The 71,926-nt window shown below is 45.7% G+C and overlaps 1 protein-coding gene across 3 annotated transcripts; it reads left to right on the top strand.

Moving 5' to 3' along the window:
- The first annotated feature begins 24,096 nt into the window (after positions 1–24,096).
- Positions 24,097–71,178, top strand: Sirt2 (NAD-dependent protein deacylase sirtuin-2). Of its 3 annotated transcripts, XR_014701031.1 has the most exons (18): positions 24,097–24,263; positions 26,242–26,268; positions 27,885–28,018; positions 34,869–34,899; positions 35,704–35,823; positions 36,198–36,239; positions 36,473–36,579; positions 37,088–37,144; positions 38,621–38,689; positions 41,333–41,456; positions 43,633–43,692; positions 47,055–47,110; positions 48,669–48,745; positions 50,497–50,616; positions 55,082–55,148; positions 57,590–57,776; positions 60,228–60,303; positions 68,442–71,178. XR_014701031.1 is itself a non-coding variant. In XM_084580447.1 (17 exons), exons 1-17 carry the CDS (start codon positions 24,254–24,256, stop codon positions 68,456–68,458), a joined length of 1,305 nt encoding a protein of 434 aa, XP_084436573.1. In that variant the 5' UTR covers positions 24,099–24,253; the 3' UTR covers positions 68,459–71,178. The 3 variants fall into 3 exon arrangements, 2 of the variants coding, with proteins under 2 accessions (XP_084436573.1, XP_084436574.1); XM_084580447.1 differs by lacking the exon at positions 60,228–60,303 and having other exon boundaries at positions 24,099–24,263; XM_084580448.1 differs by lacking the exons at positions 26,242–26,268; positions 60,228–60,303 and having other exon boundaries at positions 24,099–24,263.
- The last annotated feature ends 748 nt before the right edge of the window (positions 71,179–71,926 follow it).

Below are 71,926 nucleotides of genomic sequence, written 5' to 3'. Positions count from 1 at the left end.
GGGAAACGTCTTGTTAAGAAAAAAAGATGGAAAAAAAGAAGTGAGAGGGCAGCTGTTGAAGGTAGCGCGGTGTTGTCGACATGTATAGGCTTTAGGCGGTTGAGGGAGACAATGGTGTTGTGACTGTTGACGTGCAGCGCATAACTTTTGTCACCCCACGCAACGACGAGATAAGGGTCAGTATCAGTTCAGTTCAGTCGTTCAGTCGTGTCCGAATCTTCGTGACCCTATGGACCATGTCACGCCACGCTTTCCGGTCTCTCACTATCTTCCTAACATCACATAACTTCATCTGCAGTGCCTCGAGGATGCCATCTAACCACCGCGTTCGCTGCCTGCCCCTTCTCCGGCGACCCTCAACCTTTCCCAACATCAAATCTTTCTCCAGCGACTCCTCTCTTCTCATCAGATGACCAAAGTAGCTGAGCTTTAACTCTAGAATTTGACCCTCCAATGAGCAGTCAGGGTTTACGGTCGGCAATATCGACTGATTTGACCTTCTGGCAGTCCAAGGAACTCTCAAGAGTCTTCACCAGCACCACAATTCAAACGCGTCAATTCTTCGGCCCGAAGTGGATGGCGTGCACAGTCTACGCGTACGAAAATGGGTACGGTCTTTCAGACTGCGGTGGTCAAAGGTCGACTTGCACTGGCAAGCACGTGTCAGAGGGACGTTGACATAGGACAGGAGACTTCAGCGTAAGGTATGCCATGAGGACAGATATGATGCTCTTGGCGGGGGAGGGTACACGAAGTCAGCCAGTAGACACAACAATGTGCTGCCATAGACAAGATGAGGAGAGGCACATCTGAGGTCTTCCTTGATGGCCGTACAAATTCCTAAAAGGATGACTGGCAAGGAAATGGCGAGTGCTCCGGGAGGTTGTATGCCATGAGAAAACCTTCAAGTGACAGTGTAGCCTCTTGGCCAAACTGTTGATTTGCATATGGTAAGCTGTAGTTTTGAGATGGGTGATGCCGAGAAGCTGAGTCGAACTGGCAAAAAGTGTGGACTCAAACTGGCAGCCTCTCTTGTCGGTGATGACCTCTGCTGGCACGCCGAAACTGGCGATCCACGCGAAAATGAGTGCAGAGGCAACCATTTCCGTGGTGGTGTCTGGTATAGGGTGGGCTTCTGGTCGCCACATAAAGTGATCAGTTATGGTTGGTATACAATGGTAACCGTGCGATAATTGCATTGGTCTGACGAGGTCGATGTGAATAACAAAAATGGGAACCCGGCAGCTGGAAATTTTCAAAAGCGGGTGGTAGCGTGACGATCAATCTTGCACTGTTGACAAGCAAGGCACAGCCGAGCCCAGTTGCAAACATCAGCATTGAGGCAAGGCCAGGCAAAATTCTGCGCAACGAGATGCTGAGAGGCACGGACACTAGGATGAGTAAGATGGTGAAAATTGTTGAAAACTATTGCGGCATAAAGGCACAGGAATACAAGGGCGTATGCGTCCAATGACAGGGTTCACGTTGCAAATAATGTTCACGCCAGAATGAACGCTAGGAAAATCTACACGGCCTTGATGCTAGGATGATGAACAGAGTGCATTAATAATTATTAATATAACCAGCGCGAACACGAAAACAAGGGACAAGAAACACGAAAGCCACAGTACATGCGCTGACTCACAACTAAGCCTAAGCCGTTTACTCCAAGGCTCAGAAAAACAAACATGACGAAAACGAAACAGTCACGTGAAAAAACCCTGGGTTCACCTGCTGCATAAAAATTACTTTAAAAAATCACTTAAAAAAGACAGCTCTTTGCTTGAAAGAGCAAGTGACGTCTTGCTGACACACTTATTGTCCGTTGAAATAAAATACGCTTCCACTATCTCTCTCGTTATCTTCTCTTTGTGGCGATATAAAATTTTAACACTGTCAAACTTAGGAGTGCACTTCTTCTTCTCCTTCTTCATTATCTCACATGACTGGCAATGGGATACCAGAAACGTTTTTTCCTTTCCAATTTCCAAGTTGTTACAGTGTTCTTGTAGTCTCTTATTTATACACCGTCCGGTTTGTCCTATATAACTGGCTCCACAAGAGAGTGGAAGCCTATACACCACACCTGTCTTGCATCCAACATAGGGGTTTCTATGTTTCACCCCACATTCTTGCTTCTTCTCTTCTCTTTCCCTTTGAACAGCCGGGCAAATCCTCTTCATCTTGAGCGGGGCGGTCAGTGCGACGTCCACATTATACCTCTTGCCTACATTTTTGAGGCCATGCGAAATCCTGTGCACATACGGTACCACGGCAACCTTCCTCTTCCTCTCACCCATGCTGGGCAGGGATTTCTGTTTGTGCGTTCTTTTAAGGTTCTTCAGTACCCGGCAACTGGCCTCAATAATAATTGACTCCCGATAACCGGCCTTTGCAATTCTCTTCACTTGTCTGTCAAAACTCTTGCCCATGCCGTGGTAACAAGATTTCGTCAACGCATTTAATAAGCAAGTGTTTATCATCCCATTCTTCACTAATTTGGAATGTCCTGAATTGGAGCCTAGCAACGGCTTCATCGATCTAGGGTTGTATTCCCAACAAACATGATCATCACCGAATTGAATCAAAATATCTAAATACTGTAACTGATCATCCACTGGTTTCTCAACAGTAAATTCCAGGCCGGATCCACACTCAGTAAAAACATCCATTATGTCCTTCATTCGTTGATTGAATCCCTCACGATCTGTTAATACTAAAAAGTCGTCCACATACCTGAAGGTGGAATAATGCAAGCCCTCCAAGTTATCCTTCAGGTGTCTGTCCACGTACATTAAGAAGATGTCACTCAAGACCGGTGCAACACTTGATCCAATGCAGACTCCAGCCTTCTGGGTATACAACTTGTTCTTCCATCCTATGAAGGTGGATTTCAGGTAAAACCTCAAAAGTTCTAGGAAACTTTCAACACTAACACCTGAGGCGTCAATGAAGTCACATTCATTATTGTCTTCTGAAATGCACATTTGTACTCGCTTAAGGAGGCAGTCATGGGGAAGGCTATAATATAAATCCTTGACATCCATGCTGAACCCGACACAATTTCTTGGGTTGTTTTCTTTGAGGAATACGACAAGGGCTTCAGAGTTAGGTAGCCTTAGAGGGTCTGATAAAGTCAACGAGGAAAGGTGCTTCTGCAAATACTTGGAAACCAGGTGCTGCCACGTGCTCTTCTCAGAAACGATGGCTCTGAACGGAACATCCGGTTTATGGGTTTTTGCCGAAAAGAATACTTCCAAATGTAGTTGCTTGCATTTCTTCACCTGTCCACGTAACCGTTCAAGCCCCAGATCATCTAGAAGACCCATAGCCCTCTCTTTTATCTTGGTCGCTTCCATAGGAAACCTTTTGAAATTCTTCTCAACAGCAGCCTCGGCTTTTTCTTTAAACTGATTCTCAGAAAAAATAGTAAAATACCCTTCTTTATCTGATAATATAACTCTGAGGTCTCTTGAGGCCATCCATTTAGCAATATAGTTAATAGGGCACCGTTTCCCCTTCAATCCTTCTTTTGTGTGCTCTAGCACTTCCATGCACTCATGGATGCACCGCGACCTTTCAGAATCTTCAACTCTATTTGCAATACAGCGTGACATGGTCACCTGTTCAGCCTCATCAACTCTAGGCTCAAAAGCATGTTTAGGACCCAGCCTCAGCATCTTATCGATACCAAGAGGTATATCTTCATCAGCGAAATTCAATACCTTGCCTTGCTGATCTTTGTTCATCTTCTTCTTCCGTGGAAGCAGAGGTAGAACCACCTTCCAAAGGAATTCTGTCAATCTTTCACTCAGGGCACTCCACTCTGTGTACTTGCGAAACGCACGCTGCTTGCTATACATGCACTCACACACGAGTCGTAGACAATCCTTGAAATGGCGGGCTTGCCTCCACATCTCAGACACCATTATACGGCAGAGTCTCCTGCAATGACCAGTAGACGGCGTCAGGAACCCAAAGGTCTTCAGGAATTCCGGAGGCACTGTGCCGAGCTTGAGGTACCAAGAGGCCTTTCTTGCTTGGCAGACACAAACTGCGATGGCAGGCGCTAACACCTCAGGGTCATTAAACGAAAGGTTCTGTAAGACACACGAAGAGCCCGTTGCACAAGAAATATGGCTTACCAAGATACTTTGTTGGGCGAGTTGGTACTTATTCATAATTATTAATATAACCAGCGCGAACACGAAAACAAGGGACAAGAAACACGAAAGCCACAGTACATGCGCTGACTCACAACTAAGCCTAAGCCGTTTACTCCAAGGCTCAGAAAAACAAACATGACGAAAACGAAACAGTCACGTGAAAAAACCCTGGGTTCACCTGCTGCATAAAAATTACTTTAAAAAATCACTTAAAAAAGACAGCTCTTTGCTTGAAAGAGCAAGTGACGTCTTGCTCTTGTGCAACGGGCTCTTCGTGTGTCTTACAGAACCTTTCGTTTAATGACCCTGAGGTGTTAGCGCCTGCCATCGCAGTTTGTGTCTGCCAAGCAAGAAAGGCCTCTTGGTACCTCAAGCTCGGCACAGTGCCTCCGGAATTCCTGAAGACCTTTGGGTTCCTGACGCCGTCTACTGGTCATTGCAGGAGACTCTGCCGTATAATGGTGTCTGAGATGTGGAGGCAAGCCCGCCATTTCAAGGATTGTCTACGACTCGTGTGTGAGTGCATGTATAGCAAGCAGCGTGCGTTTCGCAAGTACACAGAGTGGAGTGCCCTGAGTGAAAGATTGACAGAATTCCTTTGGAAGGTGGTTCTACCTCTGCTTCCACGGAAGAAGAAGATGAACAAAGATCAGCAAGGCAAGGTATTGAATTTCGCTGATGAAGATATACCTCTTGGTATCGATAAGATGCTGAGGCTGGGTCCTAAACATGCTTTTGAGCCTAGAGTTGATGAGGCTGAACAGGTGACCATGTCACGCTGTATTGCAAATAGAGTTGAAGATTCTGAAAGGTCGCGGTGCATCCATGAGTGCATGGAAGTGCTAGAGCACACAAAAGAAGGATTGAAGGGGAAACGGTGCCCTATTAACTATATTGCTAAATGGATGGCCTCAAGAGACCTCAGAGTTATATTATCAGATAAAGAAGGGTATTTTACTATTTTTTCTGAGAATCAGTTTAAAGAAAAAGCCGAGGCTGCTGTTGAGAAGAATTTCAAAAGGTTTCCTATGGAAGCGACCAAGATAAAAGAGAGGGCTATGGGTCTTCTAGATGATCTGGGGCTTGAACGGTTACGTGGACAGGTGAAGAAATGCAAGCAACTACATTTGGAAGTATTCTTTTCGGCAAAAACCCATAAACCGGATGTTCCGTTCAGAGCCATCGTTTCTGAGAAGAGCACGTGGCAGCACCTGGTTTCCAAGTATTTGCAGAAGCACCTTTCCTCGTTGACTTTATCAGACCCTCTAAGGCTACCTAACTCTGAAGCCCTTGTCGTATTCCTCAAAGAAAACAACCCAAGAAATTGTGTCGGGTTCAGCATGGATGTCAAGGATTTATATTATAGCCTTCCCCATGACTGCCTCCTTAAGCGAGTACAAATGTGCATTTCAGAAGACAATAATGAATGTGACTTCATTGACGCCTCAGGTGTTAGTGTTGAAAGTTTCCTAGAACTTTTGAGGTTTTACCTGAAATCCACCTTCATAGGATGGAAGAACAAGTTGTATACCCAGAAGGCTGGAGTCTGCATTGGATCAAGTGTTGCACCGGTCTTGAGTGACATCTTCTTAATGTACGTGGACAGACACCTGAAGGATAACTTGGAGGGCTTGCATTATTCCACCTTCAGGTATGTGGACGACTTTTTAGTATTAACAGATCGTGAGGGATTCAATCAACGAATGAAGGACATAATGGATGTTTTTACTGAGTGTGGATCCGGCCTGGAATTTACTGTTGAGAAACCAGTGGATGATCAGTTACAGTATTTAGATATTTTGATTCAATTCGGTGATGATCATGTTTGTTGGGAATACAACCCTAGATCGATGAAGCCGTTGCTAGGCTCCAATTCAGGACATTCCAAATTAGTGAAGAATGGGATGATAAACACTTGCTTATTAAATGCGTTGACGAAATCTTGTTACCACGGCATGGGCAAGAGTTTTGACAGACAAGTGAAGAGAATTGCAAAGGCCGGTTATCGGGAGTCAATTTTTTTTTTTTTTTTTTTTTTTTTTTTCGAAGAGTTTGCCACAAGGCATAAGTTGAGAAAGGGGGAATGGGATGCAGGAGATAGAAAGTTAAAAGAAGGAGTGCAGTCCAGATGTGCTTATGAATTCGAGAAGGTTAGCAGTATATCGATTGTCCATTGTCCATTTCTCATAATCACTATCGCGATTCCACCGCAGGCCCACCTTCATGATTATCCGTCGCCTGATGTGCGTTGTTGATGGACATGTCCACAACAAGTGGCGCACATCGCAGACGTCAGGTGGAGTGTCACAGTGAGGGCACTTGTCAGTCACTGGTAGGTCTTTTTCCCGCCATCGATGTCGAACAGATGGGGTCAGAGCCGCCCCTGCCCGGATCCGGCGCACTGTCACCTCCTCCTGCCGAGTAAGACTACGGGGGAGAGGGTGCGAACACGGAGGAATGAGAGCGCGTGTTCGGTGGCGCAGAACTTGCGAATCGGAAACGTGGGACAGGAACGGATCTGGGGGAAGAGGGGAAGGTGGTGGATCGTCTGATGTGTTTATATGCGTCATAGCATCTGCTTGTATGTTATGTGGGTCGCGAGCATGGCCGCGAATCCAGTGTATGCGTATAGGACATGGGTACTTTGAACATAGCAAATGTATGGACTGTGTTATTTGGAATGTGCGTCGAACGGCCTTAAGCTGTTTAAGGGCAGTGAGAGAGTCTGTGTAAAGATGAACTGAATTGAATGTAGGAACTGGTGGGAGGGAATGTATAGCATTGTAAATTGCTTGGAGTTCCAGTGCCAGAGGGGTGCACGTATCCGCGGTATATGTCACGTGAGTGTTGAGATGCGGATGAGAGGGACTATACACGGCAGTAACTCCTCGCTCTGCAGTATGTGATGCATCGGTATATAATATGCACCCTTCAGGCAGATGTGCGGATGATACCGACGGGGAAGCAGTGGGACGATTGTCCGTGAGCTGGCAGTACGACCATGGAGGTAGTGTCTTTAAATGATGTAGTTGTAAAGACTGTTTGCGAGCTCTGTTTGCCATCCGCTGATCAACGAGTTCAGTGAGCGTATTTAGCTGGGCATACTCCTGAAGTACTGGTATGGGTGTTAGGCGGGGGAGGTACGTTATTGCACGCATAGCCTCACGATTGATGGCCTCAAGGGAGTCCCACTGTCTGCGGGTGAGACGTTGAAACTGTGCCTGGTATATTATACGTGGCTGGAGGACAGAGCGAACAAGTTGGCGGGCCGTGTGAGCACGCGCGCCGCCAGAGCGCATAGCTATGCGACGAATGAGACCTAAAGTAGCGTGAGCGGTCTTACGGATGGCTGTCAGCCACGGTGTGCCAGTCCCAGAGGAATGTAGAAGAAGGCCAAGAATGCGAACAGTTTGTACCTGAGGAATTGGGGTATTATCTATCATAAAATTTATATTGGGAGCTTTCCGTAAGCCAGCTTTATTTCCAATTCGAATGAAACAGGATTTTGTATGCGAAAGAGTTAGGCCCAAAGGAGGGAGGCGAAATGTCAATACATCCAGCGCATGCTGGAGGGCCGCCTGATGGACAGACGTATCTGGGTGACAGCACCATAAGGTTATATCATCGGCATACGCAAGCACCCGTATAGAAGGGATGGCCTCTAGGGCTCGAATAAGTGGAATGAAGGCCACATTAAATAAAGTAGGGGCGAGAACGGAGCCCTGGGGCACTCCTCTGTTTGAGGGGAAGTGACCAAAGGGCTTTCCATGGACACGCACACTGAATGTTCTATTTGTTAGAAAGGCGTGAATGGCGAGGAGAAACCTGTGAGGAAGACCAAGAGTTTGCAGGGAGGCAAGAATGGCTGAGTGAAGGATGTTATCATATGCCTTTGTTATATCTGTAGCGATCACAGTTCTAACAAGATGACTGTGCGGAGAGTGGTGAAGCACGTCAGCAGCCAAAGTAGCAAGACCGTCCTCCGTTCCTATTTGTGGGCGGAAGCCAATTTGGGATTCTGGATAACAATCATGGGATTCCAACCACCACGATAAGCGAGTGGCGAGAATGTTTTCGTAAAGCTTGCAGATTGTTGGCGTCAGGGAAATTGGACGAAGGGCCGAGAGAGATACTGGAGGATGACCTGACTTCGGTATTGGAACAACAATAGAATGCTTCCACTCGTCCGGCATGACACCAGAATGCCACACGTCATTGAATGCATCAAGCAGGGCCTGCAAAGCAGTCCCTTCCAAGTTGCGGAATAAGGAGTTAGGGATGCCGTCGTGGCCGGGAGCAGAGTTAGATTTGAGGCGTTCAATGGAGGCCAGCAGCTCTGCCATGGTTAGGTCAGAAGTAATCGCATCGGGGGGTTCGGTAACCGGTAAGCAAGGTGGAGAAGTTGAGGCGGAATCATAATGGGGAAAAAACTGTCTGGCCGCCTGTTTTGCAAATGTGTCCTCATCTACATTCATAGCAAGGCGAATGCTCTCTGTGTAATCAGAAACTTGAGAAGAGCGCTCCATGGCGTGAAACACTCTCCAAAGTTGTCGATTACTCTGCTTGGAGGACAGGCGTTCACACCATGAAGCCCAACGTTGCCTTCCTAGACGCTTTTCATACCGCCTCGCACGCGCGGTAGCCCGGTGAAGAGCGGGGATAGCCGATGGGTCATCGGGGTTACGAGCAGCATAATGATCTGCCTGGCGACGCAGAGCCCAAAGATTCAGGAGGTGGATGTCCGGGTTTGGCTCGTCTTCATTTACAGTGGTGGTAATCGTGTGGGACGCAAGAACAGCAGAGAGAGTAGACAATGCTGTTGATGGGGTGAAATCAGATAAGCGATTGTCTGCGCGTACAGAGTCCCAAGATGTTATTCGTACGCTACGACGTATTTTACGTATCCGCGAAGGAGTGAGAGAGATAAAGATAGGACTGTGATCACTACCCCAGGTATCTGGTTCAACAGCCCAACGAGGGCTACCAGGGCCTAACCACCAAGTCAAATCAGGTGAATAAGGCCCACCTCGTGGACGGGTAGATGTATGCGGGTGGTTTAAAAGGTGAAAAGAATTATCTGAAAAGCTTCCCTGGATGTGTGCACCCCTGGGAGAATCCGATGGGTAACCCCACGAGGTGTGTGCGCCATTGAAGTCTCCACCGACTAGAATAGAGATACCCGAGTAGGTAGAACGCAGAAAACGAACCCATCCAAGATTAGGAGATGCGGAACCAGGACGGCCATAAAAGGAAACTAGTATAAGTGGCGTGCGTACAGGCTTAACTAGGAGTGCTACCACCTCTTGGCGTGTGTTACACCAGCGTGAAAGGTCGATCGGTGTGTGGGGAACTGAAGTGTGAATATAAATTGCAGATTTACCTGGGCTGTGGGAAGAGGTGGTGCAACGGCGATCAGGAATGGAAGGTGAATGGTAAGCGCAGAATCCTGAAAGGCGAGGAAGTGAGTTATGCTCTTGAAGTAAGAAGGCCCACGCCTTAAGCTTTTTGTCGCGAAGACGGATGTTCACTTCAGAGGCCTTATTCGCAAAGCCTCGACAATTCCACTGCACCACCAGAGACAGTGCATTATCCATTGCGAGGCCGAAGAGCTTCTACGATGAGGGAGGTCACCTGCTCCATAAGGGCTAATATTTTATCCACTGTCGGGGTATTCGGGGTTAACGTGTTGTCTGCACGTGATTGTGGTTTGTTGCTTACTGGAGGTGATTCATTTGAAATCTTATCACGAGGTATTATAGTTCTTCGAGAGGGGTGAGAGCGACGCTGTTCTCGGAGCTGGGTGAGTTCGTCTAGACGTTGGCGAGCCTCTGCAATGGCATTGTCTAAAACAGCGTCTTCATCTGCGGCATCCACATGTGATTGGTGCACTGGCCGTTTTGGTGTACCATTTGATCCACGAGGGTGGATCGCTTGTGCGTATGAACCATGCTGAGAAGACGTATGATGAGCAGGTGGGTCAAGTAAAGGAAGTGCAGGGAAGTCGGTTTCTTCACATGTAAGAGCAGCGAAGCGATTACTTGTAGGAATATCTTCTTTTCCGGGCGGCTTGCGCGACGGCCTCGTTCTCTTCTTCTTTGGACAAGCGGGGGAGCGCATGTCATGGTCCGCCGATTTGCATAGGGCACAAAGCGCTATTGGTTCATTCATGTCGGCCACAGCTGCCGGATTAGGGCAGGTATTTTGCATGTGCCCTTCTTTATGGCAGTGATAACAAAATATACGACGAGGTCGGAAGGGCTGTGGTTTGATAATAGCACCATAATAGGTGAGGTACTCAGGCAAAGTCAGCGGGCCTTGTAGAGTGAGTAGGTATGAACCCCTGCGCCCCAGAGGCCGTGCTTGCAACACTGAGTGAGTTGAACAGCGAATGTTTGCTCGCACCTCCTCAGAAGGACTTCTGCTGTCAACATGGTAAACGACGCAGCGGAGGGTGTCAGGGCCAGAGGCAAAATATATTTGCACTGGGACATGCTCATTCGCATCCAGGGGAATTTGAGTAACTGCACACATTTTCTGGGCGTCCACCAAGGATGGCAAGTTCACCGTAATGGTGTTCGATGGGCGATGGACGACAAATCCACAGTAGTTAGTAGAACCTAGAACTTGGTCAATTGTGGCTTGGACACACCGGGGAGGGATAGTCGTTATATCAAAGCGCAATGTAGGCTTGATGGTTACGCGGAACGAGTTAGCAGCAAGTGGAAGCGAGGCTCGACTCACTGGCGACATCTGTGGTGGTGTCAGGGGCTGACACGCTGTAGTTGGCCTTGGATGGGAAGACTGAATCGGTGCGACGGGCACAGTTCCTTGAGGGAGGGTTACAGGCACAGAGGCGGCGGAGCAATCCATGGGACAAGCCGAAGTCGTTCCATCCGAAGACGAAGCAGACTGGGGGCATGTAGGCGTTGATGATTGCGTGGACGTGGATGTTGCGCCAGGTTGTAACACAGCGGAAATCCGCACACCTGTCGTCGGCGGAGCAGAATCCATGCAGGCGCGTAGCCCAGCCTCGCTCGGCAACGCCGAGCTAAGCCTAGCCTGCGCCTGAGGGATCCGGTTGGACTTTCTTACTTGAGAAAGGGCCCACCGAGTCGGAAATCGCTCCACAGGGGCGTCTTCGTCATTCGTTCTTACGGAGGGCACTGTCCTACCCACACAAAACGACAGTTAATAGGCGAAACAAGATAAAACACAGAGCTCTAAGCGGACACGTATCAGCTCAGGCGCTTCTTCTTCTTCGTTTTCACGCACAAACAGAAATCCCTGCCCAGCATGGGTGAGAGGAAGAGGAAGGTTGCCGTGGTACCGTATGTGCACAGGATTTCGCATTTCGCAGACTCTCTTGTGGAGCCAGTTATATAGGACAAACCGGACGGTGTATAAATAAGAGACTACAAGAACACTGTAACAACTTGGAAATTGGAAAGGAAAAAACGTTTCTGGTATCCCATTGCCAGTCATGTGAGATAATGAAGAAGGAGAAGAAGAAGTGCACTCCTAAGTTTGACAGTGTTAAAATTTTATATCGCCACAAAGAGAAGATAACGAGAGAGATAGTGGAAGCGTATTTTATTTCAACGGACAATAAGTGTGTCAGCAAGACGTCACTTGCTCTTTCAAGCAAAGAGCTGTCTTTTTTAAGTGATTTTTTAAAGTAATTTTTATGCAGCAGGTGAACCCAGGGTTTTTTCACGTGACTGTTTCGTTTTCGTCATGTTTGTTTTTCTGAGCCTTGGAGTAAACGGCTTAGGCTTAGTTGTGAGTCAGCGCATGTACTGTGGCTTTCGTGTTTCTTGTCCCTTGTTTTCGTGTTCGCGCTGGTTATATTAATAATTATGAATAAGTACCAACTCGCCCAACAAAGTATCTTGGTAAGAGTGCATTAAGTTCTTCATCCTGCTGTTGATAACAAGCCAGGTCTTTCAAGGTAAAAGAAGGGGTTTGTAAGGCAGATACGTGGCTGAGGGCGTCTACGGGAATTTTATGGGCGACCATGATGTGCCGTATATATCATTAGAAAATTTGGCTAGGAAAGCCAAATGCCGAATTTCCCTTGGTAAGTAAGTGGTCTTGGACGACGAGAAAGCGCTTGTGAGTTGTTTGTGGTCTGTGAAGATCACAAAATTTCGGCCTTCAAATAAAAAACGGAAGTGTTTCACGCTGAAATACACCACGAGTCAATTATTATTGAGGCCAGTTGCCGGGTACTGAAGAACCTTAAAAGAACGCACAAACAGAAATCCCTGCCCAGCATGGGTGAGAGGAAGAGGAAGGTTGCCGTGGTACCGTATGTGCACAGGATTTCGCATGGCCTCAAAAATGTAGGCAAGAGGTATAATGTGGACGTCGCACTGACCGCCCCGCTCAAGATGAAGAGGATTTGCCCGGCTGTTCAAAGGGAAAGAGAAGAGAAGAAGCAAGAATGTGGGGTGAAACATAGAAACCCCTATGTTGGATGCAAGACAGGTGTGGTGTATAGGCTTCCACTCTCTTGTGGAGCCAGTTATATAGGACAAACCGGACGGTGTATAAATAAGAGACTACAAGAACACTGTAACAACTTGGAAATTGGAAAGGAAAAAACGTTTCTGGTATCCCATTGCCAGTCATGTGAGATAATGAAGAAGGAGAAGAAGAAGTGCACTCCTAAGTTTGACAGTGTTAAAATTTTATATCGCCACAAAGAGAAGATAACGAGAGAGATAGTGGAAGCGTATTTTATTTCAACGGACAATAAGTGTGTCAGCAAGACGTCACTTGCTCTTTCAAGCAAAGAGCTGTCTTTTTTAAGTGATTTTTTAAAGTAATTTTTATGCAGCAGGTGAACCCAGGGTTTTTTCACGTGACTGTTTCGTTTTCGTCATGTTTGTTTTTCTGAGCCTTGGAGTAAACGGCTTAGGCTTAGTTGTGAGTCAGCGCATGTACTGTGGCTTTCGTGTTTCTTGTCCCTTGTTTTCGTGTTCGCGCTGGTTATATTAATAATTATGAATAAGTACCAACTCGCCCAACAAAGTATCTTGGTAAGAGTGCATTAAGTTCTTCATCCTGCTGTTGATAACAAGCCAGGTCTTTCAAGGTAAAAGAAGGGGTTTGTAAGGCAGATACGTGGCTGAGGGCGTCTACGGGAATTTTATGGGCGACCATGATGTGCCGTATATATCATTAGAAAATTTGGCTAGGAAAGCCAAATGCCGAATTTCCCTTGGTAAGTAAGTGGTCTTGGACGACGAGAAAGCGCTTGTGAGTTGTTTGTGGTCTGTGAAGATCACAAAATTTCGGCCTTCAAATAAAAAACGGAAGTGTTTCACGCTGAAATACACCACGAGCAGCTCATGTGTTGGAGATGACAGCAGTGGAACGTTGCCAGGTACGCTGACCTTGAGACGGGTGCCAACCAGAAACCGGAGTCCGCTGAAATAAAGTCGGTAATGTAGGAGAGGCGACCTTGATTGTCCAGGGAACCACTCATTGGCAAGTTTCCCTGCTATCCACAAGGGCGTGTGCAACCTCCGCAGCGCCAAAGCGCTGGTGGTGCCGGCAGTGTGGCACATCACGGCGCTCTTAGCGTGACGAAAAATGGGTGGCGAGGAGGAATGGGGGCAGCTGTTACGGGTATGACTCAAATAATGCTGCTGAGAACAGATTCGGATAGGAACACCTTGCCTGGAGGAGCGCGCAGGACACCAGGCAACGAGGTCTTGTAGGTGTCGCTGTGCAGTTTAGGTTCTTGAGGAAACGCTGCTGACGGTGGTGTACTAGGTGGCAGCAGATTTCCAGAGCTAAGACCGAGCACGTGGCGACGTCCATGATCTTATCCGCGGCGTCAGCTAAAGTGAGTGGCATTTCGGTTGCCATCGCCAGTGAAATCTGCAGCGTAGGCGGAAGGTGTTGCAGGAAAGGCTGCCGAAGACGCTGGGCGTCAATAGTGGTTGTATGGTCACCAAGCAGGTCTCGTATGTGCCGACGAAGTTGCAAGGACCGCCAGTTGCTGAGCTCTGCCACGGAAAAGAACTACTGCAACTGCTTGTGGTTGGATGGCAAAGTGTGTTCCAGAATGGCTGCTTTCAATTTGCTGTACAGATCTCTGCTGGGGGACTTTCCAGAAGGTCGTGGACGTCGAGCGCGACCTCTGCAAGCAGCAAGGCCTGATGGTTGCTGAACCAACATTGAAGACATAAAAGTTGTTGTAAGTAAGATGGCAGTAAACAAAGCAACCGATCTTGACGGCATTCAATCAAGGGTAGTAAAAGGTAACATAGATATCCTCTGCCCTTACCTTTGCCACTTGTTCAATCGTTCCCTAGAAAATAATCGCTATCCTGATACACTAAAAGTTGCTAAAATAGTTCCAATATCATTTTCCAATAGCAGGAGATCGTAACCAGCCAGGTAGTTACAGGCCAATATCTGTACTAAGTGTGATTAATACACTTTTCGAAAAACTAATAGCAAAACAAGTAAAAACATTTCTTGACAACAATAATATCATTACACCTCAGCAACATGGATTTGTCGAAAATAGGTCAACTTCCACAGCAGTGTTAACTTTATCACAAGCTATTAATTCTGCCCTGCATCCGAACAAAATAGCTGTTGTTGTTTTTTTAGATATTCAAAAGGCATTCGATACGGTATGTCATCCTATATTGTTGCAGAAATTGGAAAGTTACGGTTTTGTCGATAACTCGTCCAAATTTTTTCACAGCTATCTATCTAACCGTAAGCAAAGAGTACTTATTAATGATTTTACATCAGATGTCAACGATGTAACCTGTGGTGTGCCACAGGGTTCTGTTTTGGGTCCCGTGTTGTTCTCACTTTATCTAAACGATCTCCCGCAAGTGCTACGCTTTTCTCAAGTACTACTGTACGCAGACGACACCGCTCTTGTGGTTACTGGGGAATCTCTTCAGGCAATTCAGACGATCATAATGAATGAGCTGACAATGCTGTCTTCCTGGTTCCTCAACAATCGCTTAACGCTGAACATTGCCAAAACTAAGTATATAATCTTTCACTCTAGACACAAGACTATTAACAATACATTTACACTTACTCTAGGTAACTCGTTAATAGAACCAATTTCTTCTTTTAAATATTTAGGGGTTATATTTGATTGCCATTTACACTGGAAAGAACAAATTAACAAGGTATGCAAAAAATTAGCCTTTGGGTGCCACACGCTCATTAAGGCGAGATACTATTTTCCTTACGATATACCTACTACGTTCCCTCTACTTCTCGTTTTTCCATTCACATATCAGTTACTGCTGTGAATCTTGGGGTCAAACATATAAAACATATTTGTCGCCTTTACATCGTCTTCAAAAGCGGGCATTGAATGCAATAACAACTAGTAATTTTGATCAATCCAGCAGCAACATTTTTGATGCCAACAATATACTATCGTACCTAACCTTGCGTAACTACAAAGTTGCGCTTGTGATCAACAATATAATTAGCACTAACTCCCCCCTGTTTGTCCATCCTTCGTGTAATACTAGGCAGGCATCTATACTGTAATTTTAACCTTCCCAAATGTAGAAATGTGTATGGTGAACGACTGATGGAGTTCAATGATGTTAAAATATGGAATGAATTGCCGATCGAGGTAAAAGCCGCCAGAAATTTTAAATTGACATGTAAACTATATTACCAGTCTAATCAAATTCTGCCTGAATTTCTTTCTTAGTGAAATTCCCATATGTAGCCTAGTTTTTGAAACATGCTTTACACTTGTATTTGTTGTTGTGCACATGCAATAGCATGTGCGCAATAATTTTTGTGAGTGTATCGTGTACTTCGCTTGCACTTTATTGTACTTTGTAACCATATTCTTTCTAATTTTCCTTTTCTTCATTGACCCCGCCGGGGTGGAGCAGTGGTTACAGCGCTCGACTACTGTTCCCAAGGATGCGGGATCGAATCCCGGCCTCGGCGGCAGCTTTTTGGTGGAGGCGAAAAGCAAGGCGCTCGTGTGCTGTGCAATGTCAGTGCACGTTAAAGAACCCCAGGTGGTCGAAATTTCCGGAGTCCTCCACTACAGCGTCTCTCATAGCCTAAGTTGCTTTGGGACGTTAAACCTCACAAAACCAAAACCAAACCAAACCTTTTCTTCATATAGTACTATTATGCTTATCGATTTTATTTGGTACTCATATTATGTGGGTATTCTATTTTACTTTCAGTTTGCTGTATTCTTGCCTATGTACGCAACTGTAGCAGTAATGTTGCGTTTATATCATTATTGTTCCTTTCAATCCTTGATTCTCTATGGCTGAACCTGAGAGTAATATTTGTATTTGGACCGGCCACTAGAGCTATCGGTCCAAACAGTGTTTGTACATTTTATTTGGTTTTGTCAATAAAGTTCCTTGAAAAAAAACAACCAATAGTATTGCCTATAGGACAAATATGTACCAGTCTATAAGATTTATGAGTTTCTGCATAAGTCCCATAGAAATGCAGATACAACACATAGAATACCTACAGAACCAACACCGTTTCTTATAGAACCAATAACGCTCCCTATTGGTCTTTTTTGCTAGGGTTTGTCCAGACACGCAACAGCGACACTAGTGTCTGTGTCAGCAGTTTATGTGATCACGTGTCGCGGCCAAATTGCCAGAAGCTGCCAGCTTGGCCAGCAGTTTTCAGATGGGAATCCAACCTACAGGGACCCGAGTCACTTAGATGCACTGCTTCTAGGCCATACAGACACGTTTGACTGGTTTTTCACATAATGTGGTAGATTATGACTGTACTAATGAGTATGTGCAAACCAAATTAAGTGGTGAAACACCTAATTTGCATTTGGCCTGAGCATGCTAAATCACTCGTCACTTTTATTTTATTTTTCAATTGACACTACATAGCTCTCATGGGTTCAACCTTAGATGGAGGAACTTCTGCTTCTTCAACATAGACATGGTTCAGGCAGCACCTGGACTTGGCCGTAATACATATTTTCACGGTACCTCCACCCTCATTCATAATAAGCGAGCATTAGTTATAACTGTGCCCATTGTAAGTGGGCTTTGTAAGGTCACAATTATTGGCGTCATTCCGCCCAACGTACAGTACTGCCCGAAAGCGCATCCAAGTAAACGCGCAGGCCCGCCAGCGTCGAGCACCTCGGTGACCGCTCCGCAGCGAGATTCACGAACCGAATGCCGCAATCGCGCACGCTGCCAGAGCGGGGGGCACCTAGTGCGCGTAGCGATTCCCTAGAGCGCTTAGGGATGAAGAAAAACAAGCAGACACGGTTTTTAACTACGTCACGCCAGGCCTCTACTGTGCCCGGCAGCACTCATCCTTCCTTCACAGGCAGCTAGTTGTCCGCACTGTGTTCAGAAGTCTTCGGGCATCTGCCACATGTGTCTTTACGTGAAAATTGATGATTGAGTGATGCGGTATGCTGGCAAGGTAAATGAGCCAGCGCGTTCATTTTGTGTATTTTGGAATTATATATGTGATGTACACAAAATCAGCCGTTTCACACTGCCATATGATTGATTTTGCTCTGTGCACTTCCTTTCTGGGCAAGCAGTTGTATTTTCATCGTGCAGATTATTTCCTGCTGCTCACATGCTCATGAGGTGTTCAGGTTTCAAGCTTTAAAAATTTACAACGGGTTCTATAAGCTTCTACGAGTTGGGCTGTCTAAATAGTCGTCTTGGATGATAAAACAATTTTTAAATAATGCTTGGTAGTTAAATAACAAAAATAAATCAGATTACTTATCGTTAAATATCCGGTCGCTTTTGCTGCAAAAGTTCCATCTAGCTTGGGAAAATTAAGCTGTATTCTACGGTATAAACTTAATGTAGGTTTCATGTTAATATCGCGGAAACTTTGTTCTGGCACGTTGGAATCCCTCATATGCGCTCTATGACAAGCACGGACACTTGGTTTTGCTAGAATTATTAAATTGCAGCATTAGCATGCAAGAACGCGCTTCGGGAGGATAAGGTATGAGTGCACTACGGTTGCAAATTGCAACATAATTACTCCAGCAAAACGAAGTGATCGCGCCTTTCTCGCGGATTCACGGATCCTGATTACCTATTGCTCCTTTGCACTAATGCGTTTTCAGTTGGGTCGCATGAAAGTCAGGCGCATAAAATATATTGATGTGATAGTGCAGTTGCTGGCAGTGAGCAAAGACATTATTTATTCTACCTTTCCACCCTATATTTGCCTGCAATGCAAAAGTCTAGGCGAAAATGAAATATTTATTTAAAAAACGTCTTCGTACAGCTGACCAAGATGGAACCCGCCGCCAATCCGACCAGTCGCAGACATCAAGTGATTGACAGGCTGCCAAAAGAAGATCAAGCCCATCTTCCACATGTGGCACACGCGTGTTCTATAGTCAGTCATATATCCACGCTTATTAAAAAGCAAATCGCGAGCTTTTTCTGAACGCTGTTGATAAATTAATTTTTCACCAAATGCTGCAGCTTTTGTTTCTTCATGGCATCAGAAAAGCTGCTTTTCTTGATGCATTTGTATGCATTATCCCATTATATATGCATGGGCCACGATATATTAAATGCATGGAATGAATACCTGCACGAGGGGCGATGCCGGGCGCTATGCCGTAGTTTTGAGCCGTCTGCCGGCCACTAACCTGCGTCGGGAAGCAACCGGCCGACGTACGGTCTTTCGTCAGCAAAATAGCTGGGGCAGACGATCGAGTGGCCGACCATTCAGTAACGCTGGCAGATGGCCGGCCCACGTGCGGCAGGTGGTCGGTCACGTCGGGCCAAGAGGTCGGACCGTAGTCGATTGCGGAAAATCGGCCGACGTTAGGTCATTGTCAATCCCCGAAGCCGGTCCTCAGTCGGGTGCCGAGGGTCGGCCTGCCGCGTTTTGGTCGGCGAGAGGCGGTCCTATGCCTTTGGCCACACTTTTTTTGCTTGGGTGGTGGTCGAAACCCCACATGTCCGGCGAGGGGTCCCACTCATACAAACATCGGCGAGACACAATATGACCAGGTCGATGCATGTGTGGACCCCCCTCCCCCCCCCCCCCCCCCCCGCCGAACTAAGGTGGGAATCTGCGTTCTTGACATGCAGCGGAGGACAGCGATCAGGTCCCGGCCGTGGTGGTCCGGATCCCCATCGCAGGTGCGCCGGCCGCGTTGAAGTCTCCACAGAGCGGACAGTCGCCACCTAAGAGGCTAACACTTGGCGTTCCTATGAATTATGGGACGGTCATACATACAATTGCGACGGTCATGTCTACGTTCAAAGTCTAACCCTGACGCAGACACACTCCATGGGGGACATGATATAACATCGAACACTAAAATTTCTGCTTGGGGAAGGAATGAGCGGACATATATAGTACTTACCTGAAATTGCCCGCGGTGATCGAAGTGGGTTCAGGCAGGGGTCAGCCTCGCAGGTGGTCAACATGGTAGACCGTTCTGCTCAAGTAGCCACACGTAGCAGGCAGTACTCTTCCTAGCGTATGTTGACCATCTGAAGAGCCAGGATTTCTGGAAGATAAGGTTCCGCCTGAAGCCAGCTGATGAGCTCCGCTATACGTGGGCAGAGGTCTCGGCACTTCCGCTGGAGGACCCGTGGGTAGGGGATCTCCAGTGTTTCCCTAGCCATGATGTTGCTGACGCCGGTAAGCCGCCACCTGCAAGGCTGGACTGTTGCATAATGGCTGCAGGGAGGAGATAGTCCGAAGGGTGCAAAGTGTGGCATCCAGGAGCCTGGATAGCTCTTGCAACTTCCCACTGCTGAGGAAGTGGTATGGCCGAGGTCCTGCTGGTAGATCAGGCTGGTAGATTTCGGCCACCGGTGATTAATTTGCTGTCAGCGCCTGGGCATATAAGGGCGCCCTCGGACTTCCCCGTAAGCTGGGCCTCACGTCCACTCGGGAGACAGGCTCTAGGTATGCTGCCGCCGTCGCTGCCACATGCCGTTCCTACTGTTAGCGGGCAGGTGAGCAGGGTGGGTTCGCCCACAGCTGCAGCATTGCAGGAAGCGGTCTCGTGGTGGTGGCTTCAGCGTCTCTGTGTAGGAGGCCGAGACGTGCAGGTGGCCGCAGGGACCGTACTGGATTAGTCGTGGTATAATTGGGCCGGGCCGCAGCTCGTAGGCCGCCACCGAGGCAGGAGGAAACAGCCTCGAACTGGACTCAGAGCACAGTGCCCTGTGGATCCCTGGGACTGACAGGGGACTCCAAGGCCACTGGAAGGTCCTCAGCCTTTATGTCTGCATGCAGGCACCCCATGGACGTATAGCCCGGATCGCTCCCAGTCAAAAATAAATTCAATGGGTCCGATTGGGAATCTCCCAATTGAAATGAATTGGTCAAAAACCAATTGTTTTCGCCACCCATTGGCCTGACCATTTGATATGAATCTGTGCTTCCGATTGGAAATAATGGGTCACCCATGAAGACCAAATGGTTCATCAACTGAACTGAAAGTACACCCATTGATCCGAACTCACATAGGTGGCAAAAAAAAAAAAGAATAGAGATGTAATTTCAATGTTTTCTGTCAAGAAGTTACAGGGGATCCGACTTTTATACAAGTGGAATGAAATTACAAGTTTTTACAGAAATCATGAGACAAGCATGCATCACACACGGATCCACTAACAGATTCAATTGATATATCCACAGGATACTTCGCAGACCTATATATTCCATTCGCTGAACAGGACTGCTAGGACCAGTGACACGTTTCTGTTATTCAGAGTTAACTTACTTAATTATGCTTGCACTTAAGTGGACATGATAAGATCAATTGAGATTAAGCGGCATATACTTTTTATAAGAATTTAAAATTTTCACTGTTGTCTCTTTATAGAGGTATGTATAAATGTGCACATCTCGGTCAAGGATATCACTCACTTGACTTTCCCAATTGGTAGTATTTCCTTAGGACCAATTAGAACCGATGGGAAGCCCAGTTGGAAGGTCAATTGGTTTCAATTGGGCGTTCCAATTGGGAGTGAAGGCATCCCAATTGGGATTGAAGAAACCTGTGTTTCCCAATTATACCAATGGGGTTATTCAATCCCAATTGGAATGTCCCATTGGTTTCTTCACTCCCAATTGGGATGCCCAATTGGTTTCTTCAGTTCCAATTGGGAGTCACGAAACCAACTGGGTGTCCCAATTGGGAATGAAGAAACCAACTGGGAATCCCAATTGGGATTGAAGAAACCCATTGGACTTCTCAATTGGGAGTGGAGAAAACAGTTGGGTTGGACATGTACCCATTGGACAAACCATTTGGGATTGGCAGAACCAATTCAATCTGGCTGGTCGTCCCAAATGGACCCATTGATATTTTTTTTACTGGTCTGTGCCTCTGTCCGAGGCAGCTGCAGCCACGCACTGCGATTCCGGCCAGGGTCCGGATCTCCAGCAGTACCTTGAGGGCCTCCTGGATAGCTGCGTCCACGGCCACAATATTTCGTGAGGCACTCTCATAGCCGGAACCCTGGTGCAGGGCCAGGTCTGCAGCAATGGCGACCTTGGACCGGCTGAGGAAGGTTGTCCCTCTCTCTATCGTTCTGAAGAGGGCCGTGCCGATTAGGTTGAGAGGCTGCTCCTGAGAGAGATGCTGGTGAGGCCCTCGACACCGTCTCCGCGGGGCCACTGGACATACCATATTCCTCCTCCTTCCGTGAGCGGACCGAGCCCTCGTCAGCGCGGGACTACTCTTCAGTCAAGGACCCCCGTGACTGTCCATCAGCTGGGGCCAGGGCCTTCTGGCTCCAACAAAGCATATGCAGACGAAACGACGGACTCAGCATACCGTATAGTGTGATGCCGTACGCAGGAACTGTAAGCGAACGTTATATCCAGCGCAGTGGTGTCGCTATAGGGTCACCTGCACCCGGTGCAGAGTGCCCCTCCCCACCCACCTCCCCTCCGCGTTTTAAGAACCGAATCGCAACTTCCTTTCTACCATGTACTCATGGTTTGATTTTACGTCAGGTTCGCTCTGCACCCAACCAGATAGTACGAGTGAAGTGGCATTTATTTTCTTTTTCTTTTTAACACCTAGCTGCAGCGGTCGTGCTCCACGACTGATAATTTAGCAAAACATCCTCAAAAGCACACATTTCCGAAGAAGGCACAAACACCAGCACTTGTAAGTTGAGAGGAAATACACTGAGCAAGCAAAAAGCTTAAGAAATTTGATTGCCCAGTATGACCACAAGAACAATTAAGGAGTTCACAAAGAAACACTGGTATATCAGCTCACTCTGTAACTGAACCCGTTTGCCAAAATTTTTAATGCCACGGATTGTAGCTAGGTCCCATGCATATATATATCCATTCACATGCCAAATGCATAGGTGAAAGCCTCTTTCTTTCTCCTCTCCTTTTCCCCAAAAGGTGCAAGTTGACCTCTGCACCAAGACTGAATTCGTTACGATCGAACACGTATTGATGTCATACCAGCAGGAAATATTAAGCGCAAAATGGCTTTTTGGAGCTGGGAGACGGTGGGCGTCTCTAGTCTCTCTTTTTCTGAACTCTTTCAGCTGCGTTTCTAATTTAACAATGGCTTTGCCTTTTTCAGAGAAAAAGGTAAGAACAGCATAATGCACTACCTGAGCACCCTTGGGTGCATTGGCTCTCAGCACCCCTTTTAAAATCCCTGGCCTTGCTAAAGGCACCCTCCTTCACATTATTATTTTCTTTTCTAGTTAGCGCGCAGCGATCCGACTTGCAATTCCACTGAGCAACATGCATTCCGGGCCTTTCGACGTTAACTGATTGCTTTATAGGAAGAGAAAGGCGCGGTAACTGTCTCACTTGTTTTCTGTGGACACCTTAACTGCGCCGTAAGGGAAGGGAGGAAGGTGGGAGTGAAAGTGGAAAGAGAGAAAGAGGAGCCGTAGTGGAGGGCTGCGGAGTAATTTCGACCACCTGGGGATCTTTAACGTGCGCTATCGCACACGGACGCCTCTTCGTTCTTTCGACGTTATGAAAGCGTGAGGCGGATGTGATTGAGGCGAGGGTAAGAAAGGCACTGGAGATCAACGAACAAGAAAAAAAAAAAAAAAAACTACCGGAGGATAGTGCCAGCGTTCCCTAGGTGGCTTTGGCGTTCCTCGCTTGGGAAAGGAGAACTGCGCATACACACACAAAAAAAAAGAAAGGCCTTTCGGCTGCGCGGCCTCCGACGGCTGTCGTCTAGCACGCTCCCACGCAGGGGTTTCGATGAGTATCGGGTTAATGTTTTTCCAGGGTACACGCACGTACACAGGCCCAGTCCAACTTTGAAATGGTGTGGAGTCTCTGGCATAAACTAAGGCATGTTTTCAAGCACCCCTCAAAACAGAATAATTTGCTCTAAGAGAAGATCACACTAGCCAGTCAATGTCTCAGCGTCACCAATGCGTGCCCCAATAATTCACTTCGCTCCCCCCCCACGCTCTTTCCTCCCTCGCTCCTTCCTCCCTCTCACTGCCCAGCTGCACCTGCAACCGGTGCGGACCGCACTCCCCGCAACCCTCTCGCGACGCCACTGATCCAGCGCTTGCCCGCAGTTGCAGCGTTTGAACAATTAGCGAGGATGACGCAGTCCATACTTCATTAACTGGAAGCAGCCCACTGTCTCGTAAAATATTTGTTATTACAGCTTCTCGTACACGAGAATACCGACTAGAAATCAAGCGCCGCTTGCGCCGGCGTCTCTTCACCACATTGATTTGAATCGCGCGCGTGGAGAAAGGTAAAATGAGACGTCAAGGCCCTTCTTGTAAAGGCCCGTCTTTCATATGATTGTCATATTATTTTATTTACGAAAAATGTTATAATGACGTAACAAGATAAAATAGTGTCTTCCTAGGGAAGTTTTTCGCTGTAGAGGGCACAAAGCGACAAAGCTTCACCAATCTGTCACCCTGTAACTTTGTCATCTTTCCATCTTTCTAGTTCAGTTTGCCAGTGCCTCCTGCAGGCTGCAGCATTGGCAGCACTTCACCTTCCTACAGCCGATTTTTTTGCTTGCCTGACCCGCTTCAAATTCGGTTTATGAGAATGTGGGCCCGTTGTTGAACGAATTTCCACTCGACATGGAGAAAGGTAAGTGCATTACATGGGCCGAGTTGGTGCGTCAACGGTCAGAAGTGTCGCGAGCACACGATCCGAGTTTCGGATCGCATTGCATCGGTGCTGTCTCCAAAGCTGTTTAACGTGTTTCCGTGTTGAGAAGCCGCAAAAAGCGTAGCTTTGTCACCTAGTGCGTAGCATGTTATGTCAGTCCCTCTAGGGCAGCATTTCGCTCATCAGTGCGCGGATGCTTTCTCTGACAGCTAGCTGACAGGCGTTGAAAAACAATGCATCATGAGCTATAATCTCACATTACACATGTCCAATTATTGCGGCATCGGCGCGCAAAGCCCTACCACGTTACAATCAATCGCGCGTTAAGTTAATTACGCTAAACTGCATTTGCGCAGCACAGATGCGCAAGTTTAGACGTGCTTTGCCTGCGATATGGTTGATGCATTATTTTTGTTTGCGTTATCTATGCATTATTTATTTGAAAATACCTTACAGGCCCATTAGGCATTGTGTAAGGGGGACATAAAATCTATACAGTGCAATATATACATAAAATGTAAGGAAACAGGCAAAAAATACAAAGGTAATTAATATATGAACAAACAAAATAGTACGACGCGGAAATTATTATATCATTAAGAAAAAGAAATACGCGACACAGATTAAAGCACAATGGTACACACACAGATTAAGCACAATAAAAAGCAAGCGGCACACAGTGCCCCGAATGGCGCTTAAAAAAAAAATGGTAAGGAAAAAAAAGCCGGAGAGAGTACATAGGCAAACAGAAGTAAATAAAACCCATCAAGACATTTCACAGCTGCAACAAATTTAATAAAAGTGTATATATAAGACAAATAAGGCAAAATGAAGGCTCAGTGATATAATGTGATGAGTTGGCGATGGAACGCTTCTAGATTATAATGTCTGGCAGGTTATTCCATAATCTGATGGCTCATGGAAGTGCTGATGAGTTGAAGGCTAATGTGTCACCATATATTCTTGTAAAACTGAGGTGATTGTGCAATCTTTTGGACGTGCGGGATGGAACATCGAGGTGAAGCAGACAGGATCGATTGGGGTATACATACTTGTGAAATAGTGTTAGGAGGGCGATGTCGCGGCGTGTACCTAAGGATTCTAACGAAAGGTTACTTTTAATCCCAGTGACACTTGAATGGTCGTTATAGTTTCGAGATATGAATCGTGCTGCCCTGTTTTGGATGGATTCTATTGCTGTGATCATGTTGTTATGATAGGGAGACCAAATAGATGAAGCAAATTCAAGTTGTGGACGAACAAAAGTAAGGTAAGCTAGTTTACGAATATTAGCAGGAGAATTCCTGAGATTACGTCGTAGGTAACCTAATGACTTTGAGGCGGCAGCGCATATGGATGTAATATGGAAGGACCATGAAAGATCAGAGGAAAGATTAACACCGAGGTATTTGTAATGGGATGCGACAGTCAGTAAATCGTCTTGAATGCGGTATGTTATGTATATATGATAAAGCAAGACGGGTTTTCATGGCATGGTGCACTGTTTTGTGACGGAAGATGCGGTCACGTACGTAGTTTCAGCCGCATAGTTCTTTTCCTCGATTTGCTCGTGCTAGTCATAAGTTGGCGAGTTAGTGATTTTTGCCCGCATGGTGGCTGGCCATGGGCGATCATCTAAACGTTGTCCTGGTGCGATTTGCCACCGTAAATGAAACGCACCTATTTTCACTTCATCATGTTTTATTGCTTGCACCCACGAGGACGTCTAGTTTCTTCCACTGCACAGCTGACTGGCGTGATTTGTATATAAATGTGAGGCACACATTCTCCAATACTACTTCAAGTGTTAAATATTGCCTCTCACTCATAATAACATCGGTACAGCCATCAATTGTTGACTGAACAGTGCAGCGACAGTTGAGGCTTCACATGCCTTTAAAACTCAGTTGAGACTTAAATGCCTTGAAAATGCTAATGCATGTATCCCTATCTGCAGCATCTTCTGGAAAGCAAAAAATTGCAAGTAAGTATGTGCTTTGATTTGAAAAATCTTAACACGCATTACATAAGGCTCACTGTGGTGGCTCAGTGGTTTCAAGCGCTCAACTGTGTGGTTAATGCATGCTACAGAACTTCACATGGTCGAAATCACCGGAGCCCTCCACTATGGTGCTACAATAGCCATTGTTGCTTTCGGATGTTAATATTGTGTGCACATATTGCATAAAATAGTTATTTCTGGTGGTGATGGTGGTAGTGGCCTACCCTTTATTGTGGGTCGCCGGTTTAGCGAAAAGCTAAAGCTATGGCCGAAATAATAAAACAAGGTCACTGCAGCTGTGACAGGGTCACCCTGAAGTGCACCTTTCTATGGGCTAGGCCTGTTGTGTTTGCAACAGTGTAGTGGTTTTAGCAGTCATCATCGAAACACATTGCATTTGGCTTTTGCCTCTTCAATTTCTGCTTCGAAATACAAAATAACAGCAACCATCCTCGAAGAAAGATGAAAGCCTTCAGCAGCAGCGTCTCCTCCACAGTCGTTTATGATAACAAAACAGCAGGTATGCTGAAAATGTAAGCTGATCAGGTAACGGCATTGTGTTGAAAGACAGCAACAAAAACATGCTGGTTTCAGAACTGCAAGTCCTGTCTAGGAACAAAAAAAAAAGAGAAAAAGCAATAATTGAGCAATGCTTGCCATTACTTTTTTTTTTTTTCGAGTTATCAGCAGAACTTGATCACAGTAGGACCATTGAAATATAATGAGTGTTGATGCTTCCAGCTGCCTTTGAAAAGTCTCAAAGTGCTGTGAAACTCTGCCAAATTTGAATGCTATGTACCATGGTTACCTTTGTCCACATCTTCAGCTGATTTGAGTTTGGTGTGCTGTGGTTTCTCTAAAAGGGTCAGTTTGTTGCCAAAAATCAGGCAAAGGGTGTACGAGTGTTTCTCTCAGAGGAGAGAACTTGTTCAAGGAAATGGGGACTTCCCTTTATGATGAGCTGCAATGTGGTAGCACTGGGATTTTCAAGAGAACAATTTCAACTCTACATTTTTCTCGGCACTTCCACACATTGGTCAGTGCTGTGGGGTAATACTGCGCATCCTTTTGGGCTCTGATGTGGCATTGTGGCTTTATATGCACACATTTAGCCGGGCCTGTTGGTGCATTATTAAAAAAAAATACAGGAACGGACGTCCACTCACTGCATATAATATTAGTAATTCTTTCACAGGAAAGGAAAGGCACAGTATCTGTCACACTTGTTTCTGTGGACACCTGAACCGCACTGTAAGGAAAGGGAGGATGGTGGGAGTTAAAGTGTAAAGAGGGAAAGAGGAGCCGTAGTGGAGGGCTATGGAGTAATTTCGACCACCTAGGGGTCTTTAATAATGTGCGCTGACATTCCACAGTACACGGACGCCTCTTCATTTCGCCTCCATTGAAACGCAGCCGCCGTGGTTGGTTCGAACCCGGGTACTCCGGCACAGTAGTCGGGTGTCTTACCACTGCACCACCTCGGCAGGGCCCGTACTTTGCATTGCTGTATCCTTTCTGCATGATGCAGTGTTGGGAGCTTTGAACAGCCAGTGTTCCCAGTGGTAACTGAGGATGGTGGTGTTTCCGCTCCTGCGCAGAAGGGGAGAGCTCGCGTCTGCTCTTCGGGGCCGAAGAGCAAGTGGGGGAGTCGACCGAGGCGAGTGCAGTGCCCTCGTGCACCTGCAGCAGTCAGCCGGCACCCGCCAGCAGCCAAGCGTCCTCCCAGCTCCAGGTGGGTCACCCACTTCGCTCTCCCGCTCAAGCTCTCGTGGTAGAAATTGTGTTGTGTCGCGAGAGGAAGTTGTCCATGCCACTGCAAAAGTAGTGGCCAAAGTACATTGACCTGCCACATGACGGCTGCGCCTGGTGTCTGGGCAGCCAATATGGGGACCATTCTTATCTGCTGGTATGTCAGTGATTCAGCTTCATTTTGACGTTTTATGTTGTAATTCAGTTTGGTTAAAGTTTGGTGACGTACACCACTTCAGTTTCCAATTGTAGGTGCATGTGAGCAGCACAAAATGCTGAGTAGATTGAGAGTGGAAAGAGCAGTTGTAGCCTATATTAATTGCATTTGCATTTCTTCTTTCTCCTGTTTTTTATTTCAAATTCAGGCGTTTAAAATTGCCTTGATGGATAGTCTTGAGGGCAACACGAAAGGTCACTTCACGAACCCCCAGGCACTAATTACCAGCAGCAAGTGGGGAACACACAAATTGAGTTGCAGTTTCTAAGTGGTTCAGTTCAGTGAACTGTATCCCACTGCATACAACTAACACACAACATGCACGGGGTCAGTTCAGGCCTCAATTATGGTAGCTTGATGCCATAGGTAGCATAGGAGGGCTCTTCTTATTGTGCTGCCCCCCCTTCCTGATGGATCACTTTCCTCGTGGCACTTGTGGTAATGTGGGACATACTATAGGAGCCACTATGGGTGAGGGGGGCGCTGGCGAACGCTCTCGAAGAAAGGTTACGCACAATGTAAGCGCTCTATGAAAATAAAAATTGGACAGCCCTTGCAGTAGCTCAGAGCATTGCTCATGAATTTCGAAGATTACAGGCTTAGATTCTACCTGTGACATGTTGTTGCTTTTCTACTTATTAATTATTCTCCTGGCAGAAAACGATCATTGTATAAATTTTTTATCAACAACGCCGGTTTCTATTGAAAATAGTAAACATTTCGTTGTGCTTGCCTTGGTTTTGCTGACTGTTGGCTTTTTTCAAATGCATCTCATTACTAGCCTCTCACTTTCCGTCACGGGTCTGCTCAGTAACCAGTTTGTTGGAGGGTTTAACTTAGTGACGCTTTAGTGTTAAAGGTAGTTTTAATGTGCTCTCAGGTGTGCTTAACCTTGTATACCGAGTCCTTCAGTGCCAACAACACCGTAGGAATCTCTTTAATTCCTTCTACATTATGCTAGAGTAGAGACTAACTTGGTGCATACAGAGGGATGATGGGCTTTTTTAACGCGAAAGCCTTTAATGGCTCTTGCTGTCGTGGACAAAGTGTGTCCCGCTTTTGCGGCGTTCTGATAGGCCGAGGTGGGATGCGTCCCTGCCATCTGCAATGCCACACTTGAACGCGCGCCAAGGAACGCCACGCGACAGGAGCGATGGTGTACCGTCCAAACTCACACTTGCCCGAGAAAGTGTGGTAGATACTGCGCCTCTCCTTTCCTGTAAACCAATTATAATTATTTGTAGCACTGCAACGAATGCCGACAAGAGGCTAACGATGGGAGGCAAATTATAGGATAGGAAGGGTAGGCTTTCACCATTCTCCTCTTAAGAGACATCTAAGAGACCCTCTAAGTTTTATGCAGTGGCTTCCTGAGACAGTTGTAGTGATTTTTTGAGAGATAAGGAAGCACACATCTTCTCAACAACAAAATGGAAGATACGCTAATGTAGTCGGGGTTTGGGCTACACGATGCCCACACCCAGGTAACTAACAAATAAGCCACATGTAGTGTATTGCTGAAGTATATGCAATGTGAATGGCAAAAACCTTGAAACTGTGATCGCAGGAAGGACGCTGTACAGCAGAACCCTTTCATAACCCCTTCAGGCGCTGTGTCCACATATGTGGACATGATCCAAACTTCACTATACGTATCTTTGCATGGAGTGTGAATTTCCGCCTTTGAATTTGGCACCCATAACATTTGGACCCGCCCTGTCGAGCACGTGGTGTCATTTCCTGTTGCAACAGCGAAATGTGTTTGTAAACAGCAACTAAAGATGGACGTTGCAGCCTTTTATGGTGGGACGAATCAGCAGCTCTTATTTTTGCATGCCTCTTTTTAAACCGATGCCTAATAATACTATTTATTGTAATGAACATGTCAATAAGAGAATGTAGATGTTGCATGCCAGATTTCTTTATCTGAGACAGAAAAAATGCTTCAGTGGACTTTCAGAGTTTTGTGTCCACAAATATGGACACGGCGTCTTAATGCCGAAAAGAAATTGTTAAAGTGTACCTGGCGCTTCATTATTTTGTGTGAGAGCAATACATAATACCCTGATTTGCATGCAGGTGTCACAGTCTTGAAGGTGTCAAGGTATTCACAGAGGAAAACATTCATTCATGCTTAATAGTTATAGCAGCTTTGAGGTGCCATGTCCACATATGTAGATGCGAATTAAATATAAATATTTTTGCATAATCTTTTATATTTGAATTCTGCCTAGCCTACTGATCATGCATGGTGCCAAAAAAAATTTTTCCTTTCAGAAAATTTAATTGGTTCCTGAAGGGGATAATGAAGCCACTTGGACCAGCACAAATTTTACTATATTGGCATGTGTACTAGTATTATCAGTCATTTATGATGGCAGGGCTCTGTAGATGATGTTTGCAAATATCACATTCTTTTGTCACATTTTATGCCATCACATTTTTCAACGTCATTAAGTCTTGTGAAAGTATCACATATGAATGCAACATGGCTGCAAGTTTGGAAGATGAGGCCATGCTCACATGCAGCTTTGGTTCCACATGAAACCAAAATAATGGCAGCGTTTGGGCGAGTTGGTTAAACATGTTAAACCTGGAAAGCGCATAAAAAACACACGGACAACAGCAAGAGACAGACACACGAGCGCTTGTTTGTCTCTCTCTTGCTGTTGTCCGTGTGTTTTTTATGCGCTTTCCAGGTTTAACATGAAACCAAAGCTGCATGTGAGCATGGCCTCATATTCCACATTTTCAGTGTCAGTAGATCCGCTCTATAGTGAAGTCACTCAGACCAGCAGATATCAGGGTCTTACTGTATCTTTACTATATAAGTGTCTTTACGATATCAGTTGTTGGTAATGACATAGCCCTAGAGATGCTTTCTGGTACCTTCTCTTATCGTTTCTCTATTCAACATTTGTGTTTTAGCTATCAGGTTTTAAATTTTATTTACATCTTGTGGAAGTACCATTTTAGTGTGAATTCAACATGGCTACAAATACAGTGCGAGATTGATTTCGTGTGAAAACCGATGCTTTTCATGTCCGCTGCATTACCTTCCACTGTCTCTGTGTTTCTCAAGGGGCAGTTGTTGAGAGACGTGCAAGATACAGTGAAGCGTGGCAAAAAGGCATGTGCCATGCGTGTTGCCACAACCCCACTTCTTTCCACCACTGCCTCATGCTTCACGCTGTCCAGTGCTTCGAATATTCGGCCATTGCTTCCCTTCCTGACTTCTTGCTGCACTTCTACTTTCTTTTACTGTCTCAACAGACTGCGCCGCTTTCCACATGGGTAGCCAGCTTTACTTTTTTTTACCCTGCACGCTGCATGCTTTGCTTCATGGCTCCAAGGCGTTCAGTAAAGCTGGCTTCTCCTCGAAGTTTGTAAGCTAGTGGTTAAGCCATCTCAAAAAGCATCGGTTTAGTTTTATCCGTATATGAACAAACAAACAAAAAAAAGAACACCTTAAGTTGTGTGCATGCCATGATGGAGTCTTGTGGTAAGTAGGCTGCTGCAGCCATACGCACTTTACTATATTTGGGCTTTATTGAAAATGTCTTTACCATAAAGAGAAAAACTTGCAGTCGTCTATAGAAGACAAACTGGCGATGTAGTTTCAGTTTACTATATCTGGGTTTTAAGCCAGTGCCTCTTGTATTTTTACAATGCGAGCCACATCTCACGCTTTGCAATGGGAGGCGTTGGTACGCCTCACTTCAGTACTTCCCGGGGGTAGGACTCCTTGCATATGGGCATGTGGGGCTGGCTCTGGTGATCACTCTGTCGCACTCCTACATCACGGTTCTGTCAAATTCTTGCTTCCTAAACCTTCTTGGGTAGCTCTCACTTCCTCTGCGGTGTGGTGCTTTGCCCTCACCGTTTGTAGACGTGGGTTGAGGCATTCGCTTCACTTATCATTTGAGGATGATGGCTGACATACTTGAGGCACCTTTCGGATTTTGGCGCCATTTATTGTTATTTCTTACCAAAAGGATAGAGCGTTATAAATTCTTACATTTGGTCATTTCGCGGCACCAGTGTTAACAAAAATTGTTTTTGGGGGTAAACGGGGGGGTCCGCAACGCTGAAAAGCTGTCCCCAGAGCAGCAGTAAACTGGAATGCGAGGTGCCTGCTAGCTTTCACGCTTTGCGGCTAAATGTGAGAACACGTGTTTTATCTCAGCAGTTCCTGAATTGATTGGCTCGGAAATTCGCCTTGTTTTTTGTGCAATGATCGCAGCCACGGTGACTGCATCTGAACACTACTGAAGTGTAATTGATTTCAGTTTTATGTGCCTGCTTCCCTTCAAGTGTTTTTTTTTTTTTTGCTTCGAATCATTCTTTTAGTGCCTGGTTGTCGCCAGCAGAGAAAGGACTGCATGAGCGAAATATAAACAGAGAGAGCACGAATACATGTACAGATGCAGATGCAAACAAAAGCGCCTTGCTCTCACAGTTTTTTTATGCTCCTGCATTTATGTGCATCTCTGCCTCTTCCCCGTCTGCATCTTGCTCGCGCAGTTCTCTCTTTGCGTCTGTATAAGCCGACCAGGCCACGACAACTGAATCCTGTCAGCGTAACAGCTAAAAAAACTTAGGCCAAGTCGATAACTTGGGAGCCAGGAAATGCTTTGGCATCAGCTGCTGTATCGTGCATTTGCGAATGAACTTCACTTTTCTCACTTCTTAATTTTTGATTTGAAGCTGCAGGCTGTCATGGACAGATAAAAATCTTCATAATGTCGTTATAACCTTGCTTGTCCTGGCAAAGACAGAGCTGCAGTTTGAAAGTTGTTGCTACGTAATACTAGATTTTAAAAATGTGTTCTCGAGAAGGTTACCGGGCTTTCTTTATTTCTCCCATTTTTGTATACTAAGTATGATTGCATTGTAAACCAATATAGAAAAGCTTCTGTCTCTTAATCCTCTGAAATCATATTTCCACCAAGCAGTTTCAGTGCCCCCCCCACCCCTCAATGTTTTAGCATTGTAGCTAAAAGACATACATGATTCGAACAAGCCGCCACAGCTTTTCGTAGCAATGCCAATGCTGCTGCACCCCATTCTCTGGCTTCTTTCAAGTCCAGTGCATGCAGCAGAATGACAGTGAGCAGTGCCACGAACGGCGCCTTCTATGATGCATCACTATCTCACAGGAAGCCTGATGACCATGAGGTATGCAGAGTGCCAACTCATGAAGAAAGGGAGAACGTTACCAAAGTTGACTTTGTCCGTCTTCCATCATGTCGTGCCACTCCGGGGGTATCCTCCTCTACAAATGTAGAGCAGGCGCGAAGGCAAGCTGAAGGAGGAGAGGAGGAAAGGATAGGAAAGGGCCTTGCACGGGTGCATCGTTCGTTCTCGGTGGGCAGTGTAAAAATGGAGGAGGCGTTGGTTAAACCATCTCAAAGAGAGCTGTTTACTGGCCTTTAATATCCATTTGCCTTCAAACGTTAGCTCCGCGATCCTTGACTACGCGCGTGCCATATTGTCATCATTCTGCAGAAAGTATGTCGCCGTGGCCAGATGCTAACCGCTCTTTATTAAAGATGTTTCTACTATAAAAGAACAAAACAAAAACATACTGTTGTCTTTGGGAGGCAAAGTATGACCTAGTTTCACTTTACTAGGTATCCAGTGCTTACTATATCAGAGTTTACTGCACCGGGGTCTTTCCTGTGCACTGACAGTCCCAGTCAGTGTACTGTTTGCCATGGACTTTCGGCATGGACCTCTATGTCCTCTTTAAGCTGACAGCTTAATCGGTCGAGCTGTGATAGATTTGTGGCAACCTTGGTGCAAAGTGCGATATCCTTTCGTCATCCAGTTTTCTTCAGTTAGTCGAACATGCTAAAGCGTAAGGAGCAAAAAGCATCTGGGTAGACATGATTGGTGATTGCGGGCAGATGTTTAATCACAGTAAAGAGTGGGAGAGGGCCGCCTTCATCACAAGGAAAACGGAATTGGAGTGCCATTTCCACCTGGAAACACTTCATGTCCTTAAGGTAACAAGACGAAAAGAAAGTTGTCATTTATAAATTCTTGGTCGTCATTTTATGCCTTATGATGTAAACGAAAATAGTGTTGTGACTGCCTCATGCGACGAAAATAATAGTTTTGTTTGTAAATTGGTTAGTAAGCGTAGTTCGAAAATTATTTCGATTGGGATGTGTTTTCTTTTTTTAAAAATCTAGTTGGCTTCTGTTCAGGAAAAACGTGTCTTTAATAGCATATGCCATAAAAACTTTTTTTGTGAGTAGAAGGCACATCTTTACCATGTGCAAGGAATATTCCTTGGTGAGGACATGGTGAGGACATGACTGGTTCTGCAGGCCAGGAAATTAGGCTCATGCTGTGGGTCGTTTCATGCTGTTTTCAATGCTGATCTTCATTCATGCCGCATCAGCAATGTCCAGAATGAGGTTGCTCTGTAAATGCTTGTCATTCTCTCTCTGTTCCAGTGCTGTTGTGATGTAAGTGGACACTTTATGCAACTTCACTACTTCAGAAGTGATCGTTGAGCTGCACGTGCCCACTGCGAGACCTTTCATACACTGAGAGAAAGGCATTCACACAGAATACAAATTTATTTCCCTGTTTAATTTTTTTTCAGGCTGATGAGCCCGAACAACCAAATGACCTGTGTAAGTGTTTTTCACTTGGTCTCTGATTGTCACAGTCTGAAGTGTCTTTGTGGTGTAGTTGGTATAGTGGATGTCATGTATTTTGTCATGGCAGCCTGTTTTTATCAATCTGCCTTCATTTTTGTTTCCTGGCACCATATAGTATTTCTGGACATGAGTCATGAGTCCTGAATGCATTTATATCACCATTTCTGAAGCCAGTGGTGGAAGCCAGGTGTTGGGAGAAATCTTATCTCTGTTAAAATACAACTCCATTGTGTGCAGCCTCATTCCTTTTGTCCTCTGTGCTGATTTCGATGTCCTCTTATGCTGCTGCACCAAGTCTTTGCCTTCTCTCTGTGGGCGGGGTCGCTCGGTGTGCAGTCCTAAGGGAAAGTTGTTGACGTTGGCCTGAACCGATATATAGTTGTGCTGAAATCACGGAAAGCATACTCTCAACCGAAAACGGAGTTTTTATTAGGTCGAACAGTGAACACTTTTGTTTACAAGAAAAGTGTGATGACACTGAGGCTGATTTGTGCACACGAATCTCTGAGGCTAGGTTACAGTGCCATTCTCTTCTCGATGGTGGCCAGAGCATCCAGTTGGCCTTGACAATTTGTCCGAGAGGTGGTACAATTTTGAGAAACACTTTGAGCAACCGGATAGTCTTGAGCTGCTGAGCAAACATGCAACTAGTCAAAAAACAGGTAGTCTTGAGCTGCTGAACAGACTGATATCAAAGTAGTCAGAAAAAAGGCACAGCCGTTCTTTGCTGAAAGCTACCCCTCCCCCCTATTAAAGAACTGTAATGTGGGTGTGCAGTGAGCCACCTGAGCCACTTCCTGTACCAGAAGCTGGGCCTGGGCAATGACGAGGAGCCCGTGCACATCCTGGACGAGCCCAGCGTGGCCGGCATCGTGCGCTACATTCAGAGCAGCAAGTGTGAGTGCTCGCTCCCACCTTCATACGAACATTCACAGTCTGGGAGAGATGGTAGAAAGGTAATTTATATTGTGCAAAAATCTTTGAAATTCAGTGATGTTTTAAAGGCAGTCTGTGGACAGCAGACGTGCGGGTCCGAAATGACATCCCACTGAACGTTGCAACACTCTTGGCCTCTCTCATGGCCGGAGTCGCTTTTGGATGCTAAACCCTATAAACCAAACCACTTCAACGTTGCTACAGGAGCGTTAGAAGCTAAGCTAAGGATGAAGTAGCTAAGGACTACCGGTTAGAGGATCATGGAGGAAAGTAAGCTTACTGCCGGTGGTTGCATCTCTGTGTTCTGCTGAGTCGTGGTGTCTGGTTCATTCCAGGCAAGAACATCATTGCCATGATTGGAGCGGGCATATCCACAGGTGAGCCAGATTCACTTGCATCGAATCCCTGCTGACGACACAAAAGAGGGCGCCACAGGTCATTGGGCGTGCAAAATTTTAGCCCACTTGCTAGCACATTCCCCTCTGTGTCATTGCCCTGAATTTTCTTGTACTTGCCGTTTTATTGTGAAACAGTGAAGCAAACCTGACCTAACTGGAGCTAGCACAGCATAACCTGTGTGACATTTCATTTGAGCCGTGTCGGATCGCAGCGGCAGGCATCCCCGACTTCCGCAGCCCGAACAGTGGCATCTACTCCAAGCTGGCCAAATTCAACCTGCCTTCGCCCGAGGCCATCTTTGAGATCGGCTACTTCCGGGTGAGTTTCATTCAGAGTCTGGGGCTCTTTTTGTTAACTTAAACCGAGGAGCTTCTAATCTTGCTGACCTGCAAGCGGATTGTCTCTTGACGCTTAACTTGCGCGCGTTGCAAGCTTCCATCCGAAACCATGTGTCTTGGACAAAGCTGCTACTGTCATTAGCAGCACAGCTGAGCCGATTGTTTGGTGCTGTTATTTCATGTAGGATGCTGTTATTCGTAGCGATGAGGCCGACACATTTCCAATATGGGATTGGTGGTTTTTTTAAGTCTGGCTAAATCTGTGTCATAGGCTTCAGTCCGTCGCTCTCATCCATTTTGTGTCTTTGGTTGAGAGCGAGCGTTTGTAAGATTGATTGCGTGTAGTTTAGGTTCTCAGCACCTGGGGCTACTTTAGGTTTCTAAGAAAGGTGAGCATTTGTGATGTGTGCAGTTAACACACTAAGGGGGCTTTATTACTTGCACATAATGCCTTGTCGGCTTCAATCGACTGTTTTTCCTTCTCGCAGAGGAACCCGGCCCCTTTCTACGCCCTGGCTAGACAGCTGTTCCCCCAAGACCTGAAGGTACGTTCCCTGCCCTTGTGAGTGGGTTGGTATTCTCACACTTTCATTGTAGTAGTACTTTTGCAATATATCAGCCAGCGCAGTGTTTGCTGCATTTCGTGATGGAGCTTTCTTGTTGTGTCATTGATGGGGCAAAGAGTGTTGGTATTACTGCCTTTATGTGCAGGTGTCATAACACTTTCTCTGCAATGCTGAAGGTAGATTGTTCTCACCAAGGAAAAGCAGTCAGGGTGGGCCAGAAATGGAGAGTGGTGCCGTTTTACTCCGATGCGATGGGCACAAGCTTGTGACAGTGGGCAGGACGAGTTGTAATGTGCTAGGGGCATAGGCAGATTAGCATGTCGACTTTGCAAGGACAGCAAGCAGTTACTCTGCCCGAGAACTACCTCTCTTGAGGAATGTAATATTTGTGAGGCGCACTTGTAAAACCATGCCACTAAGGATTGGTTTGATTTGTTTTGGTTTGTAGGGTTTAATGTCCCAAAGCAACTCAGGCTATGAGGGGGGCCATAGTGGAGGGCTCCACAAATGTCGACTACTGGGGTTCTAACGTGCAGTGACATCGCACAGCAGACGGGCGCCTTGCTTTCCGTCTCCATTGAAAAGTGGCCGCCGCGGCCAGGGTACTTAAGGGGTAAGAGGGTCTTTATAAAATTCTTTTTATTACCTTGGCCACACCGGTTAAATTTTTAGGGATTTTTTTTTCTTTCTATGCTGATTCCAATACATACACCATTTAACGTAATGTTACACAAGTCCTTGTGTATTTATATAATATGTTGTGCAAGTTTTTTGTGGACTGTTCTTCAAGAACTTTGGTGCAGGGATCCTTTCTGAAATGCATGCCAGCGGTTTTGCCTTGACATCAAGAAATGCATTAAGGGTAAAACCATCCTATCATAGAGCTATCATAGAACTATCATAGAACTTGAGTTATAGGATATTGAAGTTGGCTCTCCAGAAGTGTTAATGCAAACCTTTCTTCCCATTTTGTGAAGTTGTGACATCAAAATCCTGTAACTCAAGTTCTACGATGCGTGGATGATTGATGATTATTTTAATCTTAATGGATTTCTTTAGGTCGAGACAAACTAGTGGCATGCATTTCAGGAAGATCCCTGGAACAAAATCTTTGAAAGGATTTTCACAAAAATCTTGCGTAACATATTATGTAAATGCACAAGGACTTGTGTTTCATGAAATTGAATGGCATATTTGGGATCGGCACACAAGAAATTTTTCCTGAAAAGATTATGGTTGTGAACTCATTAATAGCAGTATTTTTTTCCAAGACCAGCTTATTATTATTCAAGTGTCGATCTAGTGAAGCAGTTCACGGCAGAATTAATTTTGTTAGGTGAGTCCCACGCTTTAGCTTGGAACAATTTCAGCATCTGCCAGGGAGTCAGCAGGGGTGTTGCCACGGTAACTATGTCATCTTTTTCTTGTGTCTTCCCCTCTCCCATCTAACCGTAGCCGACTCTGAGCCACTACTTCCTGCGACTGCTTCACGAGAAAGGCCTGCTGCTTAGGCTGTACACCCAGGTGCGTGCTTTGAGAACCAATTTTCTGCCGTGCTGTTGTGTGCTCTCCAAAGCACCCACAAAGATCCAGGCAGCCGTACGCGATTTATGTACACCCTCAGAATGCTATCTGAGGATGTGGAGGAGGTTGGATGGGAGCGGCCGTAGCAAGAACGGAGGGACAGGAAAAGAGGATTGTCGAGTGAAGGCAGTTTATTCAGTCAGCTCGACTCGAGTTAAGCCGCGTTCAGACTACATGCGCAACGCACGTATCGTTCGTAAGGATCGTAAGCGTAAGCGCAAGAAACGTAATGTTTCTGTTCAGACTGCTGTCGCATTGAGCGTAAGATGCGTAACGTCCGCACCGAGCATAGGCGTAAATGTCGGAGGACCCGCGACTTTTACGACTAGCACAAATACGTCTGTTACGCACGACCATGCGCAGCCGTTTCGGTTTTCCCTTTCCGGTCACGGGGCTTCCCGTCCTCCCAGATTTCGCGCGCAAACCAGCTAGTAGGCGACATATCATACAACGCTCCTACTCTGCTGCAGTGTCTCGGCTCGCCGGTGTTATTGGTGTTGTGTCGGTGATTGTGTTTGTCCGCAGCTTGATCATGTGCAGTGCGGAATCTTCGCTGAGGAATTATTAGCCTCTCATTAAAAGTCCGACAGAGGCCGGCTCTCTACTACGAGTAGCTGAAATCGCACAGAGAGAAGTGCAAAACGATGCCTGGCTGCAAATTGCCAGTGTGCTGAGTCAAAGTAGTAAGTGGTTTATCAATCTGTTTTTTCATGTGCGAGCAAGCTCTCAACAAGCAAATGTTTTCTCTAGTTTAGAAAAGTGAGGTTATGGAGGTGGGGGATGCCCGCTTCATCCCCGTGCATTCTTGCATTCCATCGACTCTGTTGACAAGTGAGGAAACAGTTGGCCTGCAGCGAAAGGCCGATGCGGGGCGACGTTGCGGTTGCGCCGCAGAACGGAGCTGGTGCGGACTCATCGAAGTTCGAAAGAAGCTCACCGTAAAAGAGAAAAAGAAAATAGCATTTTCTGAGGGGGGACGAGGTTTCGCGGATGTTCCCGTGTCTGCCGCGCGCCCCGGCTCATTGTTTGGTGTCAGTATTATACGGCCTTTGAGTCACCGCCCCGGCCCGTTCCCAAGATTGCTTCGGGGCACTGGTAAAATCGCAAGCAGGGATGCAGGCGGACCGTACGCCTGTTTTGGTGTGAGAAAGTGCGATCACGGGACACCGAGCAGGAGTGCGCTGTACGTCGACAATGACAGCGGGCGCGTGAAGAAATGTAGAAAGGAGTGAGTGGTGTGTCAGCACAGTGAGTGAACGTTTGAAAACTGTGTGCGAACGTGCGTGTGCGAAACGAAGTGTATTTGTAATAAAGTGGTTAATTGTTAATATACCCATTGTTCTTTTTCGTATTTTATTTGTGTGTGCAGTCTTTTCTTTCACATCTCATTTTGAGCTTCAAGAGCCCAGATCTCCGCTCTCAGCCACTCGCTAACCAGCGCCATGTTGAGAGCGGTGATTGGCCGGTCGTAAAGAACGCATCTTACCGAGCGGCCCAGTGTGAACATGCGTGGTCGCAAGCTACGTAAACTGGAGTTCCAGCCGCTATGCGCACTGCGATAAATGCGATACTTACGATGGATGCGCACGTAGTCTGAACGCGGCTTTATTACAGGGAAAATATGGCCGTGCTTGAACATTGGAAGTCTGTAAGTTAGCCCAACATTTCAGGCTACTTCCGTCTGCTAGCCTATGATTGATGGAGTATGGATGTGTTGGGTGTCTGATGCCTTCTCACATGCCTTGCACTAGCAGAGAGCTGCACTGTTTATGGGCTCCCACAATTAAATTCTAAAAGACAGAGTGCAACGGACGAAGGACAACCCAGGAGACGGAAAGCGCTGGCTATTACCTGCCTGATTTATTGGAGTAACACATGTATGTACAAAATGCCCTTGCAACCAGGTGCGCATGTTCACAGATAAAAACGACTAACCAACTTCGTCAAGATGTGAGATTTCATGCGAATGAATGTTGACCGATCCGGTGCCTATGCATGCGTCAGAATTCTTGTAATGAGATAGACTTCTTTGAGTTCTCTCGTTAATTTTTCTCATGCTTTGTACAACGCTGAAGAATGTTCATTCTGTTGAACGAATAGAGTTGTGAGCAAGAACAAAAAGCTGTGCTCATCGCTGGCTGACATTTTCGCGTTTTGTAGACAGTCCCTGTCTACTGCTGAGTTCTTATGAGCTGAGCGGTATGGTTGGGTGTAGACATTGAGATAGCTCACCGGAAGGGCGAGGGGAAAGGGGCGATGTTTGGTTTGGTTTATGAGGTTTAACATCCCAAAGTGACTCAGACTATGATAGACGCTGTAGTGGAGGACTCAATATGCTCTGACAACGCGCAGCACACAGACACTTTGCTTTTTGCCTCTATTGAAAAGCACTTGCCATCACCGGGATTCAATTCTGCATCCTTGGACACATTATTGCTGTAACCACTGCACCAACATGGCGGGTGATAGGGGAGCTGTGTGACAGCGTCGGTGTACCTCCAGTACCTAGTATTAGGTCGCAGGTGGCAGCTGCACAGTGTACTACCGGTGATCATTTGCATCCTCCCGTGACTGGGTGTGCAGAATATTGACTGCCTAGAGCGTCTGGCAGGCATCCCGGCTGAGCTGATTGTGGAGGCCCATGGCACCTTCCACACCTCCCACTGTGTGTCATGCAACCGCCAGTACTCCCTGGATTGGCTACGGGGTGAGTGACTGCACCCACAGCAGCTCTGATGGGGGTGCCCTCAGGCAGTGCCTGTGTTTGAGGTAGATTATTCTTCATCCCTCTGCCAGTGTCATTACTGTTGTCCTTTGCACTTTGCCTTCTTCTGGGACTCTTGTATCATTGTGTGTGATGAGAGTCCCTTCTCCTGCAGAGTATTGACAAGTTTGTCAGACACTGAGGAAATAGAGTATATATCTCAGAATTGGTCCCTAGCCATCCTTTGGCAGCCTGAAAGCAGCCTGAAAGTAGCCTGAAATAGGTATAGCCTGCCCATACAAAGGCGCAGGTTCAAAAGCTTCAGAATTATTTTTTCCTTGCCAGCACTGTTTTGGACTAAGAATGCACCGGTGGGCCTCTCAAAGACCTACTTTGAATCAAGGCAGGAAACAAAACTAACTTCTAAAAGCTTTTCTTTTTAGCAGAACAGGAGAACACAGAACAAGGCAGCGTTTTCCTTCTGTCTCACTCGGTGTTATCTTCATTGCTAAATAGGAAAAACCTCTTTGTCAGTACGAACCGACAGGCCTACAGAGAACATTTACGAAGCTGTTTACTCAACATGTCTAGGGTCTCGGCAATCGTTGCTTATCGCTCTGTTGCACATGGTTTTTCTCATAATGATATGTTGCAGAAGTTCGTGGAAAACATTGGATTGACAAACAAGCTTGGTGTGCTCAGCACTGAAGTTCAAACTGGGCATCTGCTGCCTTTACAGTTGGGCTAGGCCAGTTCAGGTCATATTTAGCCAGCTAGCGGTAAACAGGACCTGTTGTTCATAGGACAAGATTATAAGGAAGCCACAGGATGTTTACCAACTCGCCCAACAAAGCATCTGGTAAACATGACCTGAACTGGCCTAGTGCAAAACTTCCGAGTGCATCGAAATTTTCAAAATCATCGCAACATCCCACACTGCATGCTTCACCGCAATGCATCAATGCATGAGCTGTGGAGTGAAGCATCCTCAAAACGTGACGGGGCCATTTTGGGAAGATTGTAGAGTGACCTTCCCTGTTGTGAAGAGGCCTTTTCCGACAGCGTACACTAAGTGAAGCACTTTACTAAACCGGGAAAAAAACGTCATTCTTACTTCTGTTTGATCGCGTGTGCAGACATCTCTCATATAGGGGTTCAACAGGTTACTGTGATCCAAACGGTTATCGGCAGTTTTTTTAGGCTTATTTGTAAACACAAGCTTTAAGTTAATTTGGACATATTTTTCTGTTTCCTTGAAGGCTGAATTAATAATAGTTTTGGTGTATTCAGCAGTGATATTACAGCTCTACATGTTTTCATGCAGGTCCTAGCTTCTTGTGCAAAAAATTAAAAAAAGAACTGCCATACAGAATCTCTTTGTAAAATTTATATGTACTGGATTTTTTCGTAGGGTGTACACTTTTGTGCAATTCTAGTTTAATTTTATTTGAAAATGCAGTATGAATTCTGAAAAAAGAAATAAGTGTAACAGGGGGTTGCTATTTTTTATTTATTTGTTTATTTACAACATACTGCTAGTTCTTGGTCACACTGCGACCACTTCGCTAGTAGATGGCACTAGATGACTAGGTAGTGAAGGGTAGTGGTGCAGTAGTCTCTTTGATGAACACTGCACGCTTGATGAGGTCCTTGTGTATGATGAAGCTAGCTTGATGCTGGTAGCATCCTGGCTGCCAATTTAGAAGGCATGTTTTACGGTGACAGCTGTAAAAGGCAGGTTGCCCAGTGTTACGGCGTTTCCTCCATAACATGGAATTGAGGAGCGAAGAAGAGAGTCTTCATTCACTGCGAGTCAGATTAGTCTTGCTGCTCGTGCACAGTGGCATGGACTTTCATGTTGAGCAGCGCATTCAGAACTGCGAGTCACAGAATATATGTTGAGTTACCGAGGCATAGGAATTGTCAGTAGGGTTTTTCTTTCTATCATTTTGTCAGTGATCCTGAGTTGCTACCTTTTTGTGTGTCCAATACCTGACTGTGGCTCTTTCCACATTCAGCGTCTCACCCACTTCTTTTCCCGGTGGCATTAACCTACTTGGGAGCAACAGAGGATTTTTCAGGGACTTGGTACTTTTTCTCCTGCTTAGATTTACGATGTGGTAGTGGCGGTTTTAATGCCTGTCAAAGTGTAACACAAGTGGCGAACGTCTTGTTTCAGAGCGGATAGCTGCTGAGCCCGTGCCCTTGTGCTTGGAATGTGGCTGTCCCGTGAAACCAGGTGAACCTGATTCACTCTCTCTTAGTCCACAGCCATCTTGGGTGCTGCTGTCTCCTGTATTTCTTAGTACCCGATTTATTGTATGTGAGAAGCGCTCTTGCCATGATGCTTCATTTTCCTCTTCACGGTGAAGCTCAAGCAGAATGAGACTCGAGCAAGCTCAGTTTTATCATGCTTGTATCCCTGCCAAACTCTTTGCCACTGTGCCCATTTATTATTTATTTATTTATGTATTTATTTTGCGCCTATGTGCCATACTTCAACACATTATCGGTTTGGAAGCTACAATTTCTTTCATTTTTCTTTTCGTCCGTGTGGAAGTGGTTTTTGAATTGGTTGGGAAAAGCTGTCCAAACTTGCAATTTCTTGAAATATGCGATTTTTTTCTGAGAAAACTACACCCTGTCTTGAAAAACTAAGGTTCATTCCTTTATGTGGAGGCATTTGACCACCACATAGGTATAAAAATTTCATTGAAAACAAAACCAGTCATGGGACCTCGATTATTGTTCTTATTTGAACACACACATATATATGATTCGCTTCATTTTGATGTATTGCACTAAATTAAAACTCGCAATTTTTCTTTGACAAAATTGTCAGATAACCCACACAACGCAGCCATTCTTCCCCAGTAGGCAAAGAGTTGCACCATATTTTTTCAGTGCCACTATTCCCCGAGTGTAACAGTCAGAACCTCTCAAATGGAGACCCACTGTGGTGGTGCAGTGGTTAGGGCGTTAGACTTCTGTGCCCGAGGACACGGGATCGAATCTCGGCCGCGGCGGCCACTTTTCGATGGAGGCAGAGAGCGAGGCACCCGTGTGCTGTGTGATGTCAGTGCATGTTGTAAAGAACCCCAGGTGGTGGAAATCTCCGCATCCTTCGATCATTACAGTGTCTCTCATAGCCTGAGTTGTCGGGGACGTTAAATCCCATAAACCAAACAAAACGAAACCTCTCTGACAGAGGAGCAGTATTGAAGGGAGGTGGCTTCGTTATGTTGCTCTGCCCAACAAGTTCCGTTGAGTGAGAAGTGAGGACAGTACGGGTCAGCATGGGCAGCTGGCTTCTTGGTGGATGTTGTTTGCCCGCCAGGGTGGTGCAGTGGTAAGACGGCCGACTACTGTGTTGGAGTACCCGGGTTCGAACCCAATCTCGGCGGCTGCGTTTTGATGGAGGCGAAACGGAATGGCGTTCGTGTGCTGTGCGATGTCAGCGCACCTTAAAGAACCCCAGGTGGTCGAAATTTCCAGAGTCCTCCACTACGGCATCTCTCATAGCCTTAGTCGCTTTGGGACGTTAAATCCCACAAACCAAAACCAAACCAAACCACGTTGAGCCAGCCGTTGGTCCTAGATTGCCTTGTGGCGACATATGACACAGCATGAAAGAGACAACAGAAGTGCTTTTCTGTTGAGAAAATTCTGCGGGATACTGTACCACATTAAAAAAATCTGATACCTGGTGTTGAATATTTGGTTGTACATGAAATCCAAAAGGCACCCGTGTGCTGTTATGTCAGTGCATGTTGTAAAGTACCCCAGGTGGTAGAAATTATCCCAGAGCCTTCCACTACATCATCCCTCAGTGTCTGTGTTTTGCCTCGGGTTGTTAACCCCCGGGTAACACAACTTATGTATTGCGCGATTATATTTATATTAAATAGTTTCTCAAAGGGGCATTTAAAAAGCGGCTATCAAATGTGTGCGTTTTGTAGAAGGACTGCTACTGAGCGTGCATGCCGTGCACAAGTCCTAAAAAGCATTGTAGATGTTCAAGGCTCCTTGAACCAAGTTTCACGAGTGTTAGCCATCGGCCGCAGCAGCTGCTGCTGCTTCAATCATGGCTCGCTTCCGTGCTTGGTAAGCTTCTCGGCAATGGCTAGTCTGGCATCTCGTTGTTCGATGGTCTCGGCAGCCTGTGTGGCACGGCTGTAGTATCTGTCTTTAGTGAGATGATGTATGTGTGTGGCATATTTATCTATCTTAAATGAAGTAGCAGTACAGATGTAACTTCATGAAGATCACGATGTTTGATGCACAGCTCGAGAGTGTTTTTCAGCTGGAATGTCGGGAAGTGGACGACGTTTACTGCACAGCACGAGAGTATGTTACAGTTTTACATATGGCGTGATCGGCTGCGGCGATAGCCTGGTGTTCTTGTGCCTGGTCACGGCAAAATTGATGTTTGGCGCACAGTGCGAGAGTTTGAAATCGCAATTGTGCTATCCATTGACCTTGAGATTTGGGCATGGATTAGAGCTAACATTCGTAAATGCGACCGGATAATTTGCTAGATTTTATTAAAATTCCTTGCTTTTGCACCCCGTGGCTACCTGCAGTGCCGGGCATTCTAACCAGTTCGCATGCCTTGCATTGTCAGATGCAAATGACATTGCGGCGGAGACTGCTTCGAAGAATTATCATTAGTTCACCGCGCTGCAGTGAAGAAGGCTGTTTGCTTGTCCGGCATGGCAAAAGACTCCAACATGTCTCTCTTCTTGTTCTCTCCTGTGCTGTATAGCTGTTGCAAGGAAGCTAGTGCGGGGAAGCTAGAGGCAAAAAAAAAATAAAGGAAATGTAAATCGAGCCGGGCTGGATGGTAATGCTTTCATGGGCAGAGGACGTTTCATCTTTATGCTTTGAACGTGGCAGCATTAAAGTTCCCGTTGATCAGAAATTCGGTGGTGTTTGCGTTGTGAGTGAAATATCACGAGCCTTGACAGGCGGTTGATGGCAGCTTACAAGACCGCGCACTGGATATGAAGTTGCCTGACGTTACGTTTGGCAGGAGATTCCTACTCATACTTCTCCTTTCATATGGGAGGGTGATATCAGAATCAACCGGCTAAGACCCTTGCATTCACCTTATCCCTAGGCCACACAGGCACGCTCACTCAATTTCTTGCTCAGGCCTGTCTATGCATCTAGGCATCTATACCTAGGCATCTGTATATGTTGACACAAATATTATTCTATACATATATATGCCTTCATATATATACATATATATATGCTCACTCAATTTCTTGCTCAGGCCTGTCTATGCATCTAGGCATCTATACCTAGGCATCTATATATGTTGACACGTTATTCTATACATATATATGCCTTCTGTGGTTTGGTTAATAAGTTTTTTTTTTTCCAGCCTAAGTTAATCAACTTGTTAGGGGTTGCTGTGCATGCCTGGAATATTCAAGTGGAGAAACATGAAAACTAAAGCAGTAGTGGCTATGCATGTTAAGAACCTCTTCATCACAAAATGCGTCCTCCATTTCCCTCATGGTTGTTGACAGTGGAAATATCGAGCCTGTCACAGGTTTGGGCTCAGCAGTGTGTGTATTTTGCTTTCTCCTGCAGACATTGTGTTCTTTGGAGAGAGGCTACCGGACCGGTTCTTTGACCTATCAGAGGAGGTATGTGTTGCGCACAATTTGGTTCTGTTGATTGTTTGCTTTATTAGGCCTCCTTATCAGTGCAGAATAGGGTGGACCAGTGATCAGTTTAATTAACTCTCCGAATATCATTTTCTTGCTTGCAAAGTTTCAGAGGGCGCTCTTCGCTTAGAAAATGTGAATATGCATCATCCTTGTGACAAAGCTTTAAACAGACCGCACGAAACGCACAGCTTCTGGTCACACCCTCATCGTGTATTTTTCAGCATCCCATTTTTCTGCGTTGAGGACAGCACGGGGAGCTATGAAACGGACAGTGGTAGGTGTAATGTTAAAGGACCATAGACACCAAATTTTGGCGGCATTTTTTCTCTTGTTAACGTCGTGCAAGTTATTCCTGTATATCGATCCGTACGCAGTCTTCGCTAATGACCACTAAATAATTTATAATTGAACTTTCTTTTCTGACCAGTTTTGGTTTCGATATCCGAGAGATGGCTATGACGTCACAATCATGTCTTGATGTGTGACGTGAAAAAAACAGCGATTTATTCTCTCATTCTTCACTTGTAATGATTCCTGTTCTTGAAGCAGGCTGGCTTTATCATTGTAGTGAATTCAAATAACACAGCAACAATTATATGGCTGTATTTTTATTCCTCGCGTGACCTACACTGTGACGTCACAGCCATCGCTCAGATATTGAAACCGAAGCTGAAACAGGTGAGAAAAGAAATTCGATTATATATTATTCAGCAGTTGTAGATGAATGTGACATGGTGATCCGTGTACAGTAATCCTAGGCATCATCACAAATGATAAAACATATATTATTCAGCAGTTGTAGATGAATGTGACATGGTGATCCGTGTACAGTAATCCTAGGCATCATCACAAATGATAAAACACGAACCCAAAAATTGGGTGTCTATAGTCCTTTAAGAGATAGGAAGCGTGCAAAGTGGGTCAGAGAAATAACTCAAGTTAATGACAATTTAGTGGAAATCAAGAAGAAGAAATGGACGTGGGCAGGGCATGTAGTGCGAATAAAGGATAACCGATGGTCGCTAAGAGTTACAAATTGGATTCCAAGGGAAGGAAGGCATAGCAGGGAGTGGCAGAAAGTCAGGTGGGCGGATGAGGTTAACAAGTTTGCTGGGGTCAGGTAGATGCAGCTAGCACAGGACTGGATTGATTGGAGGAATATGGGAAAGGCCTTCGCCCTGCAGTAAGTATAGTCCGGTTGATGATGATGATCTGCCTGCTGTTTTCAGTTCTCCTGACGGAAACTATTAGCGAGAACTAACAGTGAAAACTAACAGGCTTCATGTAAGATGCTTGGATTTCAGAAGGTCGGTACAGGTGTTTGCACTTATGTTTGCTATGTTCTTTTACCGATCAGGTTGTTTGTGCGTTGTGGGCGCAGTATGCTGCAAAAGCTAAGGGTGAATGCAACAGCTCCCACCCCCCATAACGGCTAGTGACAGTTGCTTGGGTGAAGTGTATTCAGTGTAGTAAGTGTAGTCAAGAAAATGGCTTGGTTTCTTCCAAACGGGGTGTCCCATCCTGTGTCGTGCAGGACTTTGCTCGGTGTGACCTGCTGCTCATAGTGGGCACCTCCCTCCAGGTGCAGCCCTTTGCTGGACTGGTAGACAAGTGAGTCCTGCAACCTCTTGCAGCATGTTCTGAAGCTGTAGGGCTTGAGGAGGCCTGGCATTAATTTGAAAGGACCACCCTGCCTACTGCAGCCCTTCAGACTGCATCGCTCTGTGTGATGGGCACATTGTGTTTATGAAGGCCAGATTGCCAAGGGGAGGCAGAAGTTTGGAGGGAAGAGAAGAGCAGCTACCCTTTCGATGTGATGGCTGCTTGTCGCTTAGGCAGCAGCTGTGCCAAAAAGCGTGTAACGAATGCTTTGTTCTTGCGTTTGCACAATAAGTTACGGCAGAGGTTTTAGTATGGGATGACTGTTTTTGCAGGTTTTACGTTCTGGGGATATACAGAGGTTAGTAGGGATGTGCAAATATTTAAATTTTCTAATCTTAATTGAATACGAATACGCAAAAAAAAAAGGCCTTCAAATATCAATTTGAATATTTGAGCAGTAAAAAAATGCAAAATTAGAAGAGCAAGCATTGTTCATCTTGTTTGTTTTAGAATTCACATAGTATTTGCAAATAAAATGAAGCTAGAAATGCACACAAATGTATACCATACTGAAAAATTTCATATAAATTTTATGCAGGATTTCATATACTGGTGTTTGTACAAGAGGGACCTGCATGAAACTGGGTGGAATTATAATGTCACTGTAAACTCTCATTAATTTGGCTTTCAAGGGACCAAGAGAGGTCCAAATTAACCGAAAGGTGGAATTATCGAATAGGTCTAAAAATACTGTTAACCATTTTCATCACAGCAGTTTTATACGACGGGCAAATGCATGATGGTTGTCTGCATTTCAAATCAGACCAAAGTAAGAATGACATTTTTTTTGCGGTTTTGTTCAGTGCTTCACTTTCTTGGGAAGACACTCTTTACAAAAGGGAAAGAATTCCTCTTCGCAAAATGACCCCAGCGCATTTTGAGGATGCTTCATTGCATAGCTTACACGGTCAAGCACTGTGTTTAAGTGTGCCGTGCAGTGAAACTGCGGTGAATTCGAAGATTTTCGATATTTGAAAATTTTGAACATCATTTTTTAAAATATAAATTGAATAACAAACATATTCGATTCATTTTTGAAATTCGCACACCCCTACTTCCTCGTAAATCAAGTTTCAGGATGCTGTCCGTAAGGTGTGCCACTGTTATCATGTAAATCACACATCCCTGGCTGAATGCACCATCTGCAGAGCTGAGAAACATTGACATGGCCACCCAGCTAGTGTGATTAGCAGAGGTAGGTTTATTTGTTTTCCACATGATGCACATACAACTGCCTTTAGAGAATGTTCCTTCGAAGCATGGTTGCTGTGGGATGTAGCTGTTGTATGGCTATGTTTTGCTTTGATACCGTTTCCCTGTAATTGCTTTCTTCACCTGGTGGAGTGCGTTTCCTGCAGTGCTTTTAAAGAAGTACTGTCTACACTGAAATCAGTTTGCCACGTCCATCAGGTGACCTTTGGTGTCAGCTACATTGTGCTTCAGCAGCTGTGTTTGCCAGTGAATTCTATTTTCTATTCTAACTAGTGTTTACAGTCCTCCATTGAGCATGCGAGCATGTAATTATGAAAGCTACTACGAATTTGCTGGCCTTGCTCGTTCCTCTTTGCTGCATTGTGTGCTTTCCGCCAATGTGCTGGCAACGCATCGTTTAGCCATCATTCCAGTCCTGTGTTTCATCTTGGTGGCGTCCACCGCAAATTGAAATGGTTCTACCTCCGCACCACCTGTGATGGCTGCAGGGTGCACAACTCCATTCCGCGACTCCTGATCAACCTGGAGAAGTGTGGTCAAGGCGGCCTGGTCAGCAAGATCCTGGGGCTGGGTTGCGGCCTCGACTTTGACTCCGAGGCCAACTACAGGCGAGTAGTTAATAATGGTTTATCAAAGTTGCTGCAGCTTTGTTCGAAGCAAATTGACGGAGTGAATGGTAGTCGCTTGTTTTTTCGAATAATATTAAAGCGAATGTTTCGAGCACTTAGGCACACAAAAATATTGATGTTGTCACTGCTGGCGTTTTGAAAACCATGTAATTTTCTATGAAAACAAATAAGGAGTGCATTGCAGCTTTGTTGCACTCACTGAAATGGTGTTGACCTTTTACAAGAATGACAACTGGAAATCAGATAGTCAACCTGCATGCACTCAGAGGCAATATAATGGTAGGGTGTGCACCTGTCTGTGGGACCCCCCAAGTGCTGGCTTTAAATGCAGTTGCGCCTTTGAGCAGTTCCTTTTAAGTGGGGCTCTGAGGACTCATGCTAGGTGCATGCACCATGCTCCTGCATGCCCAGCACCACCCTGTGCCAGGCATCAGAACCAGGCGGCACAGCCCATTGGCCCAACATTGGCACTGCACCGGCCACATGCCGGCCCAACGTAGGACCAATGTGTTACCAATGTAGTGCCAATATTGGGCCCATGGGGCCTTGTACAAGTTCTTTGCGGTGCTCGTGCCATCGCACTTGGCTAGATCATCTCATGCGGACAAGGCTGTCTGTAGCGGCAGCTGCAGTCAGCTCAGGCTTGTCTTATGAAAATCGAGCCTTGTGTCCTCCACTTGGTGCACGCCACTGTGCTGATTCTGAAATGTGCACAGCAGAGGTATGAGCAAGTGCAGGCGCTAGGCAGATACATACCTGGGTACTGCTGCCACACACACAGGCAGACCATTCCTATCATACTTGTGGGCACGCAGGAACATGGCGTGTATGCCTGGAAAGTGTTCATGGAGTCGTGGCCCTGGTTGAGCACAAGCAGTGCTGCCATTTCAGAGGTGGTATGCTGAGCTTAAACCAGGTGAAGAAAGCCTCCTGCAAATGTTTTTGGCTTGGAACAAGTGCTTTTGAGATTTCGAAAGCCAAATACTTAACTGTCTTATCGAATGTTTCAAGGCTATGGAATATTTGCGCAAGCCTGCTAATATCTTAAGCCGCTGAGCTGTGGCAGGGAAAGGATGTCGAGGAGAAGTGGGGAGGGGAGGGAAAGCAAGAGATGACAGAAGACAAGACAAGCAGTATGTGTGTATTTCTTGACTGCTCTTGATTCAGGAAGGCATCTGAACCAGATTCCTACCGTCAGGTTTGCCTCATGCTACAAAAGAATGGGCGGCATGAGATTAATTAAGAACAACTGTGAGCCAATGGTTGCCTGAAGGAGAAACTGCAATGGCCTTGAGGGCTGCAATATCCAGTTTTGGCAGCACCACCCGGTCAGTTGGCCTATCATCTGAGTAGGGCCCTCTGATGTCTTGAAAAGGGAAGATGTTGCGGTCCAGAATGGCAAGACAATTTGTACAAGCCATTGACGGTATTGGAAGAATTTGTCCTTCACTTTGTTGCTTTGCAAGTGTTAGCTATATGTTTAGTTATATGGGGATTAATGGCATCATTGCTGTGGCTATGATGTGCCAAACACAAGGTTAGGTGTCACATTATGTTAAGTGCCTAGATATTACGGTACTTATATTTGAATTGAAACTTTGGCTTTCTTCACAAATATAAAAAATGTGCATGTGTGGGCGTCCACATGCTTGCATGCATTTGTCCTTTTGTGCATGTTAATGTCACCCGCAAGACAAAAGTGGTAGGCACTACATTTGCAACCAGGTTTTGTGCTCAGGGGTCCAGAATTTGTGTTTGCTGATACTGTTGAACCCGGATATATCGATCTCGAAGGGGCTCGCGAAACAGTTCGATATATTGATAATTCGATATACAGAAATCGGCGTGTGACGGCACTTAAGATGCGAAAAAACGACACCGTATTTGCTGCGTAATCAACCTACTCACATAATGAACCCACCCTCCACTTTTGCACCCAAGAAATTTGAAAAAAAAAAAAGTGTTAAGGCCAGCTCGCTCACATGCAAGCGATTGAGTGATCTCAGCGACGAGAGGCAGGGACAGAGCAAAAAATTTTCAACTTGTTGGAACTGCGTCCCTCTCGCCGCTCGAGCCTCCGCGGCAGCTAGGTTTCTGTATCGGCATGGCAGAAATAGCGAGCATTTTCGCTTGCATGTCGATGGCACGCGCCACTCCGTTTCGGTCGTCTCATCCAGAGCTAATTTCTTGGCAGCGTGCCAAGATGCTGCGCAGAATATACTTATCTTTTAAAAGATCCTGCGGTGGCGGGGAGCGAACTTGGCAGAGTGCCCATGATGGCTTGATTGCACAAGCCTGGTTCGATTTATCACACCGCGCTTGGGTCGGGCGTAGTCTACTGCCACAAAATCATTGGAAAGCGGGATAGCTGCAAATGCTGTTTGAAGTGAAAAATGCTAAAAGCCGGTGTCATGATTACAGCTGACCGCGTGCTTTCGTTGATTCATATATGCAAGGATAAACGACTCTCGCACTAAAAAAAAAAAACTGCGCTTCTTAACGTCTGCAGCCGCTATATCTTACGCTACGCCGCGTGTGCAGCACAACAATAACAATGGATGACTCTCGCAAAAAAAAAAAAAAAAAAAAATCTGCCGCTTCCGCAGGCGCCACAGCCACATTAGCCGCTGCGAGCAGAGGGTTCACAGCGCACGCTAGAGAAAGCGTCCGACGTTCTGTCTGAAAACGGGCTGTGCTGGCTTGGCACATGCATAGTGCGTGCTACTGTGAACGAAGGCCTGAGCGAGGAAGGAGAGAGATAGCTCGGCAAAAGAATGGGCACACCCTTGCGCTTCGCTCTATCGCGTTTTTCCCCTCTCCTTCCCACCGGTTCTCTCTGGTTCATTCACATACATGGCTTACGTACGTGCTGGTGTGCGGGAAACGATAACCGCAGATGCACGCGCCTTCCGGGAATGGGCGTTGCGCTACCCTAGACCAGCTGTCGCCGAACTGTCCCCTCTCATTCCTTCCGCGCGTGGCTTGAAAACGTCACGCGGCAAACCGCCGAGGGTAATGCGATCGTCTTTGGGGAAGGCACACTTTCGAGTGCGGGGTGCAGAGTTCGATATATCAAACGACCGGTGAAATTGAGTTTGATATATGACGCAGCTTTCTTATACTTTTACATGGGATTTTCAAGGGGATATTCAGTAAATTTAATATAACCAAAATTTGATGTATCCGGGTTGAACTGTATATTACAACGATGTGTTCTCTCTTCTAGAACTCTGTGAAAACGTTAATGCAATGCTGTGTAAGCCATCTTTGTTCTTGTTTTTTATGAACGCACTGACTGTTTTGCAGTGTGTGCTATACTTGAATACAGACTGCATCACTCAGTGTTTTGTGTACACAGCAGGTCACACCTCTTTGCTTACCTACTGCACCAGAAAATTGCAACTTCATTCCACCTCATATTGTGAAGCTCACTGCCATGCAAAGCCACACACTTGTGCAAAACCTGTGCACTCATCCATCCATTCACTAGTTCGACCACGGAGCGTCTCATGCAGCCTTAAGGGCTTGAAGCCTGCACAGGTGTTACCCTCTCCTCACTGAACTGGAGGGATGACATGCACTCATCCATCCATTCACTATAAGTGAAACGGCAGAGCTTTTAGACCATACCAGTTAGGAAACTCCGTTTCAAAAAGTGGCTGATTTTAGTACGCACTTTTCAGATGCCTATGAATTGTCATGCCATCTAGAAGTGGTCAATAAAGCTTTCTGCTATTCCAGTCAATGCCTTTGGAAATTACTTTTTTCTTTCTTAATTTTCACCATAATTACTTCTAGGGCTGTTATGTTCAAGAATTTTTGCTACTGCAACTCTTGAACATGTTTTATTTTCATGGTGCCTCATGCACCATGAAAATAAAAAATGAAAGGAGCGACTCGAGTTGGCAGCTCCTGCCCATGGCATAGGGTAATGTGAATTAAAACGTCATGGCAGGCTGATTGTTTTTTGTGAGGGATCACGGACACGGCACACAGCGACAAGCGGTTAGACCTGGCGTAGTATTGCTTTCGCAAAATAAAACAGTCAAATAAAACAACAAAATAAAACAATCTGATAGCTTGCAATTTAGGCACAGTTTCCTTTAGTGGCCGCGGCGCTGCCACTCTTCTTAGACACCCGAATTTTGACCAATCAAAACTGCTGTTTTTTTACACATGGGCCCTATGAGAACTTTCTCAACTGGTAATGGTGAAACAGTAATTTGATCTATGGAGTGTCTAATGCAGCCTGGAAGGCTTGAAGTTAGCGCAGGGGTATCCTTTCATCGCTGAACTTGGGAGATGATGTCCACTCATCCATCCATTCACTATATAAATGAAGCAGTCGTTTGATAATGGAGCATCTCATGCAGCCTAGAGGGCTTGAAGTCTGCACAGGGGTGCTTCTCTCTCATTGCTGAACTGAGGGGATGATGTGGTGCAGGGATGTGGCCTTGCTGGGGACCTGCGACACTGGCTGCCAAGAGATGGCCGAACGCCTGGGCTGGAAGGTGAGTCACCTGGGAAGTAGAAGAGCACCGCTGTGGACAGTGGCCCGCATTGAAACCGGCTTGCCTTTTCACTCAGACGGTCGACAAAGCAAGGTTTTGGGCGAGTTGGTGACAATGTTTCACAGTTAAAGCGCAAAAGACAGGTCAAGGGACATGTTACCAGTTGTTGTTTTGAAGGTCCCTGTTTCTTATGCGTGAGTTTTATCTCCTCGTTTCCAATTCTGGCCACCAGCTGGTATTTATATGCACTGGTCTGCCAAGAAAGATTTCAGTTATGAGTAAAAAAAGTAGGAACAGTGCTGTGTTCTGTTTCCCTCTCTTCTCCTGTCTTTCGCTTTGTAACTATGGAAACACTCAGAAGGTAAAAGAAGTGGGGATGGTCTGAGCGTACAACCTTGTCGATTATGGGTTCTGTCTTTCTAATTTACAGGAATTTCTAGCCTTGCATTTGATGTGTGATAGCCTTGGCCACTTGTATGCCCCGAGACTTAGCCCAGTGCAGCGATCTTGGCTAAGGTTCTCTTTGGGTGGGATGACCACTATTGCATGTTGGTAGTTTCGCGACTCTCGGCGCGGCTATCTTAGCTGCCCACCACACTGCATGTTTCCCCGTTACGCCTCCGCGAGGTTTTCTATTATCCTTTCTTAGTGTTCTTGGTTGCAAGGAATGCTTAGCCATGCTGTAACTTGAACAGTACGGCAGACATAGATGACAACCGCCAGGCTCTGGTTACGGGTGCCTTGACTCTGGGGTCACTCACTGCCTTTTGATCCTCACACTATGCTCTAGATGCTAGGAAGCAGGGGGAAAGTTGACGCATGGTGTTGCGAGCAAACTTCTTACGAAGGTTTATCCTTTGCGGCTTGCTATGGCTGCAGTCTCTTCAAGTGTGCTGCAGTGCAGTGATGCGAACAAAGATGCCACTTATGCCATTGTATTGCTGCATTAGCCAGAGGGCTTGCATGTAACGGTGCTACACCTGAGCAGGGCGAATTTGCCCTTGGTAACAGACCTAGAGGCTGTGACATGCGGGCAGTGGCAGTCATGATGGCAGATGCATGGAATGCGTATCCGGGACTGATGTCTGCAAACTTTTTTTACAAATGAAAGCTTCATTGCACTACTGCACCTTCGCTCCCCAAAGCTAAACTTCATGAAAAAATATGAAAACTTGACCCGATTAAGTGTAGGTGTCCACGATTGCGTGGTGTACGCCCAAATATGTACTGTGCCTTCCTCTCCCGGAAACCTAACTTAAAGAAAAATTATGAAAAAACCGTGGATTGAAAAGGCAGTGTTAACATGGGTTGTCACTGCAACACTTATAATATTTGCTGTATCACTAGGTTTAAGCCATGCTGAAACCCCCACTATTAGTTTAGGTTTGGGGAATCCCGGCAGTTTTCAATGTGCTGGATAACCTGTGTGTCATAGGTTTATCTCTTGCGTGACTGTCACATACGGGAAAGGTGCAAGAGAAAGGCTGGTTTGGTTTTAAGGGTTTAACATCTCAAAGTGACTCAGGCTATGAGAGATGCCGAAGTGGAGGGCTCCAGAGTAATTTCGACCACCTTGAGATCTTTAACGTGCACTGACATCACACGGCACACGGACGTCACTCCGTTTCGCTTCCATCGAAATGTAGCTGCCGATGGTTGAGTTCTTATCCGGGTACTCCGGCACGGTAGTCGAGCATCTTAACCATTTCACCACCATGACGGGGTGCGAGAGATAGTTGTGTTGGGGCACAGCTTAGAAAGAATACCAAGGTTCAGTTAATAATGACTAGGTGGGTACTCTAACAGTCTTTTGCGAACTTAGCATTATGATTAGGTTGGCCGGTTTGATGGGTGCTATGCACGATTGGTCCCAAGATAGCTTTGCCATGATGGTTGAGTGGGTGCTCGATTGCTCATCTCAACGAGGATGTAGGTTTGATCTCAGCCGTGACAGTCATGTTTCGATAGAGGCAAAACTCAGATGCCTGTGTACAGTATGATGCTGAAATTACCCAAACCATCTACTGTGGGTGGTTAGCCAGTGTAGATAACTGATGTTACCTTGTGATTCTAAACCCTATAAATCAAACCTTACTAATCCCAAAATAGAGTGCAGGAAAATTGGGGGATCTAAAATAAAATTAGATGGGTTCAACGCTGCTGAACTGAATATCGAGTGAAAGCATCAGCTGCGGGGGACCAAGCGTTCTTCCTCTTCTTCTTCTACTTCTTTTTCTTCTTGTTCTTTCTCTTCTTTTCTTTTTCTCTCTTCTTTTCCTTCTTTTTCTTCTTCTATGGACACGGCACACATCGACGAGCGGTTAGACCTGGCGTAGCATTGATTCCGCAAAAACTCGAAGAAACCCTAATGGCTGGCTGCTTGCATGTTGAGGGTTTCCTTTTTGCTCCCCAACATTTCGCTGGGGCAACACTGTTTGCAGGATGACCTCGCACAACTCATTGAGAGGGTGGAAAAGGAGAGAGCGGCAGAGGCCCAAGCTGTAGCCGACCAAAAAGCAGCGGCCGCCAAGGCTGCTGAGGAAGCTGCTGCCAAAGAGGCCAGGAAGAAGCAGGAGGCTGAGAAAAAGCAGGAGGCCGAGAAGAAGCGCGGCGAGGCCGACAAGGGAGGTAAGCTGCGGCCGTCCAGGGATCCACCAGTGATGTCCTGGGTTCCAAGTGCTCGTGTTGTGCCAGCCCTCATGGGACTGTTCCAGCGCTGGCGCAAGAAATAAAGGTGGCCACTGCACCACCTGCACCACTTGAACTGGCCTGCTGCACAGTTGAGCAGGTGGTGATGTTCCGTAAGAGATACACGTGGTGCTAGCTCGCAGTGAGGGAGTGAGGCTGTTTCGCCTCAGCAATGGTTCAGGACTTTGTTGAGCTCTAAGGTTGCAGTGAAGCTTTGCTCCTATTGGAAAGAGCCTAGCACTTCCAAGTCCCCCCCCCCCCCCCTTTTGTATTTCTGCAGGAAAGGCAAAAATTAACCTGGAAACCTAGCGGGACACTATGACAGATAAAGAAATAAAGCCGAAGACTATTGAAGGAAAACCGGAGTTCCTGAAAAAGAAATTTTTGTTACACGCTTGTATGCCCGAAATGTGTGCGAGGTGCATCGCTTTTAAACTGCTTGGAGTGGTCTCTTTTTTTTCAATGAACCCCAAATGCTCAGTGGTACAGTTTTAAGCATGCTTTTTTTTCTGAGCTTCTGCAGTTCCGTCGTTTCTAGTTGAGCCTGAACATGGGCTTTTTCTTTCCAAAGGTTAAGACAGTTAGTGCTAGCGATGAAGCGTTCCACTATCATTCTGCTCTTAAGCTCTGCGTCGATACTATCGTCGCTGTACTCGTCAGTGTTTGCACCCTCTGGCTGTGAGAGCTTTGAATTTCACGACTCGGGGACATTCTCCTGTTCTTGCGCAGGTGTCCAACCTTCATCGTGTTGCTCGCAATAACAGAGCAGCAGAGATCCCATGATTTCTGCTCCCTGGCTAAAAACTAGTCCCAGTCAGCCATAGAAGGTAAACTCGACTAGCTGATGTAAAAGGCACGTTCAGTCCACGCTGGCCTGCTGAGCTGCGCACCTTTTGTCTCTGCACGTCACCTTGCATTATTTTTTTTTTTTTCACTCTCGTTTGTTGCCTTCATCATTTTCCAGTGAGACAGCCACAGCAATCGTACTATCTTATGCAGGCAAAAGGGGGAGGGAAAACTCTAGATTGTCCTATGTATGGTACGAATGTACGGTGATCTTTGAAATCGGGTGGCTTGTTGACAGCAATGCTATGTCAGGCTCTTCACTTATTCCTGAAAGGGTACTACTTCTTCTGACCGGTAATTCATTTCATTAGTTTTGTGCAGCATTACTGAGCTCTGAAGAGTACAGAGCCAATATTGTGACGCTGCAGAATGTAGTGCCACTACCAAATAAATGGACATGTGGGGTGACGTGCTTTCAAGAACAGGTGCATCAAACTCTATATCATATTGAGCCTTAACATATGCCCCTGTTACATATGCTACCTGGATTTCCGGAGTCTAACATGCATGCCTCTTGTGTATGCTGAAATAGCATTTGCAGCATCAGGAGCACATGGAGCAGGGCTCCTGTTTTGTAGGTAATGCAATGTTGGTTTCGATATAATGTTACGACGGGGGTTTAACGTCGGAGCGCTGCACAGGTATAGGAGACAGAGAACTCAGCTGGTGAACGGCTGTGAGTCCGGCACAGGCACGAGAGTCTCCTCCTTCTCTCAACTTCCTTTTCCCTTTCTTCTTCTATGTGTTTTTCTTTTCTTCAGGATTGCTACATTTCCCCTCGGGACAGCCGAAGCCCCCCTAGGCGAGGGAGTTAGTTGTTCCCACGGGATTGGCACGGCTTCATCCGGGCGACATGAGCGAGTTCTGTTGTAGTTGAGCGAAGACCAGTTGCAGTCATGCGTGCGATTTCGTAATTCGAGTCACGAAGTCACGAAGAGTCGGACACGACTGAACGACTGAACTGAACTGAATGTGGTTGAGAACAACATAAGGGCCAGCATAATGCGCTAACATTTTTTGGGCTAAACCACGTTTCTGGAGAGGTCGCCAAAGTCACACTAAGTCTCCAGGTGCGTAAGACACATGGCGATGCTGTCTGTCGTACCGAGCTTTGAAACGCTCTTGCGAAGCCAGAATCCGCAAATGGGCGAGACGGCGAGCTTCTTCGGCCCGGCGAAGAATTTCGGCGATGCAAGGTTCATCATGGACAGGATAGGGAAGAATGGTGTCGAGGGAATACCGAGGATCACGGACACAGGGAAGGAAAAACGGGCTGTAGACGGTCGTCTCATGTGTTGCAGTGTTAAAGGCAAACCTTATAAACGGCAGTATGGTATCCCAGTTCTTGTGGTCTGATGCAATGTACATAGAGAGCATGTTGACGAGTGTGTGGTTGGCGCGCACCGTCATACCGTTGGTTTGAGGGTGGTATGGTGTGGAGTGTCGAAAATGTGGCGAGCACAAACGGAGAAGCCCTTCCACAACGTCTGCCGTAAACTGCCGACCTCGATCACTGATGATCACTCGTGGAAGTCTATGGCGCAGGATGACGGAACGGAGCAAGAACATGGACACGTGGTGAGCGGTGGCTGATGGAAGAGCGGCCGTTTTGCAGTAGCGGGTGAGATAGTCAGCACAAACCACGATCCAGCGATTTCCATCGAAAGATTTCGGGAAGGGACCCATAAGGTCGATTCCAACTTTCTCAAATGCACCATGTGGTGGAGTCACAGGATGCAGCAGGCCCTGTGGCGTGGACGTAGGACGTTTGTGCCGTTGGCACTGAGTGCAGCTCGTCACATATCGCTCAGTTGTCTGGTGCATCTTCGGCCAATAAACCCGGTCGCGGGCACGGTGGAGGGTTCGTGCAGAGCGCAGGTGATCGGAAATGGGGTCATCGTGCATTGCACGCAGGATGCACGGGCGGTAACTCTCGGGAACCACAAGTAGAAAATTTGTGCCGGTGCTTGAAGAAGCCTTTTTGTACAGAAGGCCATCACGGCGACAGAATGGGCTGGGAGCTGTGGAATCTCGCACCGCCGCAAGTAGTGGCTTGAGGCTTATGTAGGTCTCTTGCGCAGTCTGCAGAGCCGAGGCGTCAGGAAACTCGGGAACAACGGAGAAAATGTAGTGATCGAAGTCAGCAGAGTCACTTTCGGTCGTGAGAGGGAGACGTGATAGGCAGTCTGCATCGGCGTGTTTGCGGCCACTCTTGTACGAGACAGTGAAGTCGTATTCCTGCAGCCGAAGGGCCCAGTGTGCCAGACGACCAGATGGATCGCGAAGGTTGACGAGCCAACACAGGGCATGATGGTCCGTCACAACCGTGAAAAGGTGTCCATATAGGTAGCACCGAAGATATAGGTAGCATGTTCCCTGGCCATAAATGGGGCACAGTCTTCCGATGTGTCTCATCTCACCGACCGCAAAATATGTGAGTGTTAAAGTTGTTTTGTATTTCGAATGATGATTGTGCTTCTTCTGAACTTAAAAAAAAGAGTTGCTTTCTTGGCAGAAATTGTTTTGCATCTAAAAACCAGATGGCACACGAAGATCTCTCTGTACAGTGCAGTCCACTTATAATGTTACCAGATATAACGATATATCGTTTATAGCGATGAAATTCTTGTGATCATTTTTTTTCCATTGCGCCTATGTAAAAATAAACCAGATATAACGATCGATTATCGGCGGTACATCAGATACAACGATAGATTTATTGCCGCCCGGTAGGTGTTTACCATAAAATTTTGACTGAATATTCTATAAATGATAAAATATTTAGAAGACAATGACGTGAAAACTCGGCATATGCGGCAAACGGTGACATGCGACGAAAACGGAATAAAATGAGCACTATCATCATATCAATCGCAGCCGCGCAAAGGGCGCTGCTGCAGCCGTATTGTCATCACCATCACCGATTCCACATCCATGAAAGATGGCGACGACCACATAGACGGACGGTGTGATAGCTCACGAGATGAAACGGCAGATTTATTGGGATTTTTGGCATGGTTTCAAGGTTGGAAGCCTCGTGAAAAAATACGGACATTTGCACTTTACGATTTTAAAGATCATCAAGGCTGGGGACGTCCTTCAGTTCATCCAGCCGCTAATCGGTTTCCTACATGCAAAAAGGACTGCCGCCAGCGTACACGCTACTGGAAGCGATGCTCGCGGCTATTGTCAAGCTTCATCTGCTGCATAAGCGAGCGCGAATCTCCGACTTCTTTAAGTATGCTTAAGTTACTTTATGGCCACTGATGCATACTGTAATAAAGTGTTTAGTGCTCTTTACAATGATTAGCTTTGTTCAACCCGATTTACTCATCGCTAGTAAGTAGGCAAGCCTACAGCAGTGCCTATTTCTTTTCTCATTTTACTTTTTTTTTCCGCCGGTCCAGATATAACGATAATCGGCTATAACGATCGGATTTTCAGGTTTTCTCAATATCGTTGTAAGTGGACTGCACTGTACTTACCTGCTACAAAGGGAGATGCCACAGATTATGACCATTGTCTACTTCAATTTGCACACATTAAATTTTTCGTGCAGATGTGACAAAGTTCATAACGTCCCATAAATGCTTGAGTATCCCATACGTAGGCATGCATAGGTTGTTCTAAATTATCTATTTGTTTCCTCAGTGTTCGCTGTGTAGAAACTGACCACTTATGCTCTTTTCCAACGATCTGCCTACGGCCTGCGCAAACTACGAGCAGATGACAAGCAGGCGACAAAGCTTGGAGGGACACCTTTAGCAGACTCTCCTAATTAACGGTGCTGCAGGGAATTTATGAGATGGCGCGTACCAGTGATGCAGATTGTACTTTAATCACTCTCTGCATTGAGGAAGATCATTTGAGCATTGTTTTGCAATGTCCTTTTTCCACATCGTTTGAGTCCTGCTGTACACCTCACCGATTGGCCCCGACGGCCTTGCTTCTGCACGCAGTTGAATTATCGAAGGTGGTGTACTGATTGCTGAGTAAGTGTTGCATAGCCGTGAGAAGGCCTTGCTACTCTCCGTGCCTGGTTTTTGGCTGTAAGAGCGCTGTCAGAATGAAGGCTAGGGAGCTGCTTTGTCTTGAGCCAATAGGTACTTCCATTCTCGCTTTCAGCAGATCACAATGAACCTGAGACCACTACTGACGACAGTAGAGCTCTACACAGGCTGGGGCGGGCCACTAAATGCATTTTTTCATTAAGACTGACCTACCCAAGCAAACAGTTCATTGGCCCACTATTGGTGCAATGTTCACAGTGTTGGACCCAACATAGGACCAGTTCATTGCCAACATGACACCAATATTGGGCCGATTTTTGTGTCACCTGGGCAGGCTCAGGCCCACTATTGCAGCTTGCACTCTACATTATTTAATACTGCAGGTTCCACTTTGGGTGTTCTAGTAGAACTTCGGATGAAACGGCAATGATGTCGGCTCATGAAAAGATCGCTCCACACTTTTTTGGTTATTTCTTGGTGGCTGCTTTGTATTTGTATTTTACTTTAAAAAAATATATGCGAAACATGGCTTGCTTTTTGGCCTACTGCCCTGGAATGCTTCAGATATGAAAGAATCCTGCTACTAGAATCTCTTCTGAGAGCCCTTTGATGACATGCAATGAAAGAAATCTTAAATATATTTTTTATAGACCAAGTTTTGTCTGCAGCGCTCACAGTGCAATGTCCAAGCGGCGTCGCACGCATGCACACGCCATCCAGCACTTGAAGAGCTAGTATGCACAAATGCGTCTGCCTGCTGAAGTGCACGGCACCATTGGCTGGGGCTGTTACAGCTGTCAGCAAGCATACATTACCTGTTCTGCCAAAAGATACGGCTAAGTCGCTTGGTTTTCCGTCACTGCTCGCAACTGGACATGTGAAGCCTCATTAAAATTTCCGTCTACTGGTAACGTAGGGCTGTCGTTCTACGAAAACTAAACCTTAGTGCTTTGGGTTCTAGTGAAACCTGTAGCAGAACAGTCACTTTTGCTCAGAAACCTAACACATTCATGTTCTTATTTATTTTATTTATTTATTCAATACTGCAAGCCTTTACGGCCCAAGCAGGAAAGGCATACAAATAACATCAGTGTACATAATGAAGATAACAAATAATAATTTCAAAACACTTGTTCTTTGGGCAATAAAATATGAGCAAAACAAGGACTAAACGAAATGCAAACCGAGCTCTTCATTAGGGAAAGTCCTGAGCATAAACAAACAGAAGTAAGCCAATTAATGAAATATCCAAAAATGAAATTTCAAACGTGCAGAAAAAAAGAACACGATCAGTTTGTGCAACCAAGAAGCAGACAAGAAAAACATTTGAGATCAGCAATTCAAGGTTTCAGTTGAATCAATGTAGGTTAGAAGAGGCAGAGGTAAGTTGTTCCAATCTGTTATTGTGCGAGGAAAAAAGGAATATTTAAAAACATTAGTTCTGGTGCTGTATGGCGTTAGAGAGTCGTCATGTCGAGGTCGTGTTCGGCGTGCCGTAAGTGATGTTATGTATGGGTCAGGAGTTGGAGCAAGAAGGTTATTTTTAAGAAGGAACATGAATTTTAAGCGCTGAACTTTTCTTCTTAGTTCCAGTGTCGGTATTCCATGTTGTTTTATTAGTGCTGTCGGGGAATCAGTTGTACGGTACTTAGAAAAAATAAACCTGACTGCCTTACGCTGGGTTCTTTCGAGAGTGTCAATGTTAGTTTTGGTATAAGGGTTCCATACGACACATGCGTATTCAAGTTTTGGCCTTATTAATGATGTATATGCTAAAAGTTTAGTTTCGGCGGGCGTGCTTCAATTTACGACGGAGAAGGCAAAGTTTCCGAAAGGCTGTGTCACATACATTAGTTATGCGAGTGTTCCAGTTTAGGCTAATTGTTAGTGTGACACCAAGATATTTATACTCCCTCACTTCGGTTAATGGCTCTGTCCCGAGGGCATAGGGAAAAGAAAGGTTATTAAGTTTCTTGGTTATTTTCATATACACTGTCTTGTTAGCGTTCAATTGCATATCCCAACGGTGACACCAGGAAAGAATATTTTGAAGATTATTTATTACGAATTGTCTGGTCATTTTTCTCACTTGACACTTCCCTGAACAGCACACAATCACCTGCAAACAGTCGCATTTGAATGGGTTCGGTAATTACGCTCACAATGTCATTAATATATATTAAAAACAATACGGTCTTAGCACACTGCCCTGAGGGACGCTGGAAGTAACTGGAAGTTCATGGGAGTAGTAAGCATCAATATTCACAAACTGTCTACGATCAGTGACGTACGCAGCAACCCAGTTAATAATGAAAAAGGAAGGTTAATCATTTTAAGTTTTTCTGTAAGCTTAGGTGTGAAACAAGGTCAATGGCTTTCCTGAAGTCTAAAAAAATAATGTCCACCTGGCCGGATTTGTCTACAGTTGTAGCAAGGGAATGGATTACAGTTGTTAATTGTGTCACCGTAGAAAAACCTTTATGAAAACCGTTGCTGCGCAGGTGAAAGTATATTGTTATCCCCCAGAAAATCTCTGATGGAATTGGCTATGACGTGTTCAAGCATCTTACAACAAGATGATTTTAGCGAAATTGTGCGGTAGTTAGTAATCATTGTGGGGTCTCCCTTCTTAGGCACTACACGTGCCGTTCGCCAGTCACGAGGAAGGGCTGCAGTGGACAGTGATGCACAGAAAATTACTACCAGAAAGTGTGACAGCATTTCTGCGTATTGGCGCAGAAAAACATTCAGTATGTTATCCGGTCCGGGGGTAGATTTTGTTTTTAGATTAAGGAGCATGGAAATCACACCTTGGGCAGATACAAATTCAAGAGGTACATTTGATAAAGGTGAAAAGGGAAGAGCAAGTTATTCTGAGTTAATAAACACACTGTGGAAGATTGCATTAACGTGTTTGGCAATACTTTGCTTTTCAACGACGAGAATGCCATCTTTTATTATTTGATCCACTGCCTTGTTTTTTTTTTACTCAGAAATTTCCAAAATTTTTCTTGAGCCGTGCGAATAAAGTGCGGCAAGGTGTTATTAAAATAATCCAGTTCGGCATGCCCAATTGACGAGCTCAGTGTAGCTTGTAAGTTCTGCATTGTAGTTCGTGAGGCATTCCGTCGTCTTAAGCGCTTTATTTTTCTTTTCAAGTAAATGACTTCACGCGTTATCCAAGGGTTTTCATTTCTTATTTTCTTTGTTTTCGTTGGAACAAAATTTTCGATGCAATAAGTGCAAATGTTTTTGAACTTGTCCCAAAGTTCTACTACATTGCTTCCGTGAAAGTTGCTAAGGTATAAATGGAGATAATCTAACACTCTTTCGTCTCTGGTACACGTGAAGTCCTTCACTTGTACAGTTTTTGCCTTCTTAGTGGTGCATGTTTTTAAATTACTCGAATAGTGCACCACTTCGTGATCAGACATTCCATGTTCAATTGATGCTGAAAAATCCTCGATAGTTTTGCTCACGAAGACAAGATCAAGCATTGATGATGAAGAACCATGCACTCACATTGGTAAGTTGACAACTTGCTGCAAATTGTGGCATAAGATAATGTCACGCATATAATTAACATCAGTGCTAAATTCACCACTAGAAGAGCAATGTTCTCAGTTAACTCCTGGAAGATTAAAGTCTTGCACTAAAAAAACTTTTTTTGTGATCGAATGAAAGGACATGCTCACGCAAATCACAGAGGAATTGGGGTGGTGAGCCATGTGCTCCATAAACGGCAGATAGCAAGAACGATTGTCCGTAGTAAGAAATCTTTAGGTTAATAGTCTCTATACCATCAGCCTGACACAAGAGAGTTGCTGACAAGTTTTGCTTTACCAGCACAGCCACCCCGCCTCCCCTCATTGATCTGTCACGACGGAAAACACTAAGATGGTGGAAAAACGTCTTCATCATCTATGCCGCTGTGTAGCCAAGTTTCGGTCAAAACAACAATATGCAGGTTGTAACCTAAGATAATAGCCTCTAACTGATCACTTCTGTTAACAGGGCTGCGTGCATTGGTATTTAACATACGCATTTCTTTCTTATCAGCCGGAGGAGTCAGTCTTGTTTAGCAATTTTATATTTACTGATTTTTTTCCTAGAGCTTTTTGTGTCATCCCAAATGTAAAGGTCATTGTCGATGCAAAGTTTCTCATTGATTAATTGAACTTTTCTTTTGTGTTCCCTTTCCTCTGAAGCACTGTTCCACAAAAGTTCCTGAGCATGTTTTGTGAGTAATTGTTTTGAGCAGAAGTATTAGAACCTTTAAGCTTGAAACCATTTTACATGATACTTTTATTTTCTTCGTAATCTTGAAAATATAAAATTACTGGCCGCATTTTATTGCTCTTGCCGATCCGATGTATTCGGGCTACAGACTTGCACACGATGTGTAACTTGGTAGAAAATATATCAGTTAGAACTTTACGATGCAGTACAGCCTCTGTCTTTTCTGCTTCCTCTGATACACCAAAAACCAGTAAATTCGAGCGTCTACTTTTATCCTCCAAATCAGTAATTTTGCTTCTAAGGCTTTAACCGTGCTTGGAAGTCCTTCCACGCGCTCCGCATGTGTCTCCATTTCTGCAAATCGGGTCTCCCAATCGGCTAGACGTGTTTGCATGCTAGTTTGTTGTGTACGAAGTGCTGCAACATCCTCAATTAGTTTATTCTGTCCCATAAGCAATTTTTCAAGCAGTTCATATGTGCTGGAACCCTCTGGGTCAGGTCCGGGATTCAGCTTGATATCTCCGCTCAAGAGGAGTAAGCACACGCAGTACACGTCATACACCATTAATACAGCTTGCTGTGGGCATGGCAAGACCAAAAGGCAACGGTTGTCGCTTTTAACTGAGCTGTAGTAAGCACTAACCAAGGCAGAAGAATGGTCTGTTAGGCCACATGTCGCTCTCGGTCCGGCGGGCCCACTGAAGTTGAAGGCTTGAAGTTGCTCATTTATGTCCCAAAGCGATGAGGTCACGTGTCGTGATGGTGGCACTGTTGGTGTATCACGGAGCAGTAAAGATATCTCCAAGGGAAGAAGAGAGCTTCGGTTTGGTAATAATCTTGACGCAGCCGCAGGTTGGGGATGAGCATCTGAACCTGGCAGTGCTGGAAGGTTGATCTGTCCGCCAACTTGGTTGATTTGCTTCGTTGTTTCGACGAGACCAAAAGACAAGACAGAAGAATGGTCTGTTAGGCCACATGGTCACTGTCGGTCCGCTGTGCCCACATAAACGAACAAACAAGGAAAACCCCCTCAATTTGGATGAGCGATTTTTCTTAACATATGTGTAAAAATAAATGCAGGCTAGGTGACCAGAAACTTTGGCCAATTTAGTCATCGTGCACACCCTCTTCCTAGCACCACAGGAAATAAGTATCTCCCTCAAACTCCTTAAGTAGAGAAATGTTTTATAGGAAAATTATTTGTTGGGGACAAGTTCCGTGAGGTCTTTTTTTTGTATTTTGTGGCAGCTTATTGCTTTTGCTCTTCTCCAGGGCACATTTGTAAATGCTTGTTCTGCGGTGGGCAGCTCTGTTTATTATTTTTCGTGGGTTAAAAGCAGTGATACTGACCAGTGGTTCAGAACCATTCCTGTGGAATCCAGGTTGTGCCATTTGAAGAAGTGAGATACCGTGAGCACTGATATGAGGCTTTACACTGGCTCACTATGTTCCTTTGTGCTTTCCCTCGCCTACACCCTTACCTTCTGTCCCTTGAACCCCCACTATGCAGGGACGCCAAAAAAGTGACGGGCCGTTGTGACATCTGCCTCCATGTCCCCCGCGCTTTCTTGGCTTTGCCAGCAGCTGGCTGCAGTGCGGGATTGGCCGGTTATGTGTGACGCTTCCTCCCCCTGTTTCCCACTGGGAGTTGGAGGCTGTGTCTCTTGGGTTGCTTGATTATCTGTATATGAGGGAATGTATAGGGTCATCCACTTCTAGCTATAACAAGGTCACTCCTTTCAAAGCAACACTGTGTCCGATGCGGGAGCATATCAAAGCAAATCGATACAAGTGCAGACGGAGACAGAGGTGGTCTTTCGCATGGCCAGCCACTAAGCTCTACTGCATTGGCGTGTCGGACGGTATGGAGCTTTTAAATCAGTGACTGTGTTATAGCTAGAAGTGGACGAGGCTGTACATCTCTTGCCATGGGTACTGCAGTTGGAACTTTATGTACTGCAAGGGAGGCAGAAATGTTGACTTTTGTAATGTAAGGTGGACATATTTAGCAGTATATTAACAAAGTATGTTAGTAATTGCTGTTGTTGATTACTGTTCATGCCTGTCTACCATGTAGCAAGTTCAAGTAGCAACGAAAAGTTATCCGATCGGTTTATGCGTTTGCCAGTGTTGCGTGCAGTGTGTGCTTGCGGAGCCTGGGCACTTTGAAGGCTTCTCCAACACGAAACTAGCATAACAGAGTAATGAGTAATGGAAAGGGGACCTGATTTGGGGGGTCGGGCATGCTGCCTAACTGTCTGACTTGTTAACACCTTTGGTTTATTAGAATTTCAGTGAACTCGGACAGGTAACTTGGTTTTTGCCCGGCACGGAATGCATCAGCTGTAAAATCTTGTTATTTCAACCTTCATTAATTCAAATAATTCAAACTAGGAGCACACTCTCGGCTGGTGTCAATGTAAGTGTGTGGCATAAGACGCTCTGTAATTCAGACATAGCTATGGTCACACTAGTTAATTCTGATCGGGGTTAGCTTCGTAGCATGACCCGTACAGCCAGCGATCACCAAAGTAGATCTTGAATTCTTAATCGCTTGAATTAGTAGAACCTGCAAAATTCGAGTATGCCATAGCTGGAACGACTACAGTCAGAAGTTATTTAAGCAATAGATCTGAGTAGTATAGTTTTAGTTCCTTTTGTGATTGATAGTCCCCCTTTGCTGACATGTAGCTCAGTTGCATAGTTTCAGTTTCGCTCTCGTTAACTTCATCTGGCATTTGCACCATTTCACGCGCTGCTTGGCACTCACCGTTCTTGTATTGTTATTTTTGGATGGCGTTGTGCTATTTCAATGCCTGCACGTATCTCTTTTATTTGCATCTACTTGCTTTTTGCTATGAGCTGGAACTGCATACTGGTCGCACGCTGTTCTTGGTCAGTGCAGGGAAGTATTCTCAGAACGCAAAATGGCCGTCTGTAAAGACTGTGTACTGTGTTGCATTGTGAAAAGGGCTGCCAAAGCTTTTACTATTTTGGAACACTCCAGAGTGACAAGAAACCAAAAAACTTGATATTTGACAGAACTTGGACAAACTGTTGTTATCATAGGGGCTTACATCAAACGCAGATAATCATTGTACACGTGCTTATTAGGTAAAGTGATGCAAAAGATTCTCGACACTTTTTCTAGGGCCGTTCATTATTTATAGGTGTGGCCCCTAAGGCCAAATTAACGAGCCTTTACTCTACTGCTTTGTGTCATGCTGTACATTTTTTATCAAAAGTTCAGAGCACAGGGGTGTTTGCTTCGGAGCTGTACCGTATGACTTGTAATGCATTTCCAGTGTTACAGATTTCCTGACCGTAAGACGATTTTTTGTCCTACTCTTCCAAACAAGGACTTTCATGAATACTAAAACAAACCCACTGCATGGCTTAAAGGCAGACCCCCTGGACTCAACTTTTGACAAGGACTCTATGTGCTTGCTGTTCCACATTGATGTCATTGTTTCCAACCAGTGACCCAAGGAAGTGGGCAGAATTGACAAGGATAAAAGGACAGCTAGACAGTCGATGTCTAGTCCTTTTGTTTGTCTCTTTAGTTTACGTTCCCATGGGGTAAATTAAGCACCAGCTAGCTGAATCAGCCACTTTTATGCAGTAGTGGTGTCTCTGACTTTGGTGGTAATACCTCAGTCTAGTAATTATACTAACAGAATGAAAAGGATGGAGCCTCCACAGCTCAACTAATGCTTAACTCAGTGGGAGAGACTTGCAGAGGTGTAAGATCAATTGCTGCCCTTACCCCTTTTTACTTTGGCTTTAATATTTGGCTCTGAAAGGTACTGTTTTTATTCCCACTTCTTTTATTGTGTGCCCTTTCTTCTGCTTGAGAAGGCCATGTTACCTCTACTAGGTTTTGGAACAATGTGCTCTCTGCTGCAATGTGCTATTTTATATAGGCACTGTGCACATGTTTGAGAGTGCCATGTTACATCTACTAGGTTTTGGGAGTGTGCTCTCTCCCCTGATGTTCTCTTTTCTGGAGCAGCATTACCGTATAGGCACTGTGCATTTCACTACTTCCAAAGGGCCTGCAGTGCTGGGCTTCCATTGAGGGGCAGAGTCTGTGTGACTCATTAGTGCTTGAGGGGAAGAGAAGAAAGCTGTAGGAGCGCAGTCCCTCAATTCCTTGACACATTGCCCACGTGAGGACGTTCGCAATGCATGTCCTGTTGTACTTTTTTGTCTCGTGAGAAGAAAGTAAAAGCGACCAGTTTTGTTGAGGCTGTTGTTTCTCAGTGTGTTTCTCATAAGCGGTTGCTGTTCGAACCAGCCCAATGAAGTGTGGTGGCTCGATGGCTGCGGCATTCAGTTCCTCATCTTGAGGTAATGGGATTGAATTTGAATTGTGGTGACCATATATTTCAGGAGGACATGGTGTAGTAGCAAGCTGCATTTTGGTGGTTGCAGAATGCAGAAGTGTTGGTGTGCTTCGTGATTTAGATGCACTTGAAGGGACACTAGGGATGAATGTATTGATCGGTGCATATAATTTGCCAGATTCCAATGACAAAAGTGCCACTGTGAATAACTTTTATACAAGCAAGGAAAGGAAAAAAGAAAGGTAAAATGTGGTTGCCACTGCCAATCGCCAATTTTGTCAGTAAAGTAGAGTGCATTGATGCAGATTTCTGGCCGGGATCTTGGAAACTAGGCTACACTGCCATGCACTTCACAACAGGGAGCATGGAGTTCCCCCTTTTGTTTTCATGTCACCAGTTTGAGCCAAGTGGTGAGAAAAATAATCAGTGCATTTTTCGTGGCAATATCTGTGTCTGTTACTGCCGTACTAGTGTCAACGCAAGCAAGAAAAACTACTCTGTGCTTACCGACGTGGTTTGGAGTTGTCCTCAGTACCCTTTTATAAGATTCCAGGTGGTTGGAGTTTACATATTCATTGTGGAGCTTTGCTCTATACATTTGTCCATTCTCACCAGCAGGGGCCTAAAGAAGGGCGTATAGTTCTCCCCT

The sequence above is a fragment of the Amblyomma maculatum genome, chromosome 10, assembly GCF_055883805.1.
Source record: "Amblyomma maculatum isolate TAMU_Amacu chromosome 10, ASM5588380v1, whole genome shotgun sequence".
In the NCBI taxonomy this organism is placed as follows: Eukaryota; Metazoa; Arthropoda; class Arachnida; order Ixodida; family Ixodidae; genus Amblyomma; species Amblyomma maculatum.
The sequence above is the reverse complement of the archived record's forward strand: the minus strand, read 5'-3'. Positions and strand labels throughout refer to the sequence as shown.

Excerpts from the sequence above, each read along its gene's own strand:
- Sirt2 (XM_084580447.1), top strand. Across the intron at positions 37,145-38,620 it reads TGTTCCCCCAAGACCTGAAG|CCGACTCTGAGCCACTACTT; the intron begins GTACGTTCCCTG and ends ATCTAACCGTAG. Across the intron at positions 50,617-55,081 it reads GACTCCGAGGCCAACTACAG|GGATGTGGCCTTGCTGGGGA; the intron begins GCGAGTAGTTAA and ends GATGTGGTGCAG.